At 42.6% G+C, this 72,089-nt stretch overlaps 4 protein-coding genes and 1 long non-coding RNA gene across 6 annotated transcripts; 3 read left to right on the top strand and 2 right to left on the bottom strand.

Annotated features, from left to right (window-relative positions):
• Positions 1 to 13,698: 13,698 nt before the first annotated feature.
• On the bottom strand, positions 13,699 to 50,863 carry LOC131239849 (uncharacterized). 2 transcript variants are annotated; one of them, XM_058237733.1, is made up of 9 exons: positions 50,463 to 50,863; positions 45,580 to 46,214; positions 44,802 to 44,992; positions 44,142 to 44,222; positions 43,903 to 43,989; positions 43,685 to 43,817; positions 43,502 to 43,573; positions 15,465 to 15,614; positions 13,699 to 14,259 (listed from the first exon to the last, which is right to left on the bottom strand). In XM_058237733.1, the coding sequence occupies exons 1-9, from the start codon at positions 50,846 to 50,848 to the stop codon at positions 14,132 to 14,134; spliced, it is 1,863 nt and encodes a 620-aa protein (XP_058093716.1). In that variant the 5' UTR covers positions 50,849 to 50,863; the 3' UTR covers positions 13,699 to 14,131. The 2 variants fall into 2 exon arrangements, with proteins under 2 accessions (XP_058093716.1, XP_058093717.1); XM_058237734.1 differs by having other exon boundaries at positions 13,699 to 14,253.
• On the bottom strand, positions 16,565 to 17,629 carry LOC131239850 (uncharacterized). The gene is made up of 2 exons (XR_009168437.1): positions 16,648 to 17,629; positions 16,565 to 16,608 (listed from the first exon to the last, which is right to left on the bottom strand). It is a non-coding gene; the product is annotated as an uncharacterized LOC131239850 (long non-coding RNA).
• A 9,866-nt stretch (positions 50,864 to 60,729) lies between the features above and the next one.
• Positions 60,730 to 61,530, top strand: LOC131238870 (uncharacterized). The gene has a single exon (XM_058236461.1). It carries the CDS (start codon positions 60,730 to 60,732, stop codon positions 61,528 to 61,530), a length of 801 nt encoding a protein of 266 aa, XP_058092444.1.
• A 45-nt stretch (positions 61,531 to 61,575) lies between these two features.
• On the top strand, positions 61,576 to 62,073 carry LOC131238869 (uncharacterized). The gene has a single exon (XM_058236460.1). It carries the CDS (start codon positions 61,576 to 61,578, stop codon positions 62,071 to 62,073), a length of 498 nt encoding a protein of 165 aa, XP_058092443.1.
• A 29-nt stretch (positions 62,074 to 62,102) lies between these two features.
• LOC131238868 (uncharacterized) lies at positions 62,103 to 62,747 on the top strand. The gene is made up of 2 exons (XM_058236459.1): positions 62,103 to 62,253; positions 62,335 to 62,747. Exons 1-2 carry the CDS (start codon positions 62,103 to 62,105, stop codon positions 62,745 to 62,747), a joined length of 564 nt encoding a protein of 187 aa, XP_058092442.1.
• The last annotated feature ends 9,342 nt before the right edge of the window (positions 62,748 to 72,089 follow it).

Below are 72,089 nucleotides of genomic sequence, written 5' to 3'. Positions count from 1 at the left end.
GTTTGTGAGGGCCATGACAACTTGTCTGAGGTTGGCCCCGAGTCAACTTATCCCAAACGCGTGGAGGGTGCTTCTCGAAACATATATCCTCTAGTTTGAGCTCCAGAACAATGAGATGACGCTTGAGGAATTTATGTATCTATACCAGGTCAAGCACAATCCCGTGCAGTCGTGCTAGTACTACTTTTCAGCATGGGTGAACAAAGGTCGGGGCCTCATCATCAATCTCCTGACCTCCAAGAAGGATTGGAAGAATAAGTGGTTCTAGGCATCAGGAGAGTGGAAGGCGCCTGCTGTCGAGCTGGCTCATCTATGAGTTAGGGTTCCCACCAAGTTTGGCACTCTAAGTCGGGTACCGCTGCGGTATAGTACTTAAATTTTCTTTTTTGAGTCTTCTAGTTTCTCAATGATCTTACTGCTTATTTATTTTTGTAGTTTTTTTAAGGGCCATCCTGAGCTGTTTGACCCCCTTAGCAAGCAAGGGGACAAGGCGAAAACTTTTGAAGGACAACTTTCGCAGTTGGAATACTCTTATCACCTAGACCTGCTCTACATAACTGAGCTCTGTCAATCGACTCCTCCTCAACAAGCAATCTTCTTTCATGGTTTTGCCTCTACTTCTTTTGGTAAGTGGCAGGTCGTCAATTTACCAATGTTGTTTCAGCTCGGCGCTAGCATTTAGCTAACTTAAAAAGTTTTTGGTGGAGGCATGGACGAGGTTCAGAAGTGAGTGAAAAGGAAGTGCCCTCCTCCCATGGAGGAGATGGTGAAAAAGAAGACCGTTGCTAAGAAGAAGGTAGCAGTCCCCTCTATCACACAAATACTCACTTCCGCAGCGGAGGTGAGGTCGGGGGCTAGCGTCAAGCAACCCTTTGTGAGCCAGCCGGTTCTAGTCAAGGTGGGCGAGAGAGAGGCTCCTTCCCCAATTGCCTCTTCATAGCCGAGTGCCGTGGAGGTGGTAGAATTGGATCTGGAGGAGGTGCTTGTTGCTCCTGAGATCCGTACGGTTGATGACGCTAAGGCCATCCATGTGGCTGATGAGGTTGAAGCCATATCCATGGGTGAAACTGTGATGCCCCGTCACTGTGGTCACATGTGGGCGGGCGCTGATGTGGGCAGGACCTAAGGGTCTGGGCAAGCTACTAGTGGCTGGCAGGTTACTGTGTACCTAGTGAGAGGTGGAACCTTATCCCACATCGGAAGAGTTGTCGGAAGTTGTGATGCTTATATGTGGGGTTGTCACCCTATATTGTACGAGGCCTTTTGGGGGCGACCTCAAGAATAAAATCGTGCGGGTCCAATGGGACCCAGAGCTGACAATATTCTACAGTGCTGGTCAAACCCTTACAAATAATATCAGAGCAAAGGACGGTTATGCCCTCAGTGGGTGGATATTGTGACGCCCCGTCACTGTGGCCACATGCGGGCAGGCACTGATGTGGGCAGGACCCGAGGGTCTGGGCGAGCTACCAGTGGTTGGCGGGCTACTGTGTACCCAATAAGAGGTGAAACCTTCTCCCACATCGAAAGACCTATTTGGAGTTGTGGTGGCTATAAGTGGGCTCCTTCCTTAATAGTCAAGACGCGTTTTAAACACGTGAGCTTCAGCAAAGTGGACAATATCTTGTGCTGTTGGGTCGGGCCTTACAAATGGTATCAGAGCCGAGGACGACTCTGCCCTCAGTGGGGATATTGTGACGCCCCGTCACTGTAGTACATGTGGGTGGACGCTGATGTGGGTGGGGCCTGAGGGCCTGAGCAAGCTACTAGTGGTTGGCAGGCTACTGTGTTGGCAGTGGGGTGGAACCTTGTCCCATATCGGAAGCGTCGTTTGAAGTTGTACTGGTTATATGTGTGGTTCAAACCTTCCTTGTATGAGAACTTTTAGGGTCGACCCCGAGAATAAAACCTGCGGGTCCAGTGGGACCCAGAGTGGACAATATCGTACAATGCTGGTCGAACCATTATAAATGGTATCAGAGTCGAGGACGGCTCTGCCCTCGGTGGGGGATATTGTTACACCCCATCACTGTGATCACATGTGGGCAAGACCTGAGGGTCTGGGCGAGCTACCAGTGGCTAGCAAGCTACTGTGTACCTAGTGAGAGGTGGAACCTTGTCCCACATCGGAAGAGTTGTCGGAAGTTGTGATGGTTATATGTGGGATTGTCACCCTATACTGTATGAGGCCTTTTGGCGGCAATCCCAAGAACAAAACCGTGCGGGTCCAATGGGACCTAGAGCGAACAATATCGTACAGTGCTGGTCGGACCATTACAAATGGTATTAGAGCCGAGGACGACTCTGCCCTCGGTGGGGGATATTGTGACGCCCCGTCACTGTAGCACATGTGGGCGACGCTGATGTAGGCGGGGTCTGAGGGCCTGAGTGAGCTGCCAGTGGTTGGCATGCTACTGTGTTGGCAGTGGGGTGGAACCTTGTCCCACATCGGACGCGTCGTCTGAAGCTATAGTGGTTATATGTGTGGTTCGGACCTTCCTTGTACGAGACCTTTTGGGGGCGACCCCGAGAACAAAACAGTGCGGGTCCAGTGGAACCTAGAGCGGACAATATCATACAGTGTAGGCGTGGGCTGTTACAAATGGTATCAGAGCCGAGGACGACTCTACTGTTGGTGGGGGATATTTTGACACCCCGTCACTGTGGTCAGATGTGGGCGGGCGCTGATGTAGACCTGAGAGTCTGGACGAGCTACCAGTGGCTAGCAGGGTACTGTGTACCAAGTGAGAGGTGAAACCTTGTCCTACATCGTAAGAGTTGTCGAAAGTTGTGATGGTTATATGTGGGGTTGTCACCCTATATTGTACGAGGCCTTTTGGGGGTGACCCCTAGAACAAAACTGTGCAGATCCAGTGGACATTATCGTACAGTGCTGATTGGACCGTTATAGAAACTGCCCATGTCACCGAGGGAGCGGGGCTTTCGACGACCGAGGAGACTGATTCTTTGGCGACACCGGCCGGTGCCGAAAGGAGCGAGGCTTCGAGTCCCCGGGCTGTTGAGGAGGCAAGGACATACTCGCAAGGTCATCATATGTCTCAACTGACTAACTGGGCGGCGAACACGTTTCAAAGGAAGAGATTGTCGACCTGATAGATTCCCATCCGGAGGCCTTCTTCATTGACGTTGCCACGCTCTGCTACAAGGTACACCCTTTTACTGACATCATTTCCATTCCCTATTTTATTCCGTTAACTTATTTCCTTTGTGTCCAGCTCGTCCCTGCATTGTTAACCACCCTCCAAAAGGTGAGGCAAGTAGCTAACAAGTGCGAGCGAGCTGAGGTGACGCTCGAGGAGAAGACCGTTGAGGTCGAGGCCCTTAGTATGGGTCTTTAGGAGGGGGTGGTAGAGGCTAAGTCCCTAAGGGGGGCTTTGAAGTATGCTGGGGAGGAACGAGATGCTCTGAAGATCCTGTTGGATGAGGCCCGACACAAGGAGAGCTTGGTGATAGTCGAGCTTGAAGGGATGAAGTCCCACCTTAACTCTACTAAGGCTGAACTATAGAGGGTGAAGGCGCACCTCTCATCTGTCGAAGCTGATGTTACAGGGCTGGAGGCGGAGCTAGAGAGTAAAAGCGAGCTCAGTGGCTAAGTTAGATGAAGTCGAGAAGACTTTTGGCCGCCTAGCAATCTGAGTCCGAGGCAACCATCCCATCAATTAAGGCTATAGCCATAGAGGAATACAAATCCTCGAAGGAAAGAATTGACGAGGTGAACGTACTTTACAACTGCGGCTATGACCGTTGTGTTGAGGACGTCAGGTGATTGTACCCTAAACTGAATTTGGACGCCCTCTTCAATGACGAAGCCTCGGAGGGGCCCTCGCAGTCTGAAGCCGAAGCTGAGTAGCCTCCTCCTAGAGCAGACTAAATGTATATTTTTTTTTTGTAGAATTTTTTGGTTTAAAACGGAAAAGAAATCTTTTTCTTATATTCTATCCATTCTTTGTGCATCTGAATGGTAGATCCTTAGGGCCATGCATTTATACGTAGCAGTGGGCTGGGTTTAGTAGTTGAGGCGTGCTTAGCCATGCTAAGTTGAGAGAATGAACGTTAGTTCGATCTGTACACTACAGATTAGTTCATTTATCGTCATAATTAATAATCCAACCTCTTCTTTAAGGGTCAGACTATTAGAGGAACGTTTCTTCTTGCATTGAAGGAGGTCCTCGGTAGTCCGAGCAGCTAGAGAACAGTGGAATTCTGGAAAAACTTTCTCGTGCCGAGCAAGCTTTATTGTAAAATTTGAGTAGATTTACATGCAATTCCATTGTTCCTTAATGGGTCTGTTGCCCTCATTCCTTGGCCCAGATAGTCTATGAATAATAAATTTTTAAGTGCTCGGCATTCTAAGGGTGTGGCAAAGGTTGCCCTTCTAGATCCTCTAGTTGATAGGTACTCAGTCAAGCTGTACCTATTACCTGATATGGTCCTTCCCAATTTAGTCCCAGAGCCCTTAACCCAGGCTCCTTAGTTTCTGGAATGCCTTACGAAGGACCAAGTCTCCTAGTCTGAATCTTCAAACTTTTACTTTGGAATTGTAGAACTGAGCAACCTACTGCTTCCGGGTTGCGGTCCTAAGACTGGCTAGTTCCCTTGTTTCTTCGAGAAGGTCGAGACTCATGGCCATCTGCTCCGCGTTTTAAGCTTCATCGTGGGATTGCACACGCGTTATAGGGAGTCCCACTTCGACCGGGACGACGGCCTCCACTCCAAAGGTTAGGGAGAATGGAGGTCTCCCCAGTTGATGTCCGAGCAGTGGTCTTATATGCTCAGAGCACATAAGGAAGCTCCTTGGCCCAAACACCTTTCGCCTTCTCGAGTTTAGTCTTGAGGTGGTTTTTAATTATCTTATTGATTGCTTCCACCTGTTTGTTAGCTTGGGGGTGCCGAGGAGACAAGTAGGCATTGTGGATACCGAGTTCCCTGCACATACCATGGAATTTGTCATTATTGAACTATCTCTCATTATATGAGATGATGGTATGTGGAATTTCGAACCGGCAGATGATTTTTTTCCAAACAAAGTCAATGATCTTCTGCTCAGTAATTTTTACCAAAGGCTTGGCCTCAGCCCACTTGGTGAAATAGTCAACTGCTACAACAGCATGTCGAGTTTGACCCTTTCCCATGAGCAGTGGGCCGATGATGTTGATCCCCATTGGGCGTATAACTAGGGTCCAGTCATCGGATTTAGTTCTACTGCAGGTTGATGAGGAACGGTTGTAACCTCTGACACTTGTCGCACTTCTGAGTATATTGCTTAACGTCCTTTTAAATGGTCGGCCAAAAGTGTCCCTGTTGGATGACCTTATGGGTGAGAGCTCGACTCCCAAAATGATTGCCACATATCCCTTCGTGAATTTATTTCATGACATAATTGGCTTCATCAGGTTGGAGAAACTTGAGATAGGACAGAGAGCACTCTTTCTTGTACAAGATATCCCCTATCATCATATATTAAGTTAACCTGCATCTGAGCCTGCGTGCTTCTAGCCAGCCATTGAGAAGCTTACCTTCTCGAAGGTATTCAATAATTGGGTCCATCTAGCTCAAATTTGAGTGTATGGGTATGATAGTTTCCTGGTCGAGCTTATGGATGCTTGGCTCGGCTAAGAACTCGATCGGGATTAACCTTGGGACATCTTCCTCGGTCGTAGATGCTAATTTAGCCAATGCATTTGCTTTCAAATTTTCTGACCTCGAAATTAGACTAATGTCGCACTTTTAGAATTTTCTTATTAGTTCTTAAATTCTTTGTAAATACGCAATCATTCACTTCTCCTTATCTTGATATTCGTTGGTGAATTGATTAACGATGAGCTGAGAGTCGCAGCAGACCTCTGGGACTTGAGCCCCCATAGATGCTACTAACCTCAACCCTGCTGTAATGCCTCGTACTTTGTGACATTGTTAGACGTGCGAAATCCAAATCGTAAGGCATACTGGAAAGACGTCAGGTCAAGGTAATGAGGACAATACCAGCCCCACCTGCCTGGAGTTGGAAGATCCATCAACATACAATGTCCAGGTGCTGTGGTCGACTTTGGTCATTCGAGCATCATCTGCTGGCTAGTTAGACTCAGGATCCCTCAATGTGGTGACCAATGAGCCCACATCAATAAGCTGGTCAGGTTCTCTCATGGGGTCGACTGCGAAGTTATCATTCTTATCTATTTCATCTGACGTAACTTGGTTTCTATGTTCAACAAACTCGACGATGAGGTCAGCTATCGCTTGACCCTTGATGGCATTCCTTGACTAATATCTGATATCAAATTTGCTAAGCTCGATTGACCATTTCGTGAGTCTTCTCGACACCTCAGGCCACTGAAGCACTTAACGGAGGGGTTGATTAGTTCGGACTATTATTGTGTGGGCTTGGAAGTATGGGTAAAGACGTCCAGATGAGATTACCAAGGTTAAGGCGAGCTTCTCTACGTCCGGATACCTGGTCTCGATGGGAACCAAGGCTTTACTGATGTAATATATAGAGAGTTATTTTCCCCTGGTTTCTCTGATAAGGGCTGAGCTGATTGTTTCTGCTAAGACTACCATGTATACTAGCAAGGGTTCTCCATGCTCAAGATTCGAGAGTAGCAGAGGTGATCCTAGGTATCGCTTCATCCACTGGAATGCTTGTTCACAGTCCTCAGTCCACTCTACCTTCTTATTACCCTTCAGCTGTGGAAAAAGGGGAGGCACTTTTTGGTTGCTCTGGATACGAAGCGATTGAGGGCGACGACCCTTCGATTCCTCTCTGGTTAACCAAGAACCCAAGGAATTTCCCCGAGCAGACCCCAAATGCACACTTGGCCAGGTTTCGCTTTATTTGATACTGTCGCAGAATTGAGAACATTTCTTCAAGGTCAATGATGTGGTCGACAGATTTGATGCTTTTCACAAGCATATCATCGACGTAAACCTCCATAGAACATCCGATCTGTTAAGCGAACATTTTGTTCACAAGTTGCTAATATGTCGCCCCAGTGTTCTTCAGTCCAAAGGGCAACCTTGTAGTAATAGAGTACTTTGTCAGTAACGAAGGTCGTCTTCAGCTTATCGTGCTGGTGCATGGCTATCTGATTATAGCCTGAATATTCGTCCATGAAGCTTCGGAGTTCATGCCCCACCATACTGTCGGCTAGCTGGTCGATCCTAGGAAGAGGAAAGATGTCCTTGGGGCAGGCTTTGTTCAGGTCGTGTAATCAACACAAACTTGCCATTTTCCATTAAGCTTCTTCATAAGGACGACATTAGCGATCCAGTCGGGTAACAGATCTCCTCAATGAACCCTACATCCAAAAGTTTTCCGACCTCTTCTGCAATAACGACATACCGCTCTGGCTCGAAAGCTCGTCCCTTTTGTCTTACTGGTCTATGATCGGGTTCACATTCAATTTGTGGACTATCACCTTGGGGCTAATGTTGGGCATGTCTTGATGGGACCAAGCAAACACATTGGCATGACACTGAAGGAGATACATAATTTGGTTTTGTAAGTTAGGAGTCAACGATGAATTGATCTGCACCGTTCGGGTTGGGTCAGACTCACTCGAGTGAATCTTCCCTGGGGTCGATGGAAGTGACCGCTAAGGTATAGACTGGAGTTCTTACTTTTAGAGCGGTTAAGTAGCACTGTCGTGCTTCGCGCTGGTCTCCTCTGATATGGCCGACCCCATGATCTGTAGGGAACTTCATCAAGAGGTGATAAGTAGATACCACAACTCTCATGGAGTTGAGGGAAGGTCGTCCGAGGATGACATTGTAGGCGGAGGGATAATCTACCACCAAAAAGTCGATCATCGTGGTGGTTTGGTAATGCCCTTCTCCAACAATAACTGGGAGTTGGATGGAACCCTTAGGAATGACCTTGTCACCCGCAAACCCAAGCAGTGGAGTCCTGACTGGTCGGAGCTGTGACCTAACTATTCCCATCTTATTGAATGCCTCATCAAAAAGTATGTCAGTTGTCCACAAAAATATGATGCACCTTACGATTGGCTATGGTCATGGTTATGACCATGGCATCATCATGTAAGCGTTGAATACCGCAAGCGTCCTCCTCAGTGAATGTCATATCGCAAGGGCTCATTCGCTACTCCTTGTGCAGTCTGCTGGTGGGATGGACATAATAGCTAGGGCTAGTACTCTGAGCATGGACCTTTCGAGCTCGGTTTGAATCACCACCTGCTGTAGGCCCACCAAAGATAGTACAGATCTCGCCGGTGGGGTTGTTGTCGATCGTTCTGTTGGGTTGCTCATCCTTTCGACATGATCGTTCTTCTTTAACGTATTCTCGCAAGTGCCCACTACGAATAAGGGCCTCAATTCTTCTTTGAGGAAAAAATAATCACTAGGTCGTGGTTGTGGTGGAAGTGGCAATACTTTCATTTATCCCGCTTGTCCGCATCGGTCTTCATCTGGCCATTTCAGCAATCGTTTATCCTGAACTTCGAAGAGGACTTGCTCGGGCATGACGTCAAGAGGAGTATAAGAACTGAATCTACTGTCAAGTCGTCTGCTCAGTCGTTGATCTCTTACTGGGTCCTCGTCCCTTCTCCTTTTGTTGGAGGGTGCTTGGGATAGGGCTTCCTCTTTTCGCTTCTTGTCCTTAGCCGAGCTCCCAGCATCTCGAGTAGCCTTCCGAGAATTGAAAAGCTCTTCAGCATTAGAGTATTTTTGTGCATGGTTCATGAGCTCGCCTAGGGTTGCTGGAGGATTTTTACCTATCGAAAAGAGGAACCTTCCTTCCCTTAGTCCGGATATCATGGCGGTCAAGGCTATTTTGTCTGAGTAGTTGTCCACCTGTACTGTCTCTTTGTTGAACCGTGCAATGTAATCTTTCAGCGCTTCACCTTCTTTCTACTTAATAGTAAGTAGGTGACTGGATGGTTTATTCCATTCTTTCCCAACAATGAACTGTGTCAGGAACGCCTTGCCTTGCTGAGGTCAAAAAAAGAACTGGTCGACTTCGGCTTCAACTGCCTGTACCAGCTCCGCGCAGCCCCGATTAAGGTTAGGGCAAAAGTGCACATAATCAGCTTAAATGCTAACTAGAATTCTATCCATGCCCTGAAAGATTCCAAATGTTCGGTGGGATCCCCAGAGCTGGAATACGGGGTGACGGGTGGCATTCGGAACCTCAGGGGGAGGGTCGAGCTCATGAAGTCGTCAGTGAACGGTGGCTCGGCTTCCTCCTTCATGGCATCTATTGACATCGGGGTTGTGCTCAATAAGCTTGGTGTATATCACCGATCTAACCTCGTAGTTCATCCACTTGAGCTTCTTAGGGATCTTTGTTCTCAACGACTGCTTCAGGAGTGGGATCTAGCTTAGGTGCTTTTTCCTGCCTCCTCTTTTCTAGCTAATGGCGTAGGTCGAAAGGGGCCAGTGTGGCGGTCCCCGAGATGTGAGAGGGCGCATGATTTGGAGCGTTATGGGATAAATCTTTCTGGGAGTCCATTGGTGCCGTAACCCCGATGGTCGTTCATGCGATAGGGTCCTGATTAGGAATGTGAATCTACCTCTCCAGCATCTGCCTTATTTGATCAAGATTGTTGGCCAATGTTTCAACCTAGTGTTCCAGGGAAAGGAGGCGGCCTCCTCGATTCTGAGACCGTTGTGTCAGGTCTGTAGGAGTAGACTCAGCCTAGAGTTAAGAAGATGAATTCCGATGAGCAGGTTGTTCTGCAAGCACAGGATTGACAATAAAGGTGGCAGGAGGAACTTTCTTCTTTCCCTTGGCCATAGTCAATATGTGAGAGTAAGAAATGGCTTTAACGTCGTTCCCATAGACGGCGCCAAACTGTTGATGCAAAAATCCGGTTCACCCTCACTAAACTACTAAACCTTCAAGCACCGGCATAGGAAGAAGACAAAGGAGACCCTAGCTAGAGCAAGGGACCCCCTGATGCCAAAGTCAATCTAGGAATATGGGTCTAGTAATATTGAGGGGTTTTGGGTGAGAGATTCTGTGTACCTTTTCACGTAGATGGGCCCCTTATTTATAGTGTAGGTGGGCTAGAGGCGGTTCTTGATCTTAGGCATAATCTTTGCATAAGTTTCTTAACCGTTATGCGAGATTTGTGTAGGTGATAAGTGTTGATGTAATTGACCTTAGAATCATGCAACGAGTGGTCGAGGCCAACCTGATATATGCCCTTGATTAGTTGATATTGACCTGAGCTAAACCCTCAATCAATTAAGATGGGGCCAAGGCAAGCTGAGCCATCGATTAATCGGGCTGATCTCCACAATCAGCTCGAAGTGACTTTCTGCACTGATCATCACTAGTCGACTAATCAATTCCTAGATTTGTCTGTGCTTTGGGCATAGGGAGTGGATCCACCTCCTTGGCAACACTTACCGTTCTCGATGGACCATCCCCTTGATTTCCCCAAGCCGATTAGTCTTCTGGTTGTCTTCTGGTCATATACATCCAGACATCTATTGGAGATCAGATAAGCCTGGTCGAAACTCGGAGATGTACAGATAAGCTTGGTCGAAGCTCGGAGATGTACAAATAAGCTTGGTTGAAGCTCAGAGATATACGGTGCCGAGGATTAGGCTCGGGAGTCTAGTGCCTACTCTTCCCCAAAACGATCTGAGACTGTTGTTTAGGATCCCCTTGGTTCAGAAGCATGTACTCGTGAGTCCGAGTCAGACCAGTTTCACCCATAACACGTACCTTTCACCATTAGGGATGCTCCTATTTATAGGTGAGGAGGGGCAGTGACGTAGAAGACAATTTTCCTATTTAGTAGAGGTGTATTGTAGAGGGATTCGTATCCCGAATATGTAGTGAGTATCTCCTGAGATCCTCGTCTGAGATCTCGGGCAGATTCGTGTTTTGGTCATCTTCCGAGATTTTAGGTTGGGATCTCAGGTAGGTATAGTCAGAACCGGGTCGGAATCAGTAAAAGCACGTGGTAGGACGTTGAGCTTGCGAGTTCGACATGGCCTATAGGGTCGTTCCGAACGTCTTCTTGCCGACCTGGATTCTTTAATGAGTCATGGTCGAGTTTTCCCTTGGCATCGAGCAGATTACCAACCTATCGACCTGCCTTTGGGAGTCACATTCAAACATTGAGACCAAGCTCCTTTCCTTAGTAGAATATAAACGAAATCGTAGGTGACCATCCTCTTCATCCTACCGTAAGGGGCAGGGTCTTGCCGAGTGTAGCAGCTCGAAGTCTGGATCATGTCTCGGAAGACCTTACTGAGAGATGTTCCGAGCAACAGCTCGGAAATAGATGGGACCATGAAAGAGCTCGGCATTTAACGGAAGTGGAGATACTTCATCTCCTAATGACCAAGCTTAGGGAGTTTGTCCTTTCCCTGGCAGTGATTCGTTGCTTTCTGACTGTTGAGGAGCCACTTGCTCATGACTGGTGTTGGCTGATCACACGATGAGCACAGTTGTGCGAGCTGAACTCTTCTCCTACGCTAATCCTGTTTTACCCATGACAATATAAAACAAAAAACACCGGTGCGGTCTTTTGATCTTCTGGCATGCGTAATGCTTGATACGCAGATACGAAGTTGCACACGTGGCATACAATAAATGGTCTGATTAAATTGTAGAACCCAAAGCCGGTCCTGAGATCTGATTGGTTTAGAAGTCCTAACGTCCAATTCGTGGAGGTTTGTTCAAATAAGAGCATTGGATCATGTTTAACTGTCCAATAAATGTCCACCATCCAATACTCAGATAATTAAATAAGCATAATTTCTATTTCATGATCATATAGACTAATACCCATAATTTGGAAATTTTATTTTAAGATACATATATGCCACTTATGCAATTTCTAACTAATTTCCAACAGCCTGAGTATCATCCATCACACTCTCCTAGAGTATCAAAATTATTCTCAAGAAAAAACACCGTGTTATTAACATGGCAGTACAGCAACCAACCCTTCAATGGCTACGTTTTTTTTTTCTTCATGTTACTAGTAGGAACTGTGTGCCGGCATACATCCAGAAACCACTTGTGCAAGATCAAAGTTGTTCGGTGGGTGGCCGCTTGCACGATCTCGTACGTAAAAATAGGGCCCACCCAATGTGATCCAGAAACCATTTCCTCTTTAGTTTGTTTAAGATGCCTGTAGTTTTGCAAAATTTTAAGAGGCTAGATCAGATGAAAAAAGCAATCAGGGCCCACCCAACCAGATGAAGTGTAATGATGCTTGCCCACCAGTGGTGAATTGATCCTAATATGTTGGTCATGTTGCATATAGATTTGAGCTTATGCCGCGATGACAGAAGAAAAATAATGTGTATAGAAGTGAGGGAGAAAGGAGAATTGGGAGTTCTAGAGAAAGAGAGAGATGAAGAGATATGGTTGTTTGAATTTGAAAGAGTTCAAATGAGATGAAAGATGTTTAACATGTATAGATGTGGTTTTTTTTTTTATTTATTTATTATTATTTTTTTTTATAACAAATATCTCTATATATATTTAGAGAAAAATCAAACACAAAATTCGGCAGCCCCCTGATAACAAAAAACATCCGGGCCGCCTATCATATCCATATACAGGACCCCCACCCGAGCAGCGACAAGAGGCTCCATTAAGACTCTCTTATCGCCCCCAAACCCACCTTATCTAACAGATACAATCCCCTGATACGGATGGGTAAGTCATTTGTCTTCCTAAAGAAGGCCTTGCCTTGACTACCTGCACCATCTCTAGCCAGCCCGTATGCGGGCCGTTTATATATAGAATGTTGGCACCTGGCATCCCTCATACAAAGCTCACTTTCTCTCAATGTATTTAAGATAAGGCCACCATTTTTTTTTTCTTCCCTATTTGAAAAAAAAAAATCACTACAGCTTTGTGGTAGTTTATAATGACAGAGGAGAAAGTCACTCTACATCTTGCCTCCAACCCACATCTTTCTCAAGGGAAGAATATCAAATCATCTAAACTCACCAAGCTCACCTTGAAGAGTAATGGCTGGGCTAAAAAGTACACCCATTTGAAGGATCTTTCAAAAGCCTTCTTTTCATCTAAAGTGCTCTATTGCGGCCATGTCATGGGTTATATATGCTTTGCTAAGATCTGATACAAGTACATGAGACAACCGCGAACAAAAGGTTTAATTCGTCAGTTTTGCTCTTTGAACTGTATGGGGGACCTTCGGATTTGCTCTTTGAACTGTATGGGGGACCATCGGATTTGCTCTTTGAACTGTATACAAAAATCAACTCACTTTCGTTATCATTCAATCTTGTCAGTTACCACTTTGAAACGGTGATAGAGAAACAATTGGTTCATTTGATTTTTTTTATTTTTTTTTAATTTTATTTTTGTTCTTTCCTCTTTCTTCTAGGATAGATCATGTTCATGAGGGATTCTCGTAATTGATGCACACAATCAGAAGTGATATTGAATGGAGATAATTTATTGAGGCAACATTTTTCATAAAGAGCATGATGATTGTACCATGTATTCCCTATCTTTAATCAACTTTCCCAAGCCAATGATTTAAATTTCCATGTATGTCAATTAGTACGAATTATTTTATGCAAGCACCAGTCGGATTTTTGTTGTGGAATCACAATGGGCACTTCAACTTAACTGCAATGGCACACACCTGTTCAGTTAGCTCGCCTGCAATATTCAAGTTGTCTGCGTCATATCCGCATAGAAAATATTGAAAACACAGATCAAAGGAATCAAAAGTATCTACTTCAATAATGTTCTTTCGTAAACACAAACATAAAATAAAATAATAACCAACGTCCTAGTTTGTTCTATTCCACCTAGACACACTAAAAAGCAGGGCTACCACTAACAACTCTCCATCTTATTGTTTGGAAAAGAAAAACAAATTAAGAATTAACAACCATGACCACTTTCAGTATAATTGAAATGAGATCAAAATAATCGGGACTTGCACTATATCATTGCCTTTAAAGATTGAGAAACAGCAGCCTGATAACTGACGAACCAAGAGGGATGTTGCAATGACACAATAACATGAGTTATTGCATGATGCAGCTTTCCCGCCCTTAATTTAGAGGAAACTCACTTCCATGATCATCTATGTTCAGCTCACCATTTCGGCCATCAATCTCAAGTGTTGAAAAGCCTTTCCTCCTATTTTGAACCTAAGCCAAACCATTTAGCCAAAAAGAACTTGTTCTTGCCACGAGGAGCAGGTCCAGCTGCCTGCGTAGGGGTTGGAACCGGAACTGTTGCTGCCGATGGCTTCTTTCTAGCTGCAGCTAAAGGGAATATTTGCACGGATAAGCTTATGGAATGTTTTCAAGATGATACATTTTGCATGAAAGAATGAGTGAAAAGTTCACATTACTCTTGAAATTTTTCAATGTAGCAAATCTGGTGATTTATATACATAAATTGGACTCAAATGATAGAAACAACCAAATGGATAACTAACATAGTCATGCATAAGATAGGAAAACGATTGGCATGCAACTAAGATGTGATGTTTCAAGAAATAAACAGTAAGTGGTAAGAGAAATTATTAACATGTAGTTTAGCCTAATTCAAGCGACTGCACAACCCATGCCATGCTATTTTCAAGCATATGAAATTTTCATTGAAAGCCAATTATCACTCTGTTCTGTGGACTATTATTTTCCTCCGTCTACTTACTGTGGTATAAATCACCATCGACGTTCCTAATCTTTTCATATTATAGTCGACTTGCTATTTGATGTGAAATTTTGATAATTTTGTAACCATGTGGCCTAGTAGGTTTATTGTTCTTGGACATCACTCATTCTAATATGTTCATTTTCTCCCAAAAAATTTGTAAGGGATCTCATACAACAAAGTCCTCCCTTTCGATAGTACTTGGATCTTTCAATGTCTAACTAAACTATTTTATAGCTTCTTGAAAATCAAATTAGGACATATATACCATCTCCTCAGTCCTCACCCCCTTTCGGAACCTCACCAGATCCCAACCGCTTCATCCAAGTCACGAGATTCAAATTATTTTCTCTCAGATGTCATATTAGTCTGATTTATTGAAATCCAATTTACTCTTATTCTCACATAATCCTATTCATTAGTTATTATAATACCGAATGGATGTCCCCTACATAGATGCATAAGTCATCAACCTGAGATGTTGTCCATGAGGATCAGAGGATTCCCTGCCTAAGAATCTCAAGATTGTTGGAAGCTTTAGATCTTTAAATAGGTTATTATCTACCTTCTGTTTCCACTTCTCACCCTCAGCCCTCTTCTGATTTAATCTAGCAATATGGAGAATAACATTGGCATAACATGGTGAGCAAAAAGTATTACTGCTGCTTCTATAACATCATTATATGAGAAGTCCTAGAAAACCATTCTAGTAACTAAAAACTAAATCCATAGTGTATGTTGCAGCTAGTTGAATTACCACAGTAACCACACTCTACCAATCTATGAAGCTTCCATGAATTATGCTAATTACCTGATTTTGGTGAAACTGCCTGGATCTTTATGTTCTCTGTATCAGTTGGGATTATATTAGAAGCTCTTGTGTTGATGTCTTGCTGTGGACTGGAGGTTGACTTTCTCACTGGAACCCTATGCTCCGTAGGTGCTTCATTCTCATCGTCACCTATCAAAATAGGAACCAAGTTAACTTTAAATAAGCATTTGCTAATACTTTGAACAACCCAATGAAAAAAGCAGAATTACATTTCATCTCCAAATATCAGAAACCTCTGCATGATTATATCAAAAAATAAATGAAAGTTTGAATGAGCAACATTGTTTGGATGCAGTTCTTACCTTGGGCCTGTGTGGTAGACGCCTAAAAACATGTTCATTTCATTTCAGTTGGTTGCAATAATGCATTAGAGATCATTACTTTGTTTCTTGGTAAAGGCTAAAAATAATTGAGATAACCAACAAAGAATATCTCTAAAACATAATTATGGTTTAAATGAGATGAACTCAATTCAAGGCATCTACCAAAAAGGCCCTTAGTAAATATAACATAAGCTTTAAAGAAACAAGAGGTCTAAAAGCTCCTAAATGAAATTCCGAAAGAAATAAATTAGATGATTATTTATAGTCGCTAAGAGAAATTAAGAAACACTTGCAGCAAAATGAAAAATGACTCTTTCCTATTAACATGTTCTAGGAAAATTGAATAGTCACTAACAGATAGTGGTCCCTAATTTTCAAAGGCACTTTTATTTTCACCAAGTTTACTATGTTTGCTGCCCATTAGCAATCGGGAATCAGGATGACTGTGGCACATTTGTATTGGGGTTAACCCTCATACGTTTGTATACCCCTATGGATGGCTATCATGCAAGTGATGATATATCAAATCATAAGTGATGTAGTTCAACATGGGTCCCAATAAACAGATATGACGTGTACAAGGACCCAAAAAGAGGAAAGAAACTCAAATGCTAGGCTTTCTAACCTATTCAAATGGATCTCACATGCATATATGCCATGCAATAAGCCTAACGAGGCCCTTCTTTTCTTTTCTTTTCTTTTCTTTTCTTTTTTTTCTATTTCTTTAAAAATAAAAAAATTAAAAAAAAATAAAAATAGCAGGTTCTTAAAGCTGCTAAGCTCTTGATGAATAGATTGGACTAATTTCCAAGTTGTTACTAGTTTAAGGTGGACCCCACGTCGGCATCAAATATGAGAGTGCTTATTAGCCAGCTTAGGAGCCTTCGAAGCTTGATAATTAGTTTTGAGAGAGTTTTGAAAATGTCAACAGCCCATAAGGGGCTCCTGCATGACTTGCTGGATACGGGAGGGCCAAAATAGGATGAGATTTGTTCCATTCTTTAACAATTCCATAGGTTGAATGTCAAGCAAGAGTCTTTCTTCCTACAAGGGCAGTTTTCGACTTGGTTTAGGTAACTAAATACGTCAAGGGGGTTATCCTGAAAGATATCGGGGCTGTTTTCCAACAAGGTGCCATTTTATTTCCTCTAGAACTATTATCCATTGTTCAAGTGGTACTTATCCTAGAGAAGTTTGTATACCAACTACTACCTGCTATTCAGTTGACACTTTTCTTTCTCCTTCTCCTTTTCCTCCATACTTTTCTTCTTGTCCTTCCTTTTCACTATTAGTTTGATACTCTCTTTATTGGAGAAATATTTTGTTGTTCACAGCTCTCTCAAAGCAAATAGATCTGATGAGGACATCACGTCACATACACCCTTACGTACGTATCAGAGGAGGAGGCGGGCCGCACCACTTTCCCTATGGCTAGGTGAGTACCCGTGATCGTGCTGAAGACCCCATGTGCATGTGCGAGCATCTGGAAGACCCCATACTGGGAAGATGCACATGAGCTGCTTTAAGGAGTGATCCAGACCGTTGGATCGGAGGGACGTGACGATCGGGCCATTGGATCACATGGATCACATGATCGGGTCATTGATCATTGATCGTCCACATCAGTTTTAGACTTTATCATATTTTAGGATTTAGTTTTTGATTATTTTATATTTGGACACATTATGGATGTTTTAGTTGATTTTATTTAGACTAGGGCTATTTTCGTTAAAGCTCACAAGACGGGGATTTTTGTAAAATTTGAAACTTTTTGGATCTATAAAAAAGAGGAGGGCGTGTGACCTCTCCCTCATTAAATTTCATGATTTAAAAAATAAAAAAATAAAAAATAAAAAATAAAAAAATCTTGCTTTCTTCTCCCATCTTCATGCGATTTGAAGATACTTTTATGCGATTTGAAAAGAAGATTGGTTCGAAGCTAATCTTCATCAACGGAGGTGCGAGGTTTCCATCTATCCCCACACCGTCTTCATTTTTCTTCCTCATCCAAGTATTTTCTTCAGGTTCTTAATTCTTCCATCCTAAATCTCCGTTTTCTCCAAAACACAACTTTCTCATACCCATCCACAAATCAAACCCTAACCGCCCTAAACCCATCCTCCCACACCACACGTGTGACCGTATGACCACATGTGTGAATCCCACCTACTCCTTTTGGCTTCCTATCGTCATTATATCAAACCCCATTCTTCCATCCCCGAAACCCTAACCCTAAACCTAAAATCCCTAACGTTCCCCAAATTACCCAAACCCTAATTTTCACCCTAGTTTGTATTAGGTTTCCTATTTTGAAATAGACTATATCCTATGTTAATTAGATGTCTCTACATTCATTAGATCCTAGTTTCGTTTTATTTAATGATCTTATGTTACGATGTTCGTAGCTTAGGCCAGGATTATGCATGATTTTCTTTTGATTTTCATGATATTTGTGATGAATATAGTGACGTTTGTGATTTTTTGTTAAATATCTTAATTCGGTTATTTGATCTCACATGTTACTTAATTCATGCATCGGTCCTGCATCAAATTTGGTATCAGAGCACAGTTTTAGCGTATGTCAAGTTATTGTCAATCCATCTTTGTGGTGAAAATTTTATATAGAAACACTTTATCTAAAATTTAAAAATCGTTTACGTTTCAGGCGCTCCGCCCCAAACCCTGGGTAGGGGTGCGCCGCCCCCTGCAACCCCCGCGTGACTAGCTCTACGAAGGGGACATTTCGTTGAGTTAGTCAGCCCTTTTTCTAGGTTTTGTTGAGTCCCCATATAGATCTAGGCCATATAGGATTTTTGTGTCACATCTAGGTTAGAGTTACATCTAGGGTTTCCTTTTAGAATTTCCTCGTGTATACCCACTCGTTCAGGGCGTGGTTTTGGTTTACATCTTAATATGAATCTGGAGCAGATTGTCGAGGCTCTTAATGCTATCAATAACCATTTGATGACCATTGAAGCGCACAATAGAACCACTGTCACTCAATTAACCGCAACCAATGCGTGCGTCAATCAACTTGAGGCCTCCTTATAAGCAAACCCCGACACTAGGGATGACGTTCAATCTCAGGCTGGAAATCAAGTTGATAGGCGGGAGAATGATCGTGGCCAAGGCGTTAACCGTGGTCGAGCACATGTGCTGCCACCACGTAAGGAGCGTTATGAGCGTTATGATCCAGATGCACAAGTCATGAAAGGTGTGGAAGTTGATGCCCCCAATTTTGATGGTCGATTGGACCCCAAAGCATTCCTTAATTGGTTGGCAGGCATGAACCACTATTTTGAGTGGTATGATATGTCTGATACCCGTCAAGTAAGATTTGCCAAGATGAAGTTGGTGGGCCAAGCCAAACTTTTTTGGACCAACATAGAGCGTAAAATTGAAAGGAAAGGAGAGCTCACAGTTGTGCATTGGGCCGAGACGAAAGAGGTCCTTAAAGAAAAGTAGCTCCCTCTTTCTTATCGTCAGAGGCTCCTAGACCAAAAGTGGCAGGCTTTGCGCCAGGGATCCATGATCGTTCTAGATTACATCACTTAGTTTGAAGAGTACATGATGCGATGTGACATTAAGGAGGACCCGATGGTTACATTGTCCAGATTCAGGATGGGCCTCCGATTTGATATCCAACAAGAACTTTATTCTTGTGATGTTAGTACATTAAAGCACATGTACCAAGTGGTGCAAGACATTGAACACTACCTCAAGGCACTAGTTGGTAAGCGTTATGACACTCGGGATCCAAGTGTCAAGACTTACTCTCAAGGGGGTAAGCCTAACATGGGAAATCAGTCTAAGCCCCAAACTGAATCCTAACCCAACCCTAGAGATGTCAAAGGAAAGGGGATAACGAGTGCTAGCTTTAGGGGAGGTGAGCAAACGCAATGCCTCAATTGCCATGGGATTGGTCACTATGCGCATCAATGTCCATCAAAAGAGAGGAACAAAACCCCGGTAATTGATGATGGTGAGAAAGAAGGAGATGAACAGGGTGATCTTGAAGAAGAATTTTATCAGCCCAACATCAATGGTGTTAGTGATAAAGAAGTAGAAGGAGAAGAGACCACACCACTTGCAGTAGTCAGGTGCGCCTTGACCAATGCTAAGGAGAATGATGATTGGCGTCGAACTACGATATTTTACACATATGCAAAATGTGGAGAGAAGAATTGCAAGGTGATCGTCGATAGTAGCAATTGTACCAATGTGGTCTCCACTAGCACTTTGTCTCGTTTGGGGTTAAAACCTGAACCGCACATTCAGCCCTATAGTGTCATGGGCGGATGCATCTTCCATACCTGTTACCCAGTGATCTCCTGCCTGTTAATTTTAGATCCTATTCAGATTCGTTGTGGTGCGATGTCTTACTTATGGACGTTGGACACATCATTTTAGGACGGCCTTGGCTATTTGACCATGATGTGACGATATACGGCCGCTCAAATGTATGTTCATTCATAAATCAAGGCAAAAAGATATCTCTAGTTTCTTTCCCACCAAAAAGCAATGCGGATAAGAAAACTGAACGGAAGTCGGGTAACCCAAGGGATACGAGGAAATACCAACCTAAGTCTCTCCATGTGATCAACGCCAAGGAGTTTGAGAGAGAGACTATAGTGGATTCAATGGTGTACGCCTTAGTGGCGAGAGAAATTACACTCGAGGTTAGTGTAGAGGGACCCCTTAAGGTGAAGCCAATTATGGATGAGTTTCACGATGTATTTCCAGAGGACTTACCAAATGAACTTCCACCCATGAGAAACATCTAGCATGCCATTGATCTTATTCCTGGGTCAACTCTACTAAACCTTCCTCATTATCGAATGAACCCTACGGAGCATGCGGAGTTGAAGAGGCAAGTAGATGAGCTCCTCAGAAAAGGTTTCATTCAGGAGAGTATGAGTCCGTGTGCCGTGCCAGCGCTTCTCACGCCCAAGAAAGATGGTACATGGCGCATGTGTGTGGACAGTCAAGCCATTAATAAAATCACAATCAAGTACTGGTTTCCCATACTGCGTCTTTATGATATGTTAGACAAAATAGAGGGTGCCACAATCTTTTCGAAGATTGACCTCAAGAGCGGGTATCACCAAATACGTATATGCCTAAGAGATGAGTGGAAGACAGCCTTCAAGATGAAGGATGGGCTATAAGAATGGCCAATCATGCCCTTTGGCTTGACTAACGCCCCCGAGCACATTTATGAGAGTGATGACCCAGGTGTTGAGACCATTCATGGGTAAGTTCCTTGTGGTGTATTTTGATGACATTCTTATCTATAGCACATCAAAGGAACAACACCTCCACCATCTGAGGCAAGTTTTCGAGGTCCTCAGAACTAAAAAGCTATATGTTAACCTTAAGAAGTGTACATTTATGTCAAAGAGCGTTATATTTCTAGGGTTCATCACATCATCTGAGGGCATGAGAGCGGACCCCGAGAAAGTCTGTGCCATAGTTGAATGGCTTGAACCGCACAATATTTATGAGGTGCAAAGCTTTCATGGCTTGACAACTTTTTATAGGCAGTTCATTAGAGAATTTAGCTCCATTATGGCTCCCATCACGGATTGCATCAAGAAAGGGGAGTTTGTATGGACTACAGCTGTCTCTAAAGCTTTTAAGGAGATTAAGGGCAAGATGAGTGAAGCCCCCATCATGCGCCTTCCAGAGTTTTCTAAAGTCTCTGAGGACGCATGTGACGCATTTGGGGTAGGTATAGGTGGTGTGCTTAGTCAGGAAGGGCACCTTGTTGCTTATTTTAGTGAGAAGTTGAATGAGGCAAAACAACGATATTCCACCTATGACAAAGACTTCTATGCAGTCGTCCAATCCTTGCGCCATTGGCGGCATTATTTATTACCACAAGAATTTGTCTTGTTCTCTGATCACGAGGCCTTATGTTACCTCAGTTCCCAGAAGAAACTAAACCCTAGGCATGCTAAATGGGTCTAATTTCTTCAAGAATACTCTTTCGTTCTTAAACATAAGGCTGGGGTCGAGAACAAACCTGCTAATGCCCTTACTCATCAAGTGACGCTTCTCCAAAGTATGAGAGTAGAAGTGGTTGGGTTTGATCGACTAAGAGAGGAGTATCCTACATGCCTAGATTTTGGAGATTTATATGCATCACTACGAGATGGTCAGTCGATTGATAGTCCTAGATTTGTCATCATCGATGAATTCCTATTTAAAGGTGACAGACTTTGCATTCCTCGTACCTCCCTCCGTGATTTCCTAGTTTAGGAACTTCATGCAGGAGGGATAGTTAGTCGTTTGGGGAGGGACAAGACCATTGCCCTTGTGGAGGATAGATTTTATTGGCCAAGTCTCAAGCGAGATGTAGCCAAGATTGTTGGGCAATGCAAGACTCGTCAACTGGCAAAGCAGAGGAAGCAAAATATAAGATTGTATACACCTTTGTTAGTACCCCATGCTTCGTGGCAAGATATTAGTATGGATTTCGTGTTGGGCTTATCGAAAACTATCAAGAAACACGATTCCGTATTCGTGGTTGTGGACCGTTTTTCCAAAATAGCCCATTTCATTCCGTGCTTGAAAACGTCGAATGCCTCCAATGTGGCTAAGCTTTTCTTTGGGAAGGTAGTGCGTTTACATGGTCTACCTAAGACCATAGTGTCTGATCGTGATGTGCGCTTTATGAGCAATTTTTGGAAGACACTATGGCACATGATGGGGACAAGGCTTCAATTTTCATCTGCCTATCATCCTCAGACAGACAGTCAAACTGAAGTTGTCAATAGGAGTCTTGGAAATCTGTTTAGATGTCTTGTTGGTGATCACGATCGAACTTGGGATACCGTTTTGCCTATAGCCGAGTTAGCATACAATAGTTCCATCAATAGATCCATAGGCATGAGTCCATTTGAGGTTGTGCATGGCTACAAACCTAGGAAACCTGTAGATCTCATACCTATGCATGTGTCTCATAGGTCATTTGAGTCCGCACATGAGTTTGAACGTCATATACATGAGTTGCATAGTGAGGTTAGGAAGCGAATTAATGTAAATAATGAAAAATACAAAGCGTTTGCTGATTCTCATCGCAGGTTTCATGAATTCTAAGTAGGAGATTATGTCATGGTTCGCATGAGGCCTGAGCGGTTCCCACATGGGGCCATTAAAAAGTTACAAGCACATAGCGCAGGACTATACAAAATAATGCAGAAACTGCGTCTTAATGCATATGAAGTAGACCTTCCACCTAGCATGGGAATTAGTTCTACTTTTAATGTGGAAGATCTAGTACTATACAAGGGATCTACTACTTCACCTATTGATCCATCCACAGACTCTCCCACAGATCGTGACCTAGTACCAAATCCATGACCCTTACCTGACCAATCATTAGAGCCATAACCACCTTTACTTTCCTTGCCTACTCGAAGCGAACAGATAGAAGACATACTGGATACACAAGCAGTTTCCACTTGACATGGAGGATTTCAAAAATTCCTTGTCAAGCGAAAGCACGAGCCGATCTCCAACAGTACGTGGATTACAAGGGACGAGCTACAACATTTAGATCCAGACATTTTGGAGCACTACAGGAGTTTTAGTCCGCCAAAGGCGAACTCTTCTCAGTCGAAGAGAATTGATAAGGACATCACGTCACGTACACCCTTACGTACGTATCAGAGGAGGAGACGGGCCACACTACTTTCCCTGTGGCTAAGCGAGTGCCCGTGATCTTGCTGAAGACCCCATGTGCATGTGTGAGCATCTGAAAGACCCCACACTGAGAAGATGCACATGGGCTGCTTTATGGAGTGATCCAGACCATTAGATCGGAGGGACGCAACGATTGGGCCATTAGATCGCATGGATCACATGATCAGGTCATTGATCATTGATCGTCCACATCAGTTTTAGACTTTATCATATTTTAGGATTTAGTTTTTGATTATTTTATATTTGGACACATTATGGGTGTTTTAGTTGATTTTATTTAGACTAGGGCTATTTTCGTTAAAGCTCACAAGACGGGGATTTTAGTAATTTTTGAAACTTCTTAGATCTATAAAAAGAGGAGAGCGTGTGACCTCTCCCTAATTAAATTTCGTGATTAAAAAATAAATTTTTTTTAAAAAAAGCTCTTGCTTTCTTCTCCCATCTTCATGCGATTTGAAGATACTTCCATGCAATTTGGAAGGAAGATTGGTGCGAGGCTAATCTTCATCAACGGAGGTACAAGGTCTCCATCTATCCCCACACCGTCTTCATTTTTCTTCCTCATCCAAGTATTCTCTTCAGGTTCTTATTTGTCTCATCTCAAATCTTCGTTTTCTCCCAAACCCAACTTTCTCATACCCATCCACAAACCAAACCCTAACCGCCCTAAACCCATCCTCCCACGCCACTCGTGTGACCGTAAAGCCACGTGTGATTCTCACCTGGTCCTTTTGGCTTCCCACCATCATTATATCAAACCTCATTCTTCCATCCCCGAGACCCTGACCCTAAACCTAAAATCCCTAACTTTCTCCAAATTACCCAAACCCTAATTTTCACCCTAGGTTGTATTAGGTTTCCTATTTTGAAATAGACTATATCTTATGCTAATTGGATGTCCCTACATCCATTAGATCATAGTTTCGTTTTATTTAATGATCTTATGTTACGATGTTCGTAGCTTAGGACATGATTATGCATGATTTTCTTTTGATTTTCATGATATGTGTGATGAATATAGTGACGTTTGTGTTTTTTTTGTTAGATATCTTAATTTGGTTATCTGATCTCACATGTTACTTAATTCATGTATCGATCCTTCATCAATGTCCGTGCATGGAGTAAAGGAGAAGTGGAAGTAGCTGTCAAAAGACGGTGTCTTGAAGCCTTGGGTTGGGCTAAGAATGAACATAAGCTTAGGTTTGGGCCTAAGAATGAAGATAGAGCACAAGATTTCACACTCTAGAAGCATAGGTTGGGCACAGGAATGAAGATGCTAGAAGATGGGTTGGGTGGGTCACAGATAAAGACTGTGCAAGATGTTGCACTCTAGAATCCTGGGGTTGGGCCCTGAGGAATGAAGAGTAATGCAAGATGTTGCACTCTGGAAGCCTGGGGTTTGTACCATGAATGAAGATAGAGTGCAACATGCTGCACTCTGGAAGCTGAGGGTTAAGGTTCGGAAATGAAGAGAGATTGGAAGATGTTACACTTTAGAAGCCTAGGGTTGGGACCATGAATGAAGACAGAGTGCAAGATGTTACACTCTAGAAGCCCAGGGTTAGGCCCTGAATGAAGACAAGTGCGAGATTTCGCACTTTGGAAGTGTGCGGTTAGGCCCATAGGTGAAAACATAGTGCAAGATGCTACACTCTAGAAGCCTATTGCTAGATCCATGAATGAAGACACTGCAAGACGTTACACTTTGGAAGCCTACGGTCAGGCCTAGGATTGAAGACAGTGCATGATGTTGCAATCAGTGAAGTTATCTGAAGATGTTGCAGTCTTACTGACCACTTTATAGTTAGGCCCAGAGATTAGATGAAGTGCAGAAACATAAAATCAGATGTTGATCAGGATTTCACCCTATTGCACAAAGTGATCAAGGAATGTCAGAAATGACAGTCCTATACAGAAGACAGGAGTGCAAGGCTGCACCTACTAGAGTTTCAAAAATAACTCAAGGTGCGACTCACCCCTCTCTCGAAATATGCACATCCACAAAAGGAATAAAAGGGAACCAGAGGTGGTTCTTCGAGTCTAGGGAAAACCTCCCTGGCAGGGGGAAGCTGTGTGCATCCTTTTATAGCCATGATCGTGGTCCTCCCACCATCCATTGAGATGGATGATCAAGTTTCTCTTTAAGGATCCCCTTTGGGAAATTTGGAAAATAATTGTGTTTTCTTACTATCTGATGAATTAGTCATAGAAGAAAGAGAAAAACCAAATTTCCCTCTTATAGGGGTTTTAATTTATTGATCGTGTAGGACTTTACGTTTCCATCCATCATATATCAAATGCCATCAATTACAGCTCGTAAGAAAACCCTTAGTTTAAAGGGAAAAACTGAATTAATCCTATAATATAGGCAATGTATAATGTGTAAATCGTGTTGGGGATCATGAAGAGACATAATCTGGTAACCCAATGGTGGATGTTTGATGAATCGCAGTGGCCTAAGTTGTGGCTACTGCAGTGTGCATGAGTATATGAAAATTTTCTAAGGCAAGACTATCTAGCATGCTATAAGAGAAGTATCCATTGGATGCTTTCTTGTTCGTGGGGTCCCAATTCGAGGGAGTAATTATTGATGTGTGGAATTTCACTTCCAGCAGTGTCACCGAATGAGGAGACCTCCGTGACATGACAATCAGTTAGGGACCAAGGATGGGACTTCATGCACACATGATAACCCACCCTGAGTATGCCCCTGCATCCCACAAGCTACCCAACTCGAGCCCGGTGTGAAAATGCCCCCACATTAATCACCCTCGATGAGGAGTTTTGAACACGAGACCTCCCGCTCTAGAACCAATTTGATGCGAGACAATTAACCACTTGCTCTAAAAGCTTGAACTGATAGAGTATGCCGAATTAATCCATTTATCTCATAGCCAAGGCCCCAAATCCATGGGTTAGATCCTCAGCCGAACCCTCCTCATGGGCCCCACAAATCCATGGGTTCTGCGGGCCACCCACCCTGAGTATGCCCCTGCATCCCACTCGAGCTCCGTGTGAAAAATGCCGCCACATTATGGTAGCGGCTATGAGCAGTGTTCCGAGTATCGCCAATATTATCAATAACATCTCTGATATTATTGGTATTGCTACCTCATTGATATCTATATCACATTTAGATTTAGTTCAGATAATTCCTAATATCAACGATATATCACTAGGTATTGATATGTTGATATTTCACCAATATATCATTAGAAAACTGTGTATAAATTCCAAGTTTTGATTGTATTGGTGATATTAGTGCCGATACAGTTCAAGAACCTGTCCAGCCCAAAGAGTTCTTGAGTTATTCAGAAAAATAGAAAATCGATATTTCTGGATTATTTTTTTTTCAGATCTGTAAGGGATGGTGGATTTCGGCACCTCTTCGTCATTGCTTGTGGATCATATCTCCGATTTGGGGAAGAAATTGAGGATCAAAAGCTCGGTGGTATGGAACCTTGAAGATGTGTAGAAGTGATATATATATATATATATATATATATATATATCATTGATTTTCTCATGGTTTTCATTTCAAATCCATGTTTATGCACGATTTTCATGCATTGACATGAACTTGGGCGAAAATTTGAGAGATTGGATCGTAATGGGAAATTTGGGGAAAATGGAAAGAAAATCGATTTTTCCATATTTTCTTCCCTAAAATAATAATTGGGGCCACATTTTGTAATATGATGATGAGGAGGGGTTGATCTATCGATCCATGTTCATCTCTCAATTTTTTGGGAGAAAAAAAATTATATATTTAAAAAAATAAATAAAAATCTATTTAATTTCTATAATGTTACGACGTTTCATTATCTATGGTCCATGTTTTTTTTATCAACGGGATACATTTGTTAGTTGAAATCAAAATTTTCCTTTAAAAATAGTTAAAATTTTGTTTATTAAAAAAATACATTTGATTTTTTTTTATGGATGCATGATTGTGTGATGAAATGCATGCATGCATAATGTATGGGTGCATATGAATGCATGCATGGATGGATGGATGGATCATGGATGAATGTATGTATGCATGCATGGATGACTAGATGGATGGTTGGATGGTTGGTTGGATGGATGGATGGATGGATGGATGATGTATGTGTGTATTGTGTATGTATGTGTATGTGTATGTATTTATGTATGTATCCATGGATGGATGAATGAATCATACATGTGTGTGTATATGTATGTGTCATTGTATGGATGGTTGGATGGATGGAAGAATGGATGGATGGATCACCATGCATGTGTGTGTGTGTACGTATGTATGCATGCATGGATGGATGGATGGTTAAATGGACGGATGGATGGATGGATGGATGGTTGGATGGATGGATGGATGGATGGACGGATTATGAATGTGTATGTAAGTATGCATGCATGGATGAATGGTTAGATCATGAATGGATGGATAATCATGCATGTGTTTATGTATGTATGTATGTATGGATGGATGGATGGATGGATGGTTAGACATGCATGCATGCATGCAGGGATGGATAGTTAGACATGTATGTATGTATATATGTATGCATGCATGGATGAATAGATGGATCATGTATGTATTTAGTCATGCACACATGGATGCATTACTTGTTCTGTCTTAATGAGATTTAAGCAATTACTATGTTATTAATGGATGCAATTATTGGTTGTATTTGTATACATGTAGCAGAGAGTAAAATACTGTTGAGAATAAGAGTAAGGAACGTTAGGTGGAAACATAGACAACCATCGGAGGGGAATAAATTTGCAACAATTTCAAGCAATTACATGTATACATGATGACTGAGGGGAATACACATAAGCAACAGCAACAAGCATGAGAGAGATATCAGGGGGGGAGTTATGGGTCCTGCACGAGGTCTAGGGACCGTTGATAATAAGTGAAACGATGATGGCGAGGTGTTGGCATATCCCGAGGATTGTGTTACTGAATGAAATAGGAGGGATTATAGACAAGCAATGCACGAGTTTTTAGCATAAGGATTGGATAAGGAGCAAAGGAGACGATTTGAGGAGACTAGTTGGTCGTTTGAAACCCTACACGGGAGGTTGGTAGTAGTAGGAGAGGCAGGGGCATTAACAGGGAGGGTGAGGGAGGCAGTAGGGTAGGGATGATGGTGATTTAGGCGGGCTTAGCCTACAGCAAGGCTAGAGCACCCATTACGGGTGCAAAGCAACGGATTCTCAAAGATATTGAGCAATGGGAGTTTCAAGGAGGCATGGGGTGCACCATAGCCAGGTGGTTCATTTCGAACTACATATCAGCAAATGCAACAACCAACCCTCACTTCCAAAATATGATCGACATCATGCAGCATGTTGGGCTACGTGTGAAGCCTTAACACCAAAGGAGATCTTGGAGGGTCTACCTCGATCGCCAGTACGAGGAGGTGCGAGCTTGGGTACATGAACTCAAGCCAAATTGAGAGAAATACGGGGTGACGGTCATGTGAGATGGGTGGACAGGACCCACAAAGTTGACCATTATCAACTTTATGGTATATTGTAAAGGACAACCCGTTTTCTTCAAATCTGTTGATGTATCCACCCACATAAAGGATCACTCCTATATATACAGCCTTTTAAAATGAATGTGGTACAAGTTATGACAAACAACAACAGTGTATTCGTCAAGGCAAGGAGTTGATGAAGAATTACAGTATCTATTGGACCCTGTGCATGAGTCACTGCACTGACCTAATGATCAAACTAATAGTGTAGAAAGAGACGATTAGAAACACCATTGAGGCGACGACGAGGGTGATGAACTTCATATATAATCATTCGTGGTTGTTGGCGCGATGTGAGAGGAGTTTTAGGTGGATATCATCAAATTAGGTGTGACGTGGTTGCCACAAACTTTATCACACTCAACAACTTGTACAGGCACAGAGGGAGCTGAGGAGATTGTTCAAATTCGAGAGATATTTTGAGTGGAATTGGAGACATGCCCAAAGTGCACAAAGTTTGCAAGGACGATGCTTAGTGATTCCTTCTAAGACAGTTTCTAATGTCATTGACATCCTACAACCAATTTACAAGGACCTTAAGGCTGTAGATAATGAGACGTGGCCTTCAATGGGACCCTTCTATGAGCTTATGAAATTAATGAGAGAGGGGATATAGGCTGCATCTCCCCATTTGCATAGATAGGTGCTCTAGATCATTGATAACAGATGAACCAAGACCCTTAAGCATCCACTCCACTAGGTTGTTAAGTTTATTACATTTAACTTTATTTATTAATTGCTGGCACTTGCACTTTTAAGTATTACTTTGTTTATATGTAAATGCAATTGATTAAATATTATTTAGATTTCAGCATGTTACCTGAACCCCAAGTTCAACTATAAACATTAGCTATGGGAGGATAACAGACTGACGATGGTCGTCCACCAAGTCTATGAAAAGTTGTTACCCAACTCGAAAGAAAAACCAGATTTCGAGAAATAGGTAAATGAAAATTGAGGAGATACCGATAATGGTAAAAAAAAAATATTTTTTACAATCTCTACATATATATAGGTGATTAATAATGGTGATTTGCCAATCTATGTTTGATAATTGCTATGCTTTAAAGATGCTAAGGTCTTGTTCTCCGTCACAACTGCAAAAGCATCTTGGGAAACAATGATTCCATGTGAGTGTATTAATTAAATAGTATGATTTGTGATACAGAAACTACATTTCTCATTTAAACTAATACATGCTTGTAATGGGTCAATAAGCGAGGGGTGGGTGATGTACGGAGGTGACGCACCTGTACTACAGTTAGTAGCTACCATATTCTCACCCAGACCATCGCCTTTTCACCATGCAAGAGGAATGGGAGAACGTGGTCGCTTAACACACCAATAGGAGGAACGGGCCAGGATATGAAAAACTGCAAAAGCTTATATACCACCACTATAATATGAACCTGAAAGAGAAGTAGTTACAAGCAAAGCCAGACATATGGGTACATCAAGACCCACTCGACCTAATGTTGATAAGCTCTATCAGACAGTTCAGTGATGATGCCGAGGACCCACTTTATGAGTGGGTCAAATCGGCTGATTTAGATGATGTTGAGGGAGGCCTTGCTTTAGTGGTAGTCGAGGGAGCAGCTTTTCTTGGTATTGACATCGGCCATGTCATGAGCAGGCAGAGGACTCAGGATTATTCTTTCAATGCATTGATGAGGAGTCTGATACATTCTGATGAGGGAGGCGAGGCACGGTCACAGCCTGCTCCCCAACATCAGGTCGTCTTGAGCGATGTTGAGACTTCATAACTATCTCGTGGAAGTAGTGGGGCTAACAACTATGATGATAGGGCTGATGAAGGTGGTGATGGAGGCGATGGAGGCTAATTCGGTGAGGGTGGCAGCAACAACGATACTAGTAGAGGTGGTAGTGACGAGGGTGCGGATTCCATGACAGGTCAAAGCTAGCAATTTGTTAGCCAATTCACTGAGGCCCAATTTGACCATGCCACTTAGGAAGAAGACCACGAATCTTGTCCATCATCCTCACGAAGAGCATCAATGCCTAGTCAACATTTCCAGCGTCGAAAGGGTGCGAAGAAGAAGGTCACATGCACCAAGGAGTCTCTTGCACACAACTTTTTATCCAAGATATTAGTTCAGAGTAGGAGAGCTCTACTTCCATCCCACCTTATGTACATGAAGGATATTATGATTATGGCAACTACAACACTCAATCACCAAATACAGATATGCCCAGCAGACCGATAGCAGTTACGGTTATGAGGTAGGGAGGGGGATATTGAGAGTACCCGGCATATGCCTTGGCTTAATACTATCTAGGAGTCAAGGTTGGAGTCAATCCATTCCCTCATAATTGATTACCAGCACCACAGTACACACATCTGGGCATATTCGTACAGTTCGAGGAGGATAAGTACCAAAGATACATAAGAGAGTACCTCCACTGGTATGAATAGAGGATGACTTGGGTACAATACTGTCATTATGTTGAACAACAGCATTATGGCAAACTTAGTAAAGACAAAGATGACAACTTCTAGCCACCTCAAAACTCCATGTGGGTATGAGGGATGGCGGATAAGTATGTCTTTTAGCTCCTTCAGTTTTTGGATGTCATAATTATTGTTTGGTACTTGCATTTGAATTATATAAAATCATTATAGTTAATATTGCACTGATCTTTTACAACACGCATGCTTTTGGGCCCCCATCAAACGGAAACTTATCATGTATGCATCTTTTTTACAATTATTTGATTCCTAAATATGCAAATATATGTATTATAGCATCTCCTGAAGTTTCATTGAGAAATTCCACCATTTTCCCCATGTTTCCTCTAGTCAAGGATACATGAAGGGAAATTTATTATGTATGCATCTTATTTGCAATTATTGGATACATACATATGCAAATATGTGTATTTTAGCATCTCCTATTGTTTTATTGAAGATTTCCACTATTTTCCCAATGTTTCCCTCATTCAACTATATATTTCCTGGTATTGACGATAATATCGGCAAAATCAATACATGTTTCTATATACCCAGCTAGTGATACATGTAACATATCGATACTACAAACACTGATTGTGAGTAGCTACTAGTGGTATAACTGTATAAGCCCACCGTGAAGGGTGAAAAGCCTTTATTTAGAAGGAACAATGGTCTAACTCTTTCTTTTAAAAATCATCGTGCCTTTGTCGTTACTGTTCATTCCACCAAGGAGCCCAGTTCTTGCCATGAGACTTCCTCTGATTGTTGGAGGCAGGCCATGAAAGAAGAGGTTTTATCAGCTCAGCTCAGAGTAAGTCATGAGACCTCGACTTTTGGCTAAACTCTAAAAAGGAGTAATGATGAGGACATCCGAGTACCATACCAAAGGAAGAGGGTTGAGCCTCCTTATGGCTAAACAACTTGGCCCAATTCACATTCCTAGCCACTTGGCCCAATTCACATTCCAAAGGAAGAGGGTTGAGCCTCCTTACATGGGACCCACTTGGCCCAATTCACATTCCTAGCCACGTTGAAGACCCCATGTGCATGTTAGTGCATGTGGGCTACATATAGGAGCTTGACAGACACATTGGACCGTTGGATCGAGTGGACACGATGATCGAATCGTTAGATCATCATCATCGGACATCTTGATCGTGGACCCCCATAGGCTAGAAAATAGTTTAATCGTTTAGTTTATTTACATGTTTTGTTATTTTTGGTATAGCTCATATTTGTGTTGATATTAGGGAGTTAGGAACAACTTTTAATTCATTTAGTGTCTTTATATTGAGAATCTTACCTTTGAGCGCCTTTTTGTAAAAGGTATTTTCTAATACTATAAAGGGTTGGACATCCCACCCTAACCAATATGCATGTTATGAATGAAAGAGATTTCTTTCCTTTTGCTTTGAGATTGAGCAAAAAAAAAAAAAATCATCTTGTGATTAGATTGGTGGTGCGAAACTATAGGGAGCGATTCTCTAGTTATCTTTTCTACTTTTCTCTCTTCTCAACAAGGTATCATCTTCTCTCATCTTCTTCATCTCTTTTCTTTCCCATTCTTTCCTCTTTTAAATCTTCATTCTTCTTCTTTCTACAACCCTTAATCCGTCCAAACCTAGTTTTCAAAATCCTAGTTCTCAAAACCCTAACCCTAAATCTCTAAACCCTAATCCTAATCTCCCCAAATTCCTAACCCTAAAATTCCCAAATTCCAAAATCACTTGTCCAAATCATAAATCCCTAATTCATACAACCCGAAACCCATATTCCCAATTGTAGAGACCCTAAATCCTAAATTCCTTAAACCCAAAATCTGAAATTCAAACCCAAAACCTCAACCCTAATGTTCCAAACCCTAATTCCTCTGAGCCTAGATACCCCAAACCCATTTTTCCACATTCCTTAGCCTTTAAACAGCCCTAACACGTCAAAACTCCTACAAGACACATGATTTCCATTGAATTCAGATTTAACCATGCTAGGATGGGGGTTCTATCTTCCATAGGTCCCGATTAATCAATAATTTATGAGATTCGCATTGCAGGACTGTCATAGGCTTGAATTTGGACATGTTATGAATATGAAATTTCCGAATTTATGTTAAATTAGCTTTATTTTGTCATTCCATTACTCTTGTTAATCTGTCTTTTAATTTCATGGCATGATGGACCCAGTAGACTTCTCAGAGGCGAAAACAGTTCTTGGAACACCATTGGGAGTCAATTCCTTTTCAATCTACCATACGGAAGAGACTTCCATGTTGATATCCACTCATCCTTCACTAAACGGGAATTGTGGTGATCTAGGGGGTGATAGTATTTGTAAGGTTGAGGTAAGACATTCTTGACCACCAACGCTACTTATTGATGTTGCAGGAGCTACAATCAACTATCAGATGGGGTTGACCCTGGCAAAGAAAGGATTTGCCCCCTTTCAATAGAAACAACTAGATTTTGTAATGCGTTGACTAGTGTGGTTGTAGCAATGCATGCCACGTGGTGCATGTGATGCCAAAGAGTACAAGTGGGTGCTTTTTGCCTTGGAAACCATTAAAGGCCCACTCTTATTCAACATGTCCACTTTTGTGGGCATGTAATAGGGGTTTAGTCCCTTTATTCAATGGCACAAGAAAGCTTACAAGCTTTGTCAAAGATTACCTAGTGTAGCTAGTAGACCCTAGGCCTTGCAATAAGGGCATGGGTGTGTCACTTTCTTAATTGGGAGTTTGGGGCATGATGCTTTAAGCTTTTCGGGTGTACCTCTGGACACTTGGACAATGCTACAATAAGGTGTGTAGGTGCATGTTTCAACAAAAGTTACAACACTCTAATGGAACTAAATCATGGTGTGTTGTTGACGGCCATTACGTAACGGTAATAGTGGCAACTATTACGTGTTATAGGGTCAAAACAGCAGTTACAGAAAATGACCCCTAAGTCCCTAACAGGCCCATTACCAGGCCAATACAGGTTTTCTTCCAAAAAATAAAAAATAAAAGGTTGTAATGGCCGTTACAGCCCGTACCGTGACGGTAACGTTGTTGGCCATTACAAAATACCTTGAACTAAATGTCAGATACAACTACACATGGGAATCGAACATGGACCGCAACACCTAACAGTGCCTACATTTTTTCACAGCTAACACCACCAGACAATGTATAGTTGGAAGCTTAATCTATCTCATGATGGCTAGGCCAAATATCTCTTGTGAGTTCAGACGGTTTATCAATTTGTTTTCAATCCTCAAATATTACTCGATACAGTAGTAATCCGCCACATCCAAAGTAATTTATGTGGTACTTTGCACTAGGGCCTTTTCTTTCCTCCATCATCCACTTTATAGCTCCCTTCATATACTGATCATAACTAGGTAAGATGCCTTGTTATTCTACCATGTATGCTTATTGGCCACTAATATCATACAAAGGCAAGAAACGTGATATTGTTCCAAATCCCATGTAGAGTTGAATACCAACAAACAAGGACTCTTACATGAACTTGGCTTCCATTGCCCTTTGTACAAACAAGAAAAGTGCAATTCAAATTGCCCCTAATCCCCTATTCCAATGAGATAACCAAACATATAAAAGTCAACTACCGTTACACTTAGAAACAGTATCTTAATTGGATCATCACTTTTATCAGATGTATGATGTATCTTCATAGTATCAGCTTACCAACATCCTTTACTAAAGCATGGCTCATGATGGACAACAATATTTTATTAGCAAATCAACGTTATTTGACATATTGCATCAAAGTCTAGATGATCGTGAGTGGGATGCATGCCTACAACCAAGTGTTCTAGTCCTTAAGGGGCCCAGGTCCTTTTTAAGGCTGATTATGATGCGAATCCACCTTTGGCTCCGCTAAGCTTCCCCCACCCGGGGGCCTGTCTATGCTAGGCATATGCCAGTCAGTATTAGGAACAATGCATGTGAGCGCCTCAAATACTTGTAGATCCCTGCTACATGTGAATTGTCATATCTTGAGAGGATAGACGTTACAGAACCCCTTTTTTTGTCATGTTATTAAGCTCCATGGGTTAAGATTAGGAAGTGGGTCCTCAACATTGGCAGTTCCAACTATCATTTTCCTTGTAAGAATGGCTGATTATCATTGAGTGCTTCTCATGGACATCATTGTAGCATGATCAATATCCACCTAAAGTCGGTAAATTTGTTAAAATTAGTCAAATATGTACACACTCATATTCTGATGCTGAGACACTGAAAATAGTTGAGATCCAACTGCACTGTTCAAACAATTAGTAAAATACATTTGCACACTCATATTTTGATGCGGAACACTACAAATGGTTGAGATACAACCACATTGTTCAAACAGTCATCCAGTCCCATGAAAACCTTAGTAGCACATTGTCCTGATCTATCGTTGGTCGAGAACAAGTTTCAGATAGAACTGCTTAGCCAAATCTCTCCATATATTTGTATAAAAACCAGTGTATCTTTGCTAGCTACAATGTCATTCTAAGACAAACTGTCAAACCAATTTTGTACTATTTTTATCTTTTTTTCCAAAAGGTACCGAAATTTTATTTTAAAGAGAGAAAGGGGGGAAGATGAGAAATCCACCCCACGAATTACAAAAACGAAAATTGTATACATACAGGCCATGAAATGTATAAGATGCAAATGGGAACAAAAAGATGATCAAGGACATGGTTGTGTGATCGACTTTGAAGGGCACAATTTTGAACAACTCCCACTTGCCCGTAAAGAAAATCACCCTATCCTTGTATACTCAAAACTTCAACAACTCTTTTTGTGACAAAGTTGGACACCAAATAACAAGGGAAACATTTACTACTTTGCAGGCACTATAACTGGCCAGGTGCTTCATGCGCAAACTTCACAAATCTAACTTTTACTCATCAGATTATTTGCAGGACACTATCATTTTTACCCAAAAACGTCTTTGTAGGCCAAGTTAATAGGAAAACTGAGAACACAGTTGCTTTGATTACTAGAGCATAAGATTTGAAAGATACCTTATGGTTTTATCAATAATCAGGTCAGACGTTTACATCTACCAAACTAATATTACAAGAGCCATATATGGCATTACCAAAGTCTCTTGTGTTGATGTCCTTGTAGAGACAGATTTATCACCTAGCTCCCACTAATCTTTGCAGATATACAAGATTTTCTTCTGCTTAAATAACAAAGCCTTGCACTGTGTAAATCCCTTTCCATTTGAAATGCTTTTCCTCGGAAACATTCTTCCTAATAATTCTTTTTTTAATGGGAACAAAGATTCTCTTACTTTTCACACATCAAATGGTGCATTTAAGAATTAAGATAGATTGTTGCATCTTTGTGCCTTAACATAGTGAAGGAGCAATACTAATTTCAGCATTTTGTATAATGGAAATGTACGAGTTCTTGGATTGTATTATTCTCCATCCATCAAGGACTTGTTCTCCAAGCCCACACAGTTATTAAGAATCCTAGTTTCAAAGGATCATAGAAATGGCTCAGAGATATCAAATGACCACAATATGTGCAAGGAACCTATTGTCATTCCATTGACAATCTAAAAACATAGGAAGATCAAAAACTCTTCATGGATTAATTCATGTGATTCCACGTTTTGACATTCAACCATTGAGGTTCAGTCCAAGTTAGAAAATCTTTGATGTCTATATGACTATATCAATATCTTACGAGTATATCAATACTTTTGACAGATCTCACTCAATAGTAGATATTATGAAAATGAGTTTCGGCCTTATGATACTGGAAGTATCATTCAAGAGAATCATCAGGACCATCAGATCACTTTCTCCTTAGAACAAGATATGCAAGTTATAAAAGCTTGAGCCTGATGTGTCCTTATAGCTCTCATCATTTCTAAACCATTAATACCTTATTAGGAACAGTGTCCAAATCCACAAAATCATCTGGAACATGGGAGTGTCTTTTGATCTATCCTTTTAAAGAGGAACCAAGTCATGTGAATAATCATCATCCAACACATAAATCAGGAACAGCATGATCTATCAGAATATAAGAATAAGAAATTTTTCCTAGTTATTAAAGTTCTTTTAACTAATCTGAATCATAGATCAAAACCAGTACTTAATTTCTAGAATTTGAGTTCAAGATCAGTCCTTAATTTCTATAAATCTGCTTCCTAAGACAGATCCAATTCCTTACACCAATCCATGTTCTTTAACATATGATCTGCTGTTTTCTGGCATTGAATATACTACATGATTACTGGAAAGAACATCCACACATCACGTGTTTAACGTACCAGTCTGCAGAAAAGATTTGACGAGAATGAAAAAGATCCGAGTATACTTCAGTCCCATTTAGGAGAAAGGGACAGTTCCTTTTCGAATGGCCCACTTTTCGACAATGAAAGCGTTTGCTTTTGAACCTTTGCTGTTCATAACGTTTATGCTTTTAGGAGCTTCAACTGCAGTACCTTGACGAGCACATAGCACCAATCCAGGCATTGCTTGTTTCCATCAATATTGTCACATACGAAATGTAAGATTCATGTAATTTTGTACAGTGCATGAATTGTACAATACAAATCACAATCCCAAAAGATAGCAACCAAATTGTACAAATCCTATGATTCATATTTTGAATCATATGATTCATATGAATCCTGGACGCAGTTTGGGCATCCCACTGTCCAGCAGCAAAACTGCCTAAATCATGATTTTCTCGATTCTATCGAAGGACAGTCTGATCCAATCGAAGGGGAGTTCAATCGAATCAATGGCTAGATTGATCCTATCAACAATGCAGTTGACTAGCTATTTTATAGCCGTTATAAACCTCTTCTCTATAAAATGACATTCGATCCTTGGGCAAAATGATGGGGTTTTGGTACAATTAGAACCTAAGTGATTCCCCACTCTTAATCCCTCTCCTAGACTCCATACTAAAGAGATTCATGTACCTCTTCCTGTGATTAACCACTCTAATGAGCATTCCAAGCTCCATTATGAAGGTTTACATGAATTCTCCCTTCTTCTAAAGATTAGACACAAACCTATAGGTAAATCCTTATCTAAACATTCTCTAGAACACGCATCTAGGTGGATCCCTACTAGGAACCTACTAAAACCATTAGAATCATGTCTACTCATGAGGAGAGTGCTATCACACGACCGCCTTATTTTGATGGGTCTAACTACGCCTATTGGAAGGCTACGATGAGGGTATTCTTGAGATCCCTTGACCCTATGGTTTGAGCTATTGTTAAACAAGGATAGACTATGCCCGTAGAATAAGTCGTGATAAATGGTTTATCCATTAGCACTCACAAAGATAAATCTAATTGGAGTGTTGATGAGAGAGCTTGGTATGCCTATGATGCCAAAGCTCTCAATGCGATTTACTGTGCGGTTTCTCCTGATGAATTTAAATACATTTGTACACGAGAAATAGGAAAGGAAGCATGGGACGTTTTAGAAACCACCCATGAGGGAATAGCACAGTAAAACGTTCCAATCTCCAGCTCTTGACCACCCAATTTGAGAATATTAAAATGGAATAGTCTGAAACTTTTATGGAGTTCTATAATAAACTGAATGATATTTACAACTCCTTGTAGAGTTTAGAAGAGAAGATTCCGGAGGGCCGTATATATAGGAAAATACTTAAATCCCTACCGGATAAGTTCACAACCAAGATAACCTCTAAAGAAGATTGTAGAGACATAGATGCGGTGCAAGTGGAAAAACTTATAGATTCCTTACAAACATTTGAACTATACTTTAGAGAAACACCCTTTAAGAAGAAACACGTTATCTTAAAAACTTCACATAGGCATAACAAAGTTGAATCTGGAGAAGATAATGATGATGATGAAGATGAGGAAGAAATGAAAGAAATCATTTAAAAAAAAAAAAAACCTTCATGGAAATCTTCAAGAAGAAAAGATGGAATAGTCATGACAAAAAGGGTAAATCGGTTCAACCCAAGCGAATAGGTAAATTTTTCAAGAAACCGAGAGATGGTCATCGTTCCAACTGTAAGGGTTATGGACATGTTGCCTCCGAATGAACTATCAAAGTAAGATCAAAAGGCAAGGCTACGGCAGCAACATGTGATGATACTAAAGAGTCCAATTCAGATTGTGAGGACTCCCATAGTGATGAAGACCTCAACTTTTTCAGAGTTTTAATGGCATCCACCACTACCTCCCTCCCTAAAGACTTGGGAGAAGATTCCAACCATAACACCTTGGAAGAAGAGTAAGAAGAAGAGTCCTCCTCCAATGAAGAAGATGAAGATGGAGGAGATGGAGACTTGCAAGAAGCCAACGACCAGCTATACATTAAAAGTCTAGAGATTCTTAAAAAGCTGGGTCGAGTTAAAGGCAAAAAAGAATCAATTGGCTAACAATCTAGAAAAAGTAAAATCTGAAAATGTCTCCCTAATGCAAGAAAAAGGAAAATCTCAAGTCTAATTTAGATGAGACTTTAGGGAAATATGCAGGCCTTGAATGTGAGCTTGAAATGGTTAAATCTGTAAATCAAGGCCTAAGATAAAAGGTTAGCCAACTTGAATCTCTTCTTGCCAATGTCAAGGCTAAGGTTACCCAAAAAGACCAAATAGGTAAATCTGTTAGTACGGGTGAGCCTTTAGGGGATAAAGGAGATTTTGAGCATAATAGGAAAACTAATTCAACAACCTCTATCTCTCCGGTAATCCAAAAGGACTCGTCTGCTTTAGGAAGTAGATCGAGAGCCTCTCCTATGTGCCATAATTGTGGAGATGTGGGTCATTTAAAATTTGACTGCCTTATCTCAAAAAGGCCACAATCCACCTCAGTTTCAAACCAAATATGTAAATATATCATGACTGAGAAATCAACACACCAATGGAGAAACCCCCCCCCCCAAGATCACCGGAAAAAAGAAGAAGAAGAAGAAGTTTTCAACCCCTCCACAAATAAACAACCATACGAGGGAGTTAATAAAATAGTTTGCCATTCTCAATGAGAAAACGAACAAAATGCTTAGTTGGGGCAACAACAACCAAGAGGGTAGGTATCACATAGGAAAATTCCCTACCGAACATAGATCTCCAACTAGGAATTCACCTAAGAGAGATGCATGTAGGAAAATCATTCCCTCTCTTGAAAACAATCAGGGTCCTAGGAAATTCACACTCATGTGGGTTGTGAAAAATGATAGGTGATCCGTAGAGATCTATGTGTGCTTAATAGGTAAATCTAAGGAATTCAGCCTCATTTTTTTAATTTTATTTTTAGCATATGTTTCTTCATTCTTATTATATGATTTTGCTAAACTATATTTGGTCATGATGCTTGATAGGTATATCTTTAGAATAACCATAATATACAAGCTCTATGTTTTTAAAGTGTATATGCATCCTTATTCCCTTGTTAGTATGTGCTTATAGGAAAATTAATGACTTATAAGCTTTCCATATTTCTATATTTAGTGTTATATCTATGGAATCGTCTCTTTGTCATTTATTTGGGAAAAAAAAAAATGAAGAAAGATCAAAGTCCCATCAGAACAAGTTAAATGTTATTTTGTAGGTTCTATTTGTCATAGGGAATATATGAAGTTAAGGGGAACAATTTGAGGGGTAGCATTTCTAGTGTTTATATGTTTTGTTGTGTTCGAATTGTAAATCTTTGTAATATTTGACATGTAATTTTTGAGTTGTTTTGGTTTGTCATTAGTATAGACCATGACCAAGTCTGGATTAGTTTTTGTCATGTAATTGACAAAGGAGGTGATTGTAAGTGTACTTGTTTGTCAATCACGTGTGTCAATGTGTCAATGAGTCGATTGAGCCCTTGGAAGCTAAAGACCGAAGACACATGAAGACTTGGAGCATCAAGGGGTGAAAGAAACGAGTAAATTGAGGTACCTTAGTGACCCTAACCTTAGACCCCATTAGGTCCAAAATAACCCAACCTCTAGATGATTCATTCAACAATAAGTAAATATTTGTTTGATCATCCCATAACCTTAGGAGCCTTTATTTGATCATGGCTAGTTAGGCTTTAGAGGTGTAAAGCTGCTGATAAACAAACAGCCCAAATCGGTAGTCTTCGAGTCAATCTCGATCCTATGGACAAGCCGTCGATAGGACTCGACACGATGAAAGACCCCCCTCAATTAGATCGAAGATTGGGCTAGAATTGTCCAGCGGCAAAACTTCATAAATCATGATTTTCTCGATCCTATCGAAGGACTGTTCGATCCTATCAAGGGGTAGTTCGATCGAATCGATGGCCAGTTAGATCCTATTGACAGTGTCATTGAACTAGCCGTTTTATAGTCGTTGCAAACCTTTTCTTTATAAAATGGCATTCGATCCATGAGCAAAATGATGGGGTTTGGGTATAATTAGAGCCTATGTGATTCTCTACTCTTAATCCCTCTCCTAAACTCCACACCAAAGAGATTCATGTCCCCCTTCTTGTGATTAACAACTCTAATGAGCATTCCAAGCTCCATTATGAAGATGTACATGAATTCTCTCTTCTTCTAAAGATTAGATACAAACATATAGGTAAATCATTGTCTAAACATTCTTTAGAACACCCATCTAGGTGAATCTATACTAGGAACCAACTAAAACCATTAGTTGTAGAAGATTCAACCCAACTCTCATTACCTTGGCATCTCATAGGAAAATCGTTGCCGGTAGTCAATTCTTGGAGCGGAAGAAGATGGACTTCAAAGATCGGGGGAGCAATTGAATAGTTGATTCAAGATTGAAGAAGCTCTCAAGCAAGGCGCATTAATGAGGCTCAAGCTGACAAGTAAGATTGTTATTTTAGAGTCCATATAATCTTTCCTTGTGTAGGATAGAGTATAGAGTTTGTGACTCAAACTCGCATAGGTCCTTGTGTAGGATCATACCGCCACCAAGCACAGGTGTGAACATGTGTAAGTCCTTGTGTAGGCCTCCGGCAGGAGTGTACGTGTGTAAAGGTTAGAGGTGAACCTATTGGAAACTTCTGAGATAGTGAAATCCGGTATACTCGAGGATAGTGTGTCCGCCGAGAGTGGAGTGGGTAATTAGCTGAACCACTATACATCATTGTGTTTGTGATTACTGATATTTGCAATTCTCTTATGCTTGTGATTGGATTTGTTTAATTCATATGCATGCATGAATAGTTTGTATACTAGGCACTTAATCTGTAACACACACACAATTGATACTTCACATCTCTTTCCATAGACTAGTTACTCAATTAGTTGAATCTATTGTAGTCTATGTACTTGGACCGACTTAGCTTGAAAGCCTGAATGTTAATTGATTTTAATTGACACATATTTTTAAGTGGTTCTATTCATCCCCCCCCCCCAAAGACTTAGCCATAATTCTAAGCTCTGTAAGCTTCCACGTAGTGTAGTGTCGTGTTAGACAACCGACGCAATTTCATGTACATCAAAAGGAGCAAGTCACAATGTACACAAACATGCCAAGAGAGATAATATAGATGATGTAGCAAAATTTGGAAGAAACGACGGTAAAAAAGTTAGCATATAAAAGAAAAGGCAGGATGCCCTCAATGCAACTCAAGTAGAGATGCTTAGTCTGGGAGGTAACGATGGCAAGGGGGGAGAGCGTGTTGATCGCTAATGAAGATGAAGAGCGTCGACGCATGTTTGGAGGAATGGGGTCCATTCCTGACATGGGTGGTGGGGGGCAATGGGAGTGGACGTGAGGTTAGGAGTGTGGATGGGAGTAGGTTTGGGGGTGGAAGTGAGAGTGAGTGGGGCTAGAGGTGGGAGTGGTGGTTTGTGTGCCTTTCCACAGGACGTGGTGTTGTCTATGACTGCCACGAGGCAGGAATTTACAGAAGAGATAGGACATGGTTACAACACTGAGCACCTGAACTACACAAAGATCACTTTGAAAGCAAGCAAGTTGTTCTGCAGTAAAGGAAACAAAAAGAAAACAAAACAAAAGAAGCAGAATATCGTGTTTCAGCTTACTCTCATTTGACGGCTTCACATAATTGTATGACAGAGCTTCAAGAAAAGAGTTCTCTTGCTGATCTTGCATCACTGGTATAGTCGTAAAGCAGAGAAAATGAATCTTTCAGATTCTGTGACATGTAAAAAACTTCCACAATCACTTGAAGTGTGTATTTCAGGAGAAGAAGAGAAGCATCCTACGTTGGTCATAAAGTTCGAATCTTTGATTTGGGGAAGATCCAACTAGCAGCAACTGTACTGCTTCTGCGTCTTTATTTGATGAGAATTTAGCTGTAGCATTCAAATTCTGTGTATCTAAAAGAATACCTGCAAGCTGGAAACAGAGTGAGCTAGTTAAAAACCAAGCATGGCATAAACACTGTTGATGTTTTGAACATAAAGAGATTTATGGAGAATACCAATAGTGTTTTCAAATAAGGCGTCTGAAGTAGTTCATAAGCATCTTCACAGTAATTATCTGTGAGAATAGTGCATTGCGATCCCACCTAACGACATATATGACAAAAGTCAAGTACTAGCATGTGTAGAGTGCAGTGTGAGTTCATGGTGACTTACCTCTACAGTCTACAATGTAAAATCAATGTTACAACTTACAGCTTCATTTATTTCATATCATTCATGATCAATCAATACGAACCTCGCCGTTCTTTCTGAGAACATCTTGTCCAATGACCAGGACACTGAGTTGCTTGGCCATAACCAGACTCTCCAGATCCACCTGATTTTCAAAGGAGCATGAAAATGTTTTGTTCAATTTTCTATATAGAGTGCACAGGAAACCTGTTATTGCAAGAGTAGGCTTTCTAATCCTATTCCCCAAACATGCGTTACCATGCAAAAGGTGGTCCATTCATCAGGAGCAACCCACCATATACGTGATGTGGCCCGAAAAGCAGGCCAGTCAGGTGATCAGGTGGGACAGTCATGTAGCTTGAATATGAGTGAAAGATACCTCGTTTCAACACTGAGGTCTTGGTATCGATCCCTAGTGGGGTGGCTAACAGTGAAGTGTGAACTGACAGTGGGGTGTACTAATAAACTAACTTTTAAAAAAAAAATGTAGCTTGAATATGGATCGTTGCTCTTCATACATTTGGGGCACCAGTGAAGACCCGAATGTGCCATGACAAATCCACAGAATGGTCCACCAGATGAACACACACGTGCTACACTGGCACATGCATGAGTAGCCTCGGCAGGGCTCAAAGCTTGAATTCAAAGATGTGTTGCATGTCCATGATTCAACAAACACAGAATGGAACTAAAGAAACGAAAGGAAAGGGAATGTAGGGACGACCTCGTTAGAGAAGAGTATAGCAGTAGCATCAATCCCTACATGGTGGAGAAGCCAAGCAGCTTGCCTTTGCTTCCACATCCTCCCTCTCTTCATATTCATCACAGGAACCACCACACTCCAACCTTCCTCCTCATCCTCCTTGTTTTCCAACAGCCACGCATAACAAATTGCAGCCACCATGGAACTCGTGCCTGAAAAACAAAGACCTAAAACCTTAAAGCAATGGCCACGTCCATATAATGTTTGAAGACTCTGTTGTGAAACAGATACAACGAAAGTTTGTTATGCACATATACATGAAAGTTTGTTATGCCTTAATCATATGGCCATCCAATTGAAAGAAAAATAGCCCGAAGTGTGCCCCACTTTGATAAGATTAACAGTCATTATAGAAGAAGTCGCATCTGAGTGAATGGTATCACCGTCCAATAACGATGATCATGGAAACTGGGTCAATAAGACTGACTGAATATCCATTATGGTCATTTTACACAAGCACCACAGCAAGAATTGAATATGGATGAAATAAAGATCACCATGGAAACTAGCCCAACTTCAATATGATTCGTCCTATAGAAAATTTTCATTGTGGTTGGTGTACTGCAATTCACCCACAATTCAACCACAATTTTCATTGTGGTTGGCCCAGACACCCACCCATTTTTTGTGTGCAGTCCATTCCAAACGAAGATTCACCCATAGCAAACTTCTAATGTGGGTGTCGAAACCAACACCACCAGCATCCCCCCCCAAAAAAAGAGCAAGTGAAGGACTCAACTGTTGGAAGATCCAGAGAGAATGATCCTGGCCTTGGCGGAGACCTCTCCACTGGAAATCATCCCAATCTTGGCCCTTTGATCCTTGAGAAACGAATTCAACCGTCCAACTCCAACTTCTTCGTCCGAGCCTGGCTTCGGTCCTTCTTTCACGACATCGGCGTCTGGCCTGGACAGCTTGTCGAGCGAGCACGTGGACGATGAAATCGACCGCCGGTGAGTAGACTCAACGAGATTCTTGGGCGGGGAAAGGAGCGGATTTTCAGGGTCAGGTGCACCAGCCCTAAATGTCCTTCTTGATAAGACGGGCCTGGCAGCAGTTTGTTGGTCTGAGATGTCATCTTGGAATCGGGATTTTCGACGGATGGCCTGTCTCGGTGGACGCAGCTGCTGGACTGCTGGATTGTACTCATCCAACGAGTCTTCTTGCTGTTGTGGTTGTTGCTGCTGTTGCTGTTGTTGCTGCTTTGAGTCGAGTTTTAATACGTTGGAAAACCATTGCTGGACAGAAGAAGCAGGCAATTTATCGCTGGTTTGTCGATTTAGCTGTTGTGGTTCGAAGGTCTCCGACCTATTTCTACCATGTTTCACTGTTTTCGAGAGGATTTCTCCGCTAAAGCTTTCCCCGGATCTATGCCTGTTAAGTATCAAATACGTGACGTCAATAAAACATTTCCATCGTTCATTCATCCTTCAATTCTTCACTAGTTTTACAGGTACGTATATATGTGTGTGTGTGTACATTTGTGTGTGTGTGTGTGTGGTGTGTGTGTGTCACACACACATATATGTATATATACACACACCATGCACACACATATATATAGATATACATACACACACGCGTGTGTGTACCAAGCTTATCGTGATGATTGAAACAAACATCCTATTTGGTCCATACCATAAGGTGATTACATCTAAACCGTTCATCACATGTGTCCATCAATGCTCTCCCAAAGCCCAATAAAATGGAGCGTTTTTATGTGTTTGGTTTTTTTTGTTTTTTTTTTTTTTTTTTTTTTAATGTGTTTGAAGAATTCAGTGGAATTTATCTCTCAGGATTTGTAATTTAAATATTCACCAAGTATAAAATATTTACCACTTAAAATTTTATCTCTTAAACTTGTAATATTTTAACAGAAATTTAATAAAATAATAGTATTGCGATATCATCATGAGATTTTGAAGAAATTTTTATATTTTTATTTTTCACGATTTTCCGTGAAATTTCCATCATTTTAAAGCAAAAATTGTATTATTATTAACATAATGCATTTTATGCCGATATAATTAAATATTAAAATTCTTTATTAATTTCTAATAACTATTTTCTGCTATTTTATTTTCAAATAATAGTATGAGAAAACATCAAATTTTGAAAATCTCCCGAAATTTTCTCAGCTGAGAAATTGTGGAGAATAATAACTGTCATTGTGATTGTAACACATTTTTGTAAAGAGATCATGATCATGTACACATGCTTCATTGAGATGGCTATTTCCAATCCATGCAATGTCTCACATTTTTAGAGTATTTTCCCAATGCCAAAAGATGAGCCACAACAGGATGATTACTTGGTATGAAAAATGAGGCTGAGTCATTGTATCAACTAGCATTGATTTTTTTACTTTATGACCCATCCAATAAGTGAATCAACCTGCAGATATTCATACGGTGTGTTCCACCTTTTTCATGGATGAGATACCTTGTATATGACATATTGGAATGAAAGAAAAAGGCCAGTCTTCTAAACATTGAAAGTTTCTGCCGAAAGCCAGTTCTACAAAATATGAAGGAATTGTAGAATTCCACCGTGAGATATTGTCAACCCCCTTTTTATATTTTTACTTGTCTAACAGATACATACCAAATGGTAATCGGTCGGTGCAAGGACTTTTCCAAAAAAATTTAAAAAAAAAAAAAAAAAAAATCTTTTTTTTTTTTTTTTTGAGCAACTATTTTTAGGAGGATTTAGGCAACTCCACTTTAGCTATTTTGCCAGAAATCATGGTTTGGGTATAGTGAGAAATTTTTTATTTTAATTGTTTATATTCAATTCTTTGTATTGATTAGAGGAACTACTTAGAATTCATTTCTATACACATTTTGCTGCATTGACATGGACTTTATGGTTCTATCTTTAAATTTGGGAAAAACATAACAACTTAGTTTAAAAAATCTTATGTTTTCACTCCTTTAAATTACAAATAGAATGTCTCAAATCATACTAAGCTTAATGATACTTTCTCTATTATTCAAAAAGTGGATTTAAGTTAAAGGTATGTTTTTTATTCTTTTTAGTTTATGTTTGTATTTTAATAATTTTATTATTATTAATGTAGGATATTGGAATGATATGAACTCATTTTGGAAGTAATTGCATTACTTCTTTCATATACTAGATAGTTTAGGCTCATATATAACGGAAACTTTACACACTTATTTTTTATAATGTTTTGAGTTCTCCAAGTACATGATCATATTTCTTTTGACGAAGTTTTATTGAAAATTTCTCTCATTGTCCATCATGTAGGGCCCATCTTCAATATCCACTGCCATCATGTGAAGCCCACCTTTGATATGGAACATTCATCATGCAGGACCTGCCTTGGATATGGATCACTCATCATTTGGTTGACCATTGATGTGGATTGTCCATCATGTGGGGCCACCTTGATGTAGATCATCCATCATGTAGGGCCCACCATTATTAATTGCCCATCATGTGAAGCCTGCCTTTGATGTGGATTGCGCATCATGCGGGTCTTGCATTGGATGTGGGGCATTCATCATTAGGGGTGGACCTTAGATGTGGATTGTCCATCATGTGGGACCACCTCGATATGGGCCATCATCATGTGGGCCACTAGATCATATAGCCATTTATGGGATGATTTTGCAATCTCATGAACTTAGAAAGGGTTTATGGTCACAAAGAGCATATTTCCTCAAATAATTTCTTAAGTTATTGTATTACTGATGAAAATGAATGAAATAAGTTATTTCTAGAAGTTAAAAAACAATTAAAAAAAAAAAAAATAGTTTATAAAACTAAGTTGAATAAGTTGCATTTTCTAAAATAGTACATATTAAAGTTTAACAACCAAATTAATTTATTTAAGAAAAGTAACTTATTAACTTACATAAGTTTAAAAAACTACTTGTTTGGTAATATCCAAATGGGTTCTTAGTGATGTAAGACAGGTAAACAACAAGTCAACAGCTGATGAAGGTGGACCAAATTCTAACTAGAGGGGCTTTAATTGAACAAAAATAAACTAAATGTACATCATAGCATTCTATGATTATAACTTTGCAACTAGTTACCCTTTCTTATATACAATATACCTTTAGAAAGCTATCGATAAGTTTTATGCCCTAGACAAAATCTAAAGCTTGTTAGCATCCAAAATGGTTCGTAAAACTCTATCATTTTAGGAGTTAATTAAATTGAAATTATAAGTTTTTTTTATTTTTATTTTTAGAATTTTAGGACGATGGTTGTGTCCAAAATCTTTGTTTTAGTTATCTATGAGTTGTTTACGAGTTTTGGTAAGACTAAACATCTTTTTAATATTTTAGTAAGTTTTATTATTTCTGTCAAATTAGTAATCTAAGGTTTATTGGCACCCAAAATGAATTCACAAAATTCAATTGTTTGAGGAGTCAAATTAGAATTTTAAGTTAAAAGCTACTAGTTTTAAATTAGAGTTTTAAGTTAAAATGTACTACTTTTAGTATGTTACATTTTCTATTTTTAGGATTTTAAGAGTATGGTTGTAATCCAAAGTTTTTGTTTTACTTATCTACCTGTTGTTTACTAAGTTTTGATAAAATTAGACATCTTATTAATATTTGTAGTAATTTTAACTATATCGGAAAAAAATATTCTATTTCCAAATAAATTAGTAATTTAGGATTGTGTTTGCTTATATAATCACATCAAAAACATTGTAATTAACACTTCATTTAATAATACTAATATTATTTCTCATTTTTAATTTTCTCTTGCGTGGGAAGAAGAAGGCGATCTCTTCTCCTCCAGCAGCTACATTACCTAATTTATTTAATATTTAAATATCAACTGAGTCAAACCTGAGTCTACGAGTCAACCCAACCCAGCCATACAGCTAGTCAAGTCATTTCAAGTTTTAGAGATTCTAAACAACCTATGGATTTGCACACTGAACTCCAAATATTAGTAAAATCTTATGTTTTCACTCCTTCCAATCACAAGTAGAATGTCTAAAATTATATGAAACTAATTGTAGGCCCATCTATAGTGTGATGATACTTTCTTAATTATTTGAAAAAGTGGATTTAGGTTAAAGGTATGTTTTTTTAATTCTTCTTAGTTTATGGTTGTGCCCTTGATGTGGAACATCCATCATGTGGGCCCACCTCCGATGTGGGACCAGTCTTGGATATGGGCCACTCATCATTAGGTTGACCATTGATGTGGACTGTCCATCATGTGGGGCGCACCTTGATGTGGATCTTCCATCATGTTGGGCCCACCATTATTAATTGCCCATCATGTGAAGAACACCTTTGGTGTGGGTTGCCCATCATGTGGGCCCCACCTTCAATGTGGTGGACCCATTTTGTGGTGATCATTAGCTTGTTGCACTGAGGACATGCAACCTTAGCAAGATTGCATATGGCTGCGACCATTTTACATTTGTATTTTTATAAAGTGAATATGAATATAAATATACTCTCTCATGTTTTAGAGAGAACAAGCGGCTTTATATCCTCTCAATATAGATGAACAACTAACTCGTGGTTCCACTGAATTGAATGGGTGCATGCATCAAGCTAATGTTCATGTAATCCTCTCAAGCAATGGCACCTAGTCACATGAAACACGGTCTACCAAACGTACCTCCTCGCTGATCTTGACAGCGGGTCACGCCGCTCAATGAACGCCAATGAAGCGCTCGCTTTTGCTGCAGCGAACCTAGGGGAACCAACGAGCCGAGAAGGTGATTCATGCCGACCGGGAGACATAGCAACCATGCGTTTGGCTTCTTCAAGCCACTCCTGAGTTAGTTTACTACTGGTGCCACTCCTCGGCCCCTCGTAATAATCATCTTCTCCTTCCTCTTCTTCTTCTTCGTTCAAATGTCCACCTGTCAAGTTATAAGTTCTTGTAGGGTCCACGGGCACGCTCCCGAAGAACCAATCATTCATGAAGTCCGTAAGATCTGGAGCGGGCTCTACGCGGCTCGGCGGCTGCGGTCGCTTGTTCTCGGCAGGTTTCTTCTGCATGGTTTTAGCGGCCTTGTTTTCCTAAAACAGGTAGAAAATATAGAAATAAGCAAGGGTGGCAATGGGTCTGGCCGGCCTGCGGAAATTACGAGGTGAGCTTGGGCCAAGCTCAATGGGGAGTGGGTTGTCAGGTTAAAAATCTGACCTTAAATTGGTCAGGCATGGATTGAGTCCTATCCAACCAGACCCAATCCAACCCTACCCACCCATATAAGTTATCAATGTGTTGGGCCAGATGACCTGAGCCAAACCCAAAACAAAAATAGAGAAGAAAAGCGTGTCCCATGATCCATTGTCACCCCTTATAAGGAGATGTGGTTTTGGTTGCATTTTTATTTAATTAAAGTAATTAGGAATGAGGAACAGACCTTTGATGAATCCCGGTTGAATCTCCTGTCCATTGAAGTATTGGCAAGTGAAGGCGGAGTAGATGATGGCTTTGGAGAAATGAGAGAGAGAGAGAGAGTAGTAAGTGATGGATTGATTGATATATAATGCAAGTGAGAAGTGCAATGTGGCCGGCTTTTCGGTCGCGTCTTATTGCTTATATCTTCATCGACCAAAACAAGCAAGGAAGCGGCATTCTCTAAATTACCAGATAAACATCAATTAAGAAATCATTATTAGCTTATTCCTTTATTAGTTCTGGATGAAAAGGATACCCATCGTAGCAGCCTACTTGCATCCTGGCCTTAGAGAGGCCAAATACCCCCAACCTCTAAAGTAGTTTGGTGAAGAAGGGCCACGCAACGAAAACGTCTAAATTTGTCTTTGTTAGGAGGATAATTCTGCTTTGGACGCGGATTTCCTGCGGAAGCCTTTAGCAGGAAGTTCCTGCGCTGGGAACCAAGGTGGGGCCACCCTGATGTTTGTATGGAATCCACTCTGTCCATCCGTTTTGTGAGCTCATTTTATGCTAGGAGCGAAAATTGATCAGGATCCACGACCCAAGTGGGCCGTACTAAATGAAAAGGTGGTTAGAAAAATTCCTACCATTGAAACCTCCCTGGGTTCTATAGTAATGTTTACATGCCATCCATACCGTTAATAACGTCATTCCTACCGGGATGAGCCGAAAAAACAAATATTAGCATGATTTAAAACTTCTATGACCCACAAATATTTCAACTGTCTAAATTCAATTCTCACATTTTCGGCCCACTTGAGGATTGGGTATGGTTCATTTTTGGCCTCATGTCCTTAAATAAACTCAAAAGACTTATGGCAGAGAGGATTTCTCAAAATCATCAGTGGGCCCTACCTGGATTCCCAGCACAGGAACATCCTGGAAGGACGTGGATTTCCTGCGGAAGCCTTTAGCAGGAAGTTCCTGTGCTGAGAACTAGGTGGGCCACCGTGATGTTTGTATAGAATCCACTATGTCCATCCGTTTTGTGAGCTCATTTTAAGCTATGAGACCAAAATTGATCAGGATCTGCAACCTAAGTGGGCCGTACTAAATGAAAAGGTGGTTAGGGAAATTCCTACCGTTGAAATCTCCTTGGGTTCTACAGTGATGTTTACATGCCATCCATACTGTTAATAACGTCATTCGTACTGGGATGAACTGAAAAAACAAATATTAGAATGATTCAAAACTACTGTAACCCACAAATATTTCAACTGTCGAAATTCAATTCTCACATTTTCAGCTCACTTGAGGATTGGGTACGGTTCTTTTTTAGCCTCATGTCTTGAAATGAACTCAAAAAAGTATGAACAGAGAAGATTTCTCAAAATCATCACAATGGGCCCCACCTGGTTCCGAGCGCAGGAATTCGCAGGAAATCCGCGTCCCCGGAGAATCTTGTGGTTGTACGAAATTGGTGTGCTATGGGCGGGCGCGGATTAGATACTGACAAGGTCAGTATCCAAATCGCTACTGAAGTGACGTGACCAAGCTCTGTAGGCCCGCTATGATACATGGGTTATACTCGTACCGTCTATCAATTTCGAGAGATCGTTTTATGGCATAATAAAATAATGAGATAGATATAAAGTTCAATTGGACCTCACCATAGAAAACAGTAGAAGCAGTGACATCTACTGTTCAAAACTTCTTAGGGGCCACAAAAGTTTCCGATCAAGCTTATATTTTTGTTTTCACTTCATCTATCTCTATGTTAATTTATGAATAGGTTGGATCTAAAAAATACATCATGGTCAGCCCTATAAATGTTTCAACGGTGGGTTGATTGATCCCACGGTTTTCTATGGTGGGTCCACTTGAACTTTAGATCTATATCATTCTTCTCTAATGACATAAAACATCTGTACAAATGGTTTGATGGTATGGATACAACACATGCATCATGGTGAGGTCCACCTAGCTTGGTGACGTCACTCCAGTAGCCATTAGGCTACTGACATTGTCAGTATTTAATCCGCGCCCGCTATGTGCCGGCCACCTGAGCGGACTCCATAGGGCCCACCATAGTTTCTGTGTTATATACACTGTATATCCGTTTCTCAACGCATTCTACTGGGCCACGCCAATAGTGTTAGAGTCTTAAGTCCGTTGTTATACATCGATGTACATCATTCTCCACGGCCTGAGCTTTTAGAGCAAGTCCCAACTCCCTTGATATGCATTGATAAGTCAGTTTCTGACTGCTTGAGTTTCTATGGCATTTCTCTTGGTATACATTGATACATTATTCTCTTACTGCTTGAGCTTTTTGAGCATATCTCTTGATATATATTGGTACATCATTCTCTTGCGGTTGTATTCTTAGTTTTCCCACAAGATCCTTGGAAAATAAGTTTTACCTCATGCCTGGGATATGTAGCATATTAGTCAAGATCACATTTTTACCCGATGTAAACACCAGCTTCATGGTTTATTTGCCCTCGACCTTCGATTGGACTTTATTATCCATTTGGATTTCTTAACCATTGTTCATATCTGCATAGGTTTTGAAGGCTAACCTGTCATAGCAAATATGGACTATGGCAACCATATCGTACCACCAACCAGAGACTTTCTCTTGTATCATGTTAACCTCGATGATCATGACAACTATTTTATCCTCAACTGCGCTTGCTTCTTTTTTCGATTTATGAAATCAGCATAGTCAATCATAATGCCTGGTTTTTACACAGACAAGGCAAGGGCATTTGAACTTTCCGTTCTTTTTATGTAATTTATTGAATTTCTCTTTATTAGGTTTAAGGGAATCATCATTCTCAAGATTCTTATTTTGTGTCTTTTCTACTGCTTGTAACTTAGACAAATAATTTTCATTTTCGGCTTTCTTATCACGGTTGCGAGATTCTTCTCTAATTCTCAAATATTTTTGAATTTGTTCTAGTGTGTAGTTATCGATCTTATGCAATAACTTCTTTATTTAGTCTTTCCAAATCGATGGAAATTTTATGATATATAGCCCCAACTTAGAATGATTCAGGGAGATCAATTTTAAGTACCTCAAATTTGTTTACAATTAGTTGTAATTCGTGAATTTGAGGCAACATCAGTTTATTATCTACCATATTAAAATCGAAGTACCTGACAATTAAGAATTTGTTAGTACCTTCTTCGGCCTTCTATTTGAACTATAGGGCAGTCCAAATTTCTTTTGCAGATATAGTTTGCGTGCACAGATCGTACAATCAGTCAAATAGCATATTCAGAATGTGTCCACAACACAACAGTTTATCTTCAACTTGTTTGTTGCATACAACAACTTGTTCGGTTATATCCTCATCAATTGCCTCAGATAGTGGCTGAAGATTAGGATCCAAGATATAGTGAATCTTTAATGTCGTTAGTAAAAACTTTATCTTCTCTTATCACCTTATAAAATTGGTTCTGTCGAACCAATTGAAACAAATTAGATCCTAGTTTATCAGTTTGATGGAGGATACGCCTTCAGTTTCTATTACAATAACAGTTTAAGATTGTTAAGAATTTGATAATCTTAAATTTATATATATATATATATATATATATATATATATATATATATATATATAATTACTGTAAAACAAATGAAACTGAAAAATAATAGTATTAAGGAAAGGCTAAAGCATGTGTGATCACGTTGTCCTTAAAGCACTACTTGCTTCTTCTCAAAGTAATTAAGACTGCTAACAGGTTGTAAGCAAATAGCTTCCAAGATATGACGAGCCTGTGTGTGGTTCTGTATTAAGCAAAAACTACTAGTGGAACTTTGTAAACACAGTTTTACTAGCAGATGAAAATTAAAAGGAAAAAAATTTTAAATTAGAGAGAGAGAGAGAGAGAAAAGAAGTTTAGCTTTGCTGGATTAGACAACTACACTTGTCTGGTTCTTGTGAACTTGCTAGATTAAACCACTACACTGGTCTGGTTCTTGCTGGCTTAGACCACTACACTGGTCTAGTTCTCGTGGACTTGCTAGCTTAGGTTCGTATTGAACCCGTTGGCTTGATCAAAGAACAATTGGAGCTTTACTCGTTCATATGAGAGAATGAGTCGAATGGTTTTTTATGTTGAAATGAACCAACCAAACTTGGTTTATATAGGCAAGGGTGGCTGAACATTTTGGTCTAAGGTCATTATTGCAATGGACCGCTTCTAACTGTTAGTGAGAAACTAGCCGTTATTTGGCAGTTTTTTATTGTTTCACATGTGGGAGACTACCTGCATGCTAGTCCCCACCTCTTACAGGTCCTCCGAATATCGTGTGGATTTCGCTTGTTGCTTCATTGTCGTTTATGTTGCCTTGTTGCTCATCCTTCTTGTTCGATCGCTCATCTCTCCTCCGTGGATGTACCCTCACATATGTCAGCCATGAATGAGGGACTTGATCTCTTCCTTGAGATCAAAACAGTTGGCAGTGGTGGTCACGATGAAAGTGACAATACTTCCTTTTATCCCTTTTATCGGCATCAGCTTTTATCCTGCTCAGCCATTTAAGGATTCTTTTGTCGCGAACTTTCATAAGGACTTGCTCGAGAGTTGTGTTCAGCAGAGTGTAGGAGTGGAATCTCCTCTCCAGTCGTCAGTTCGAGTGTTGACCTCTGCTCGGGTCGTCATCCCTTCTCTTCTTGCTGTTGACAATGGGTGGCTCCTCCTCCTTGTGTCTCATGTCCTTAACTGAGCTGCTGGCACTCCGAGTAGCTTTTCGTGAGCTAAAGAGCTCCTCTGCATTAGAGTACTTTTGCGCTTGGTTAAGGAGATCGACCAATGTGGTCGGAGGGTTCTTGCCGATTGAGAAGAAGAATCTCCCTTCCCAAAGACCAGATATCATGGCGGCTAAGGCTATCTAGTTTGAATACCCCTATACCTGCACCGCTTCCTTGTTGAAATGAATAATGTAGTCTTTTAGTAGCTCGTCTTCTCTCTAGGTGATCGTGAGGAGGTGGGTCGTTGTCTTCATTCTATCCTTTCCTCTAATAAATGTGTGATAAAGGTCTTACTGAGCTGTGCGAAAGAGCTAATGGACCTCAACTTCAGCTGCCTGTACAACTTTCATGTTGCCCTTGACAAGGTCAGGGAGAATGCTCGACACATCACCATAATAGTCACACCATGTAATTCCATCCACGCTCTATAGGACTCCAGATGTTCGACCGAATCTCCGATTCCAGAGTAAGGAGTAATCTGTGAGATTTAGAATCTTGGCAGAACTGGAGACCCCATAATGTCGTCGGTAAACAGTGGCTCTGTTTCCTCCAACATGTCCTCAACTGAGGTTGGGACGTGGACACGGTATGCTTGTCGGATGTCGCCGATTTGTCCTCGTATCACCTTAAGCTCAGCCTCCCAAGAGACCTCATTTTTTGTCATCACCTCAGGAGCCTTCCCACACCTTCTATTCTCCAGCGTGTGGCATAAGTCAGAGTCGGTGAGCATGGTAGTTCCCACGGTGTGGGCGAGCACATGGCTATGTTGCCCCAGTTGTTGCTTAGCTCCATGTGAGTCAACAGGTGCTTGAGGAGGTCGAGAGAGCTCGGTTGCCGCGGGTGCTTCCCCTCTATGGTCGGGAGGTGGATTATGCCTTTTCAATATTTGTATTATATTGTTTATATTGCGGGTTAAAGCTTCAACTTGATTTTCCAAGGAAGGTTAAGGCTTCGACTTGATTTTCCAAGGAAATAAGCCAACCTCCTTGATTGCGGGACCTTTGTGTGAGCACCGCAAGAGAAAACTCGTTTTAATGTTGCGAAGGTTAATCCTAAGGATCTACGGAGTGCTCTTCTGGTGCGAGGGTTTGCGAGATAATGGCGGCTAAGGCTCTCTTTCTACCTTCTGCCATTGTAGATTAGATGGAGAAATGACAGGCAAGTTTGAAATGGCTTGATTGTCGCTTCCCATAGACGGTGTCAAACTGTTGATGCTGAGATCCGGTCATCTTTGTTATATCGTCGTGTATCTGCAAAACCAGATAACAATGGAGACCCTTCGATGCCAAAGTTAGAATAGGCACTCTGGGTCTAGTCAAATTAGGGTAGATGTATGTGTTGGTGCACAAAAAAAATATATACAAGGTTCATAAGGTGTTTTCCAAGAAGGACTATTGCGCGCCCATTCCCTACCAATTTCCCACCTGTTCCGCGGTAGACTTCCTAGCCTGGATACCCTGTTGCACTGGTCTAGTTCCCAGCCTGCAAGTCTATTGCGTGGGTACAATCTCCCAAACCGGATCCCTGTTACGCGGTCACCTACTTAAACTGCCTTGGTTGATTACGCACATCTCTCCTGGTTGGAAGCACTGCTACGCGAACAGCTCTCCAACTCACCTTACCTGTTGCGCGCCCTTGTCATAGTGCAAGATCCCATCTTGTGTGAACCCTCTCTCTCCCTGAATCTCATGTTGCGTGTCCTGGACTGGATCCTTGTTGCACGACCTCTCTCCTAGCTATATTAGTTGTTGTGCGCCCAGCTCTTCATCCCGTAAGACCTGTTGTGCAGAAGTGGGTGTCACACGTGCGTGAGGGTTATAAATAGCACCCTCTTCTCCTCATTTGAGGTGGTTAGAAGAATTTACAGTAGAGAGAGAAGGGTTTGAAGTGGAGAAAGAATAGAGAGTGGAGAAAGCCCATCCATGCAACTAATTGGCCCCCGCAACAGTCTGGAAGAAAAAGAAAGAAGAAAGAGAAAGAGGAAAGGAGAGAAGTATTCTGGGAAGAAGAAGAGTGAAGATAGATGAGTTGCGCGTGACCACGCAACAAAGAGTTGTTGCACGGGTCCACGCAATACAGAAAATATGGGAAGTCATGTTGCGTACCACGCGACAAAGTGTTGAGTAAGGTGGGTCCGATGGCACAAGATTCAAGGCTTCACATGTGTGAAGGCCTATAAATACCCCAGTACCTCCTTATTTGATGGAGGCAAGAGATCAGAGCCCCCGAAGGAAGACCTTTGAGTACCCTTGTCAGGTACTTAAAGAAGAGGAAGGAAGAAGGATCAAAGAGAAGATGACTTGAAGCCTGTTGCACTGGACCGTGCAACACAAGTTTGTTGTGCCGACTCACGCAACAAGACTGTGTTGCCCGCAAGTAATGTATATAGCATACATGCTGTTGGATTTTCTAAGCTTTCTATGATCTTTTTTCTTAGAATGTAGTGGTCATTTTAGAAATGCTACTATTCTAAACAAGTTAAAAGAGAGAACAAAAGATGTTCAAATCCGCACAACACTTCTCTCGCTGAGATGAATATATCATAAGCCGAAGTGCTACCAAAATTGCTACTAAATTGATTATCCTTTCTTTCATTATATATATTTAATGTACTTTGTTTCAGAATCAAGGGAAACATGAGGATGTAAACGAACTCAGAATGAATAAGATACTTTATGATGAGTGTTCTCTCATTCTTTCTTTGTTATTTTTTAATGATAATTCCCCTGTCAAAACACTTTTGTTTCTTGTCGAACAGTATGTACCTTCTATTGTACGTGGGGTTCTCTTTTATAGTCCTTTGGCACTGATCATGTATATGGCAATGAATCAGCCAAACAGTCGCGTATCATGTAAGGAATCGTCTCCGAGGTGTTAGGCATTATCCTTGACATGGTTCTCGGCGAAGATCTCAGGGAATTAATCTTCCTTGTACACGAAGGAGATCGGGATCGACAGCCGATGCTGACCTCTAAGTCGGGTCGGCCAAGGTCCTGCAAACTAAGCTAAACTGTTGATTGTGGTCGAGGCCTAACTTTGAGGTCGGGTCGGTACTCAGAGTTGTTCGCTTGTTGCGACAGTAAGGCTTAGGTAGTTGCTTGTGGTTGATGCCCGAGCTGGTCTTGGAGGTTGTGCTCAGTAGTTTATACCAAGCTTTTACCCAATCTCCTTTTCCAAGCTACCCATCTTCTGTTTTCTATCTCATTTAAGTTGCCTCGTCAGTTTAATTTTACCCATAACAAGTACTCCTTTGTTTCACTAAGCAAATATTAATATACTTAACACCCTACTTATTAAGACAAATTTTTATGTTCTCCTCTTGATTAGGGGCTATTATCAAAGGCAACAGTTCAAGTCTTTCACAAATATTGTTATGGGGAAATCTATACAAGGATAATCAAGGTCAGCCTGAGCTACATGAATTGGATAACAAGGCCTCGGAAAGAGGATACTACGTCAAGTAGGGGCCGACCCCTAAGTCACGACTCGGAATTACAATCCTGATTGGCCGACCCAAACTTTCGTCCTCATCCGAAGAAAGATGACTGAGCCAAGCCTTGGTCCTCGTCCTTAGCTCTATTAAGTGAACCCCGACCTTAGTGATTTATTGACGGACTCAGACTGCTAGTACTCAGCCTTATGTCTGCACGATCTGAGGCCGAGTCAGAGTATGAATACGTCGCATGCCGAGGCTGAGGCCGAGCCCGGGTAAGGGTACTTCGTATGCTGAGCCTGGAGATCAACTCAGATGTAGACGTGATCAAAGATCTTGCCCAAGGATACACACCTTTAAGACACGATACGCCATACGATCCAAAGATTGCGGATAATATCTCCATGATCACGATATCTCGCTGATTGAGTGAATCATGCTGAGATTAACGGACGTGAATCGTCCGACCAACAGGTATAAATACCAGGGGACCCCATTGATACATGTACGCAATATCTCGCACCCTCTCTCTACATTCGACTTAGACCTAGATTCCCTAGCCTAACTTAGACATAAGAGGGTCCCCAGACTGAGCCAGGGTCTCCTTTGCTTACCCTTTTGCATAGGACCAGGGCCCGTCGAAGGTTCGCTACATTGAGTGGAGGGTGGTCTAGATTTTGGCCTCAACATTTTTTGGCGTCGTCTGTGGGATATGCAAACAAAAAGCTAGAAGGTTTTACTGGAAATGGCGATAGAAAGAAAAAGGCGATAGCAGTGGAGCCCGAACCTAGCGGGCAACACCAGTCTTCTTCACTTCTGCACACCGAGTTAGCTCCGATAGGGCCGTCCCAATGGACTCAAAGTCGAGGAGGGAAATGCAAGGCACTGCAAAGTCCAAATGTTGAAGGACGAAATCAGCCGAATGAAGGCACAATAGAATCAGCAACCACCACTCAACTTGGTGGAAGCCACCCCAACGCCCGAAGGACGACCGTAGCAAGTCAGTTCTCGGGCCAGAGGTTCCCAATCGCAATCCGCACGAGCTCCCGACCCTGCACACAATGCAGTGCCCCAGGAACGATTCGCCCGAATCCTAGAACCCCCTCAGGAGGCCAAACAGTCCTACGTGTCTGCCACTATGGCTCTAGCCAACACCGACCTCCGCCATCGGCTGGAGAGGGGTTGACAGGGCAGAGCATCTGAGGTGGCGAGTGCCTCCCAAGAGACAGTAAATGAGAATCAGAATCCTTTGGAAGCACAGTTTAAGGAACTCCGTGACCAGTTTAAGGCGTTTCAGAGGAACTAGTAATCTACATCCATCCCAACTGCAGTATAGACGATGATGGAAGAGTCCAAGCCTCCCTTCACCTTAGAAATCATGGATGAGGTGATGCCGTCGAGGTTCAGGATGCCTCCCGTCATCCAATTCTCTGGATCCGGAGACCCCTCAGAACATGTGGAGTCATATCGTTCGTGGATGCAGATCCAGTCGGCCACAGATGTCATGATGTGTCGAGCCTTCTCCATAACCCTCTCCGGATATCCTCGGAGTTGGTATCAACAACTTAAACCAAAATTGATCGGTTCCTTCGCAGAGCTCAGCGGATTGTTCCTTACCCAGTTCATCTCTGGTAAGAAGAGTCGAAAGCTTACTACCCATCTATTTACCCTTAAGCAAGGGAACAAGGAGCCACTGAAAGATTACATTGCCCGCTTCAATGAGGAGGCGTTATTAGTGGAGGATTATAATGACAAAATTACACTCTCGGCCATGTTCAGCAGACTCAAAGAAGGGAAGTTCACTTTTTCAATCGGGAAGAATCCGCTGACCACCTTGGCCAAACTCATCAGCAGGGCTCATAAATATACTAAGGTCGAGGAATTCTCCAACTCTCGTATGAATATACAAGTTGTTGAACAGTCTTCTAAGGAGAAGCGACTAAGGAACGAAGAGCCTCAATCATCCAGCAAGAGGCCTGACGATCATGCCACCTGCGATTGCCGACCCAGCAGGAAGCTTGAGAGCAAATTTTGTTCCTACACTCCCCTCAATACATCTCTTGAGCAGATCCTACTGGACATCAGGGGCCAGAAACTCCTAAACTGGTCGGTTTGCATGAAGATCGACTCCAAGAACTGAGACAAGCGTAAGTACTGCTAGTTTCATCGTGACCACGGTCACAATATGAGTGACTATGTGGATCTCAAGGATGAGATCGAGACCCTTATCCATAGGGGTCATCTGCAACAATACACCAAGGAAGAGAAGACAGCTCGGAAAGAAGAACGACCGAACAAAGCTGCGGAAGAACCTGCCAAGATCTGCACTATCTATGGCAGCTCTTCCAGTGGAGGCAACTTGAATAGGGCCCGTAAGGCCCACACTCGGAGTTCAGACCCCAAGCACTACATCCATCTGGCCGAGAGGCCTAGGAAAGAACTCCTAGTAAGACCCTCTAACTTGACTTTCACAGAGGATGACGCGCATGGAATCCAGCATCCGCACGACGATGCCCTCGTGATGACTATGACCATAGCTAACCACAAAGTTTATCGTATCCTAGTTGACACTGGAAGCTGTGCCGATGTCATCTATTCTGAAGCATTCGAGAAGATGGGGATTGAAAGGTCACGCCTCATACCCATAAAAACCCTCTTTATGGATTTGCCGGAGATAAAGTGATCTCCGAGGGAGCCATCGCTCTTCCTGTAATGGCAGGAGAAGGACAGCATCAAGTAACACTTCTCGTGGACTTTCTCGTTGTCAATGTGCCATCAGTGCACAATGTCATTCTGGGCCGACCTTCCCTTAACGCGACAAGGACGGTTGTGTCCATATACCATCTGATGATGAAGTTTCCAGGTAAAGGTGGGGTTGGATACCTTTAAGGGGACCAGTGTGAAGCTCAGGAATGCTATGTGATAACTGTGAGAAAAGGGTCAGTGAAGCATGCCCTCACCATCAACGTCCTCGATACCACAGAAGATCCCCCTGAGAACTTAGAGACCATCCCGTTTGAGGAAGCTAACCTAAGCAAAACTGTTCTGCTCGAGTCTTTGCTGAATTCTGAGCAAAGATCTCAGTTGTCGATGTTCCTACAACAACACAGGGACGTCTTCGCGTGGTTGCACGAGAATATGCCGAGCATCTCTCCCGATGTCATGGTCCATAGACTGAACGTAGATCTGGATCCCAAACCAGTGAAACAAAAGAGGAGAGTGTTCAATGCTGAGAGGTACGTAACTATAGCCGATGAAGTCTCCAAGCTCCTCAGTGTCGGCTTCATCGAAGAAATACATTACCCAGACTGGATCATCAACGTGGTCCTGGTGAAGAAATCAAGCGGGAAGTGGTAGGTCTGTGTAGATTACTTGGACCTGAACAAAGCCTGTCCTAAGGATAGCTTCCCTCTACCACGGATCGATCAGCTGGTGGACAGCATGGCTGGGCACGAACGACTCTCCTTCCTAGATGCCTATTCCGGGTACAATCAGATCCCGATGCATTCCCCAGATAGGCAGAAGACTACCTTTATCACCGACAAAGGCCTCTAATGTTACCGTGTCATGCCTTTTGGCCTAAAGAACGCTGGGGCGACATACCAAAGATTGGTGAATCAGATGTTTGCCAAGTAGATAGGTAAGACAATGGAAGTTTACATTGATGACATGCTCATCAAGAGCGTCATAGCATCCGACCACCTTAAAGACCTCGGGGTGACATTTTCAATCCTCCGAGTGTACCGCATGAAGCTAAACTCGGCCAAGTGTGTCTTTGGGGTTGGTTCAGGCAAGTTCCTTGGGTTTCAGGTTAACTAGAGAGGTATCGAGGCAAATCCTGAGAAGATAAAAGCACTGCTCGATATGAGATCGCCTCGAACAACGAAGGAGATCCAATGTCTGACTGGCTGAGTAGCAGCGCTCGGTCGATTCATCTCTAGAGCAACAGACAAATGTCTCCCTTTTTTCCAGCAATTAAAAGGTCACAAGAAAGCAGAGTGGACCTCGGAATGCGAGTAAGCGTTCCAACAGCTAAAGCAATACCTAGGTTCGCCTCTCTTGCTGTCGAAACCAGAAGAGGGCGAGCCCCAACTCTTGTACCTAGCAGTCTCTGCCTCGACCGTCAGTTTTGCACTCATCAGGGAAGTAGGAGGCAAGCAGTATCCCGTTTACTATGTAAGCAAAGCAATGGTACCTGCCAAGACCAGGTACCCAAGCATGAAGAAACTGACGCATAGTTTGGTATTCTCAGAACGGAGGCTGCGCCCATACTTCCAAGCGCACACTATCATCATCCTGACCGACTCCCCCCTCAGGCAAGTCCTTCAGAAACTAGATATCTTTGGACGACTAATGAAATGGGCGATAGAACTCAGGGAGTTCAATATCCAATATTGTCCGAGAACTGTAATCAAGGGTTAGGCTGTGGCTGACTTCATAGCCGAGTTTACCATCCCGAATACCGATACTGAAGCAGAAGCAGCTCTCACAACCCCACCCATTCCTTCGCCTACCAAGGATATGGAGCTGGAACAGAAGTGGGTCCTTCAACAGATCGTCCAATGTCAAGTGAGCTAGGGCGGGAATCGTCCTGGTCGCACTCGACTCCATGACTATTCAGTATGCCATCAGGCTCTGTTTCAGAGCCTCCAATAATAAAGCAAAGCACGAGGCCCTGTTGGCGGGACTCAGACTGACGGCCAGTCTGGGGTTCAGTCCCTTGAAGTGCGATGTGATTCCCAACTTGTGGTGATCCATATCTCCACCGAGTATGAAGCCAAGGAAACAAGGATGGTGGCCTATCTGGCCGAGGCTAGGAAATTGATAGAAAAATTCTGGAGTTGCATCATTAGCCAGATTCCGAGGGCAGAGAATTCTTGGGCCGACACCCTCGTACGGTTAGCCTCGGCCATGGAAGGAAAGATTTCTCGGATCATTCCCATAGAATTCATGGAAAGCCCGAGCATCGACTGAATAGATCAGGAAGTAGTCAACCCGGTGGAAACTACCCCAAGTTGGATGGACTTGATCTATAACTACCTTGTGTCTGGTGAGGTCCCTCAGGATAAATTGGAGGCTCAACGCCTAAAGATCAGAGCTGCCCGATATATTGTCTTGGATGAGGAACTAAATGGGGCACTCACAGGCCTACCTCAGATGCCTCCGACCAGAGGAAGCAGACTATGTGATACATGAGATTCATGAGGGCATTTGCAAAAATTACTCGGGTGGTCAAGCCTTGGCACTGAAGATACTCCGTAAAGGGTACTTTTGGCCAACCATTCGAGAAGACTCGAAAGATTATGTTCGAAGGTGCAACAAGTGTCAGAGGTTTGCGGTAATACCGAGGTAGCCCATAGAAGAAATGACCCCCATGATTGGGCCCTGACCGTTCACTCAGTGGGGGATTGACATCATTGGACCTCTTCTCATAGGGAAAGGACATGTGAAGTTTACTATTGTGGTAGTCGATTACTTTAATAAATGGGCTGAGGCCGAGCCCGTAGCCAAGATCACCAAACAGAAAGTGATTGGCTTCGTCTGGAAGAATATCATCTGTCGGTTCAGAATCTTGCTCACCATCGTTTCTGACAACAGCAAGCGGTTCGACAATGATAAGTTCAGAGGCATGTACAGGGGGCTCGGCATCTCGAAAGCCTATTCCTTGCCTTGGCATCTTGAACGCTTATTCCCCACCTCGGCATACGCAGTCCAACGGACAGGTGGAGGCCGTGAACAAAGTCATCAAGCACCATCTTAAGACAAAGTTAGAAAAAGCGAAAGGTAACTGGCTAGAAGAGCTCTTATTCGTCCTTTAGGCCTATAGGACTATAGCCCAGTCGTCTACTGGGGAGACCCCCTTTTCGTTGTCTTATGGCTCGGAGGCAATCGTCCCATTTGAGATCAGCCTCCCAATGGCTAGGGTCAGAAACTTCCAGGAAGATCAGAACGCAGAGCAGATCGCAGCAAGCCTCGACTTGCTCGAAGAAGCTAGGGATATCTCCTGACTCCGAGTTGTTGTTAGGCATCATCAAGTGGCACGATTCTACAATTCAAGGGTCAAGACAAGGTGGTTCTGACGAGGGGACTTGGTCCTCCGTCGCGTCTTTCAAAATACGGCAGAACCGGGGGCTAGGACACTCGGGCCCAACTGGGAGGGGCCTTACCATGTGGTCAGATCGACCCAGTCAGGCTCCTATCATTTGGAAGACCTCGAGGGACATCAACTCCCCCATCCCTGGAATGTTGAGCACTTGAAGATCTACTATTCGTAAAAATCTACAGGCCGCTGAAGGCCCTTAATAAATGTACTGCTCGAAGCTACTAGCCTCTTAAGGCCTCTAATAAAAGTTCTTTTTCTACATCGTCTACTTGCACAATTCATCTTGGATTATCTACAAACGGAAGAAATTACCTCTCGCAAGCAGAGGCTAACTTAACGGACCGATCCCTTCAAGAAAGGGTTGGGACATTAAACCCATGAAAATCTACATAGGGATCCCCTCATAGGCAGGGAAAAAGCCCGGAGATGACCCAATACCTTGAAAAGGGGGTTGGCTTTTCATGCAACGACAAATCGACGAAAACGACTGAGCACGCCATTCGTGCGCGGGGGGGGGGCGGGTTGGCCCCTTAGGTGTCGGTCCTTAAATATTAACATCTAAAAATCATCACAACAATCAACACATGCGAACAAGCCATTTTCCAAGTAATCATCATTGATCAAAAAATTATCCATCCACATTGTAAAAAAAAAAAGAGTACAAGTTTCATTCCCTTCGAGTAGAGGGACGAGCTACCGAGTTAGGGGGCTAAGCGTCAGGAGCGGCTTCGGCGATAGGGGGACGTTCTCAGGCTCGTTTGTCGAGACCCGGTCATCACTATCAGGCTCACCAGCCGTAGCCGGTTCAGCATTCACGGCATTGTCTGTCATAAGAGCATCGAGGTCAAGGGTCAAATGAATCCTTGTAAGCATCGAAGCCTATGTCATAGCCGAAGTAATACAATTTGTCTAGCTCCTTGGCACTCTCAACTGAATCCTTGTATTCAGCTAAGGAAGTGGCAGCCTGCGAGGCCACTCGAGCCTCGAGCTCATCCCGTAGTGCTACCCAGTTTGCAGATGTCGTAGCCTCAAGGACAATGCGTTGCTGGGCCAACTAGTCTGCAGCCATCCGCTGCTCCATCTCGAGTCTGCCCTTCGCATCCTTGAGCCACGACTCGGCCTCCGCTATCCTGAATTTCAAGTCCTTTTTAGCCTGCGCAGACGCCTGATTTCGGGGTCGACAATGTCCAAGCGAGCCCGGAGTTGGTTGACCTCGTCCTGGAGCGCAAGTTCCCTTGCTTTACCCTCTGCAGCCGCCTTTTTCAGTTCCTCTCGCTCCGTGGCTGAAGCCTCCAGCTTTTTCTCGAGCTCTGCCCTCCGTGCCTCTTGCTCTCCCTTCTCCACCACAAATTTATCCCGCTCTGCTTCTTGTTCTGCCTTCTTGACCATAAAATTGGGCTGCTCTGCCTCGAGCCGTTCCATCTCCTTCAACCTCTCCTTCACCTCCACAATCATCGACAGCGATTAGTAGCAGACTACTGCATAATCATTTAGGAAGCTGACGTAGCCTCACGAGAGCATTTCGACTATCTTCGACTCTGGGACATACTTGGCCACCCATGGGTTCAGCAAAGCCATGTGATAACCATGAGACAGAATTTCTAGAGCTGGCTTAGAAGTTCCTCCAACCTCACTGGCCGCGGAAGCTTGAGCAGCAGCCTCGGGTGTGGTGGCATACCCGACAAGAGCAAGGGCTTCATGTCGGCCGGCTAAGAACTCAGCCTCAATGGCAACTTTGGGGGCTACGAATTGTGCAGAGGTAGCCGTATCAGGAGTCTCTCCTACTACCTCTCTCTAAGACCCGCGACCGCCGAAGGTGAAGCCTCAAGGGCTTGGTGCTCTGCAGAAGGCGACGAGATGGTGATAGGCTCGACTCCGACAGGGGCTTCAGGAGCTCGTGCCTCAGGAGCAGGGGTCAGCACAATGGCAAGAGTGACCTCGGGAGGGACCGCGGTATGTACGGCTTCGGTTGGGGCCATGATGGGTGCGACTTCGGCTGGATTCATGGCTGCAGCTGGAACATCCTCGGCCTTAAAGGTCTTCCTCTTCTTCCTCGTCACTTTTATCCTTGGCCGGAGGAAAGGACGACATCCATCGGAGGGCGTGGTGGCTTCCTCCTCTTTGAACCGCCTGCTTCCATTCCTGCTCAAAATAGGAAATTAGATCAAGTAAGAATTACCAAATAGCTAAATGTCAACAAATCAACTTCCAAAGTTCCATACCCTGCTTACCCAGAGCAAAAAGGGTGGGGCGAATTCTACAAAAGCCAGAAGACACCAAATTCTCCTGACTGATGAGGTCGAACCAGGTGCGCAGGTCCGTGGGGAGCACTTGGACTCGGTTAACCTGCCGCTTTTGAAGGACAGAGAGGTCTGGGGGCCCCCTTTAGCTGAGCTGCAAACAGAAGTAAAGAATGAGTTTAGGCATAAAAGGATGAATCGAGCATGCAGTGCGACTAAAAGAAGTGCCTGACCTAGATTGACAAATCTGATAGGGACTCGGACCCGCAGTCTATCCAATTCAGAGGCAGGGGCCTCCCATTCTCTCGAGGCCCAGAACCACTTTCCCTTCCAGTCCTTATTGGAAGAAGGAAGTTGGTTTACCAGACCCGGGAGGCATGGAGGCTTAACCAAGAATACCACCAGGCCTTATCCGAATTATCGAATTTGGCCATGTACAAAAATAGAAACTCATCTGGCGTCAGCCTCTGGTTCCCCACCCGATGCCAGAGGACAAAAGTGGAGGCGAGGATCCTCCAGGAGTTTGGGACCAGCTGCCCCGGTGCAATTCTCAGCTGCGCTGTCAGTTTACGCAAGAGATGATGGATGGGGATTTGAAGCATGCATTGGAGGGCACAGATGAAGATAGCAATCTCCCCCTCAGCTAGAGATCTCGCTTGGTCTATGGGGCAGGGGCTCGGATGTGAATTGAGTCAGGAATTTGATGGTCTTCACGGATTTGGGCCATCTAGGACTCGACCAAAATCAAGCCCCCAGGGACTAGTAGTTTCTACCTGCCTCCCTTGGGACCTACTTTCGATCGCCCTGCGGGATCTCTGAGGGCCCTCTTTAGCCCCTTGCCTCCACTCTTAGCCCTCTGACTTGCAGTTCTTTGGGTCGGGACTGGAGTGTAAAGGGGTATGACCTCGAGAGGGCCTTCAAATTCTCCGGGCCCCGAGGCAGTAGTCTCTGGCTCGGACTCTGAACCAGCTCCGCGTAAATAGCAGTGGCGCGCGATCCTGAGTTGTACCCTGTATTTTAGAGTCGGTTCGACCCGAGACTTGTACCCTAGCGACCGCACCATCGCTGCGGTTCCGATGCCGCGTCTCGCACACCGAGGTGATACCCAGGCCAGAAGATGTGGGCCCGCGTTCAGTTCGAGGAAAACACCGCGCTGTTGCAAAACCCAAGAGAACATCACATCAAATCCCATCAATCAATTGCACATCACCTCACATGTCAAAGTACAACCCCATCCCCAAGCAACCCCCAAAGTCAAACTCTCTCTTACACAAAGTACACCCACCACATCACTCACCCATCTCTCTCTTTCAACCTCTCTCTCTCATTTCTCTCTCATTTTTTTCCTCCTAAGCAACCCACGTTCATGGCTCTCCATGGGAGAAGCTTTGTGTGGCCCACTTCTATCTCCCATCTCCACCATCCAAGTTTGATCCCAACCGTAGAAATTGTTCATTTGGAGCTTTAGCATGCATTGGCGGAAGAAGGAAGAAGAGATCTAAGGTGGGTGATTTTCTTAATTGATTTGTGATTTAAGGGCCACAAATGTGGGACCCATCTTGATGTATGTGTTGAATCAAAGAGGGACCCGTAGTGGCGGGGTCCCTCCACCATCCGATCTCTCTCTCTCTCTCTTTGTGTGACAATTGTGTGGCCCACTGTGATGAACTCATGCCATCCAGCCGTCCATTTGGACGTGCTGGGTAGGGCCAACCATTGATGTATGGTTATATCCAACACCGTCCCTCCAAAGGGGCCCCACATGGTGTATATACTTTGCATCCAGGCCGGCCGTCCAGTGGACCTGGACGCTGGAGATATATATAATATATATTATTATATTGTAATATTCGGTGGGCCCTGATGCACGTGGGATCCACCTTAGGAAGTAGATTGGCTGGAGCACTGAACCAGCTGCATAGCCGCTGTATTGAAACAGCAGTTCCGTGGGTTCCACCGGCTACCTACACCGTCCATATGATTGGACGGTGGGACCCACCTCTAATCCTACGGCGCCACACCATCCATCTGGGTCATGTGGACCCCAGCCGCCATCAGCAGATCTGTGGAGCCCACCTTGATATATTTATCTGCACTGTCCATTTGGACGGTGCTGTCCAGGGCCACTGTGATGTATCGGTTCTATCTGCGCCCTCCATCATCTGGACGGTGGGCCATCCCACCCAGTGACGCCATCCAGATCCGTGGATCCCAACATGAGGTATGTTTTTGTTCAAAACCACCTGTCTGCTGCTGGACAGCTACCGTGGGACCCACACGTATGTGGAAACCATGTGTACATGTGATTTATCAACGCTGTCCATCCATCTGCCACCCATGCCGTCCACTTGCTTTGCATCCCTACCATCCAGATGGCTGGAACGAGGGCCACAACATGATGTATGTGTGTAATCAGCCGTCCATTTGCTGGACTAGCTGGGACGGTGCAAGGCCACCGTGATGCAGGTGTTTTGTGCAGACCGTCCACCTGCAGCGTGTAGGGCTCACAGTGATTTATGGGTCTTATCTGCACCGTCCTTGCGGTGGGACCCACCATGTTGAATGTATGTATTTCACACACACCGTCCATCCAAATGGTGGGTCCCCCATGGTATCTATGTGAAATCCAGACCGTCCGACAGTGGACGTCCAGACCTTGGCATTGTAAAATATACTTATATATATAATATATTAATAAATGTTATGGCTGGTGGGTCCCACACGTGTGGACCCACCCTTTGGTATATGTGTTTCATCCCTACCGTCCACGTGGGACGGTGGGCCAGACCGGCAAGCTATATGTGTTTAATCTTCACCGTCCAGTGATCTGGACGGTGGAAATCAACGTGGTGTAGTGTGCTGTGTCCAGCACATGCACAGGGACATCACCACAATGTATGTGTTGAATCAGTACCGTCCGTGCGTCCATTGCAGTGGGGCCAGCGTGATGTACATGTTATATTCATGCCGTCCATTTGTACTGGACGCTGCCACCCACACGGTTTCACACACACACACACACGTATGTATATGCATATATAATATCAATATATTATATATAATATAATATATTATATCAATGATGTGGTGGGCCACTGCTACGTGGGTCCCACCTTAATGCATGTATTCTTTATCCCAGCCGTCCATCTCTTCCTGGACGCTGGAGACCTCCCTTCTGGTGTCATATATATTATAATATATTATATTATATATTTGATGTGCCACGTGTGTGGACCCCACCACGATGTGTATGTTTTATCCACACCGTCCATCAGCCAGGACGGTGGGACCCCACCTCAATGTGTAGGTGGTATTCACCCCGTCCAGATACTTGAGCGGTGGAAATCCACCGTGATGCACGTGTCTCATCCATGCTATCCAATTGGTGGACGTGGGACCACACCTGGTGTGTGATGTCTACACGTGGGACGTGGACTGCACCTCAGGACACATGTGTCTTATACACACCGTCTAGATGGCTGGAAGGTGGGACAGACCTTGATGAAGGTAGTTTACATCCATGCCGTCCACCTGTTTTGATCCACACCTTCTACCCCATATGAAGCAGATTTAAAGTTCTGGTGGGCCATACGCGTGGACCCCACCCTGATGTATTTGATCTCCACCGTCTAGTGGCAGCGGACGATGGGATCCACCTTGATGTACGTATTCTGTATCCTCACGTCCACATGGACGTGAGGCCGATTCAAAACTCTGGTGGGCCACATGTGTGGGACTCACCGTGTTACATGTATTGTATAATCCATGTTGTTTATATGGTACCCACCTATGCTGTTGGTGTTTTGTTTATGCCGTCCTATACAGGGACGTGGGTCCCGCACGATATATGTGTTTCATCTATACAATCCATCCACGGGACCCACCGTAATGTATGCGTAGTATATCCGGCTGGTGGGGCCCATTCTGTGATTCATAAGGCCCACCTGCTGTGCCGGGCTCACCTACCACATGATGCGGCCCGATTTGATGTATATGAGGCCCATTGGTGCAGCCCATGCAATGCATCCCACTTGATGTGTAAGGCTCAGGTGGTGAGGCCCATTATGATTGCATTAGGCCCATGGGACGAGGCCCTTTGTGATATATTTTCGACCCATATGATGAGGCCCGACTTGATGTATATGAGGCCCGTTGGTGTGGCCCATTTGATGTATGTAAGGCCCATTGAGATAGTATGCGGACCACTGTGTTATGTATGAGGCCCTTGTGTGAGGCCATGAGCCACTATATGTTTAGCTTTGGCTCTATGTGGGCCACTCCTTAGGAGCAATATTAGTTAGATGGCCACATTGATGAGCAATGATGGTTAGATGTCCTCATTGTGACCTTCCCTTA

The sequence above is a fragment of the Magnolia sinica genome, chromosome 3, assembly GCF_029962835.1.
Source record: "Magnolia sinica isolate HGM2019 chromosome 3, MsV1, whole genome shotgun sequence".
NCBI classification, from domain to species: domain Eukaryota; kingdom Viridiplantae; phylum Streptophyta; class Magnoliopsida; order Magnoliales; family Magnoliaceae; genus Magnolia; species Magnolia sinica.
This window is presented reverse-complemented; position numbering and strand designations above follow the sequence as displayed.

Coding starts and splice junctions, on each gene's coding strand:
- LOC131239849 (XM_058237733.1), bottom strand. CDS start 50,848: ATGCAGAAGAAACCTGCCGAGAACAAGCGACCGCAGCCGCCGAGCCGC. Junction 44,223..44,801: donor CTATACTCTTCTCTAACGAG/GTCGTCCCTACA, acceptor TTTGAAAATCAG/GTGGATCTGGAGAGTCTGGT. Junction 43,990..44,141: donor TTCTCAGAAAGAACGGCGAG/GTTCGTATTGAT, acceptor ATATGTCGTTAG/GTGGGATCGCAATGCACTAT.
- LOC131238870 (XM_058236461.1), top strand. CDS start 60,730: ATGATGGAAGAGTCCAAGCCTCCCTTCACCTTAGAAATCATGGATGAG.
- LOC131238869 (XM_058236460.1), top strand. CDS start 61,576: ATGAGTGACTATGTGGATCTCAAGGATGAGATCGAGACCCTTATCCAT.
- LOC131238868 (XM_058236459.1), top strand. CDS start 62,103: ATGGCAGGAGAAGGACAGCATCAAGTAACACTTCTCGTGGACTTTCTC. Junction 62,254..62,334: donor TCTGATGATGAAGTTTCCAG/GTAAAGGTGGGG, acceptor GAAAAGGGTCAG/TGAAGCATGCCCTCACCATC.